At 32.3% G+C, this 62,983-nt stretch overlaps 1 protein-coding gene and 1 pseudogene across 1 annotated transcript; both read left to right on the top strand.

Moving 5' to 3' along the window:
• Nucleotides 1-2,407: 2,407 nt before the first annotated feature.
• On the top strand, nt 2,408-11,289 carry LOC139483572 (uncharacterized). The gene is made up of 7 exons (XM_071267581.1): nt 2,408-2,937; nt 5,081-5,273; nt 5,766-5,984; nt 6,480-6,607; nt 7,106-7,390; nt 8,969-9,028; nt 10,577-11,289. The coding sequence occupies exons 1-7, from the start codon at nt 2,874-2,876 to the stop codon at nt 11,206-11,208; spliced, it is 1,581 nt and encodes a 526-aa protein (XP_071123682.1). The 5' UTR covers nt 2,408-2,873; the 3' UTR covers nt 11,209-11,289.
• An 8,177-nt stretch (nt 11,290-19,466) lies between these two features.
• Nucleotides 19,467-21,041, top strand: LOC139483323 (uncharacterized; annotated as a pseudogene).
• Nucleotides 21,042-62,983: the final 41,942 nt, after the last annotated feature.

Genomic DNA, 62,983 nt, shown 5'->3' with positions numbered 1-62,983 from the left:
TGACCGTTATGGAATAACCGTTTCACAAATGATATCGGATATGTTCCTTACGTAGTAACTACAATCCCCTTCCCTTTCATGAATGTGACCAACCGAATTAGACTATTTTACCGGATTTGTAATCACATAAGCAACACGACGGTTGCCACATGTGGAGCAGAATCTGCTCACCCTTCCGGAGCACCTGAGATCACCCCTTGTTTTTGGTGGGGTTCGTGTTGTTTATTCATTAGTTTTCTATGTTGTGTCATATGTACTATTGTTTTTCTGTTTGTCTTTTTCATTTTTAGCCATGGCGTTGTCAGTTTGTTTTAGATTTATGAGTTGGACTGTCCCTTTGGTATCTTTCGTCCCTCTTCTTTTACAATGGGAAAGACTAATTTTGTAAGGTCACTCGAAAGTGTGAATATGTTCTAAATTGGTCAGACAATACTTCGCCTTTGACTTAAATCTTCATAAATCATGACCAAGTATTGTCTAACCTATAAATGTGTGTCAGATATATGAACCAAGGGTTTAAACATGAAGTGAATAAGAATCGTTTAAGATTAAAAAATCACCGAATCTTCTATTTTCAACTTATATGTCATATTGGATGTTTTTCAATTATAGTATATGTTACCAATAATGGTAAATGTAATCAGTGCTTTTGTATAACGATTCTGTTTCTTGTAAAATAAAAGTATATAACAATATTATCTTTATTTGATGAAGATAAGCAATCATTAATTTATTGGTCGTGATATATTTTCTTATACAACAACATGAACAACACCACAATACACATATTTTTTTTAAATAGATATGGGAAGATTTATGAATACCAATGAGACAACTCTCCATCCAAGTCACAATTATAAAAGTAAACCATTATAGATCAAGGTACGGTTTTCGCCACGGAGCCTAGGCTCACACAGAACAGCAAGCTAGACAGGGCCCCAACAATTACAAGTGTGAAACCATTCAAACGGTAAACCTACGATCTAATCTATATAAAAAAATCCAGAAAGTTGTCCTGATTTTCCAACGAGCGTATCATTTTTCACATGTGTAAATCAAAACACTTATATCTACAGTATGTTATTAATGTCGTGATTTAGGACATGTGAAAATCAGTATCAAATATCTACGATTATTACAAAAAAGAATAATGCGAAGATATATTACCGGCATATTGCAAGAGTGATCTGTGTTATTAAAAGAAGATGTTGAATGCATTGTTCTCAAGAAATATAGATAACATCTGACGATAACCCTGTTTATAATTTACCAAAAGATAATGGGGGAAAGGGGGAAAGAAAATGATCGGGAGGAGCAAGATTTATAATTTACTGACACGCTTAAGACTAGGCCTGGAATGTTTTTATCCCTCCCATTAGGGGTGTTTGGTAAGCTTTTTAAATAGTTCGTTATTTAATTAGATACCCTATTTATTTTAAGTTGTCCACATTTTTATTATCCTTATGAATTTTACTTATATGCACACGTATACCAGTAAAGATAACTGTCATTAAAGTTGTCATTATAGAGTAAATCGTACTGTCACTGAAATGAAAGAAAAGAAAAAGAAAAGGATAAAAGTGCAAATCAACAAACGAATTTTACTTTCATTAAGAATGATTATTGTTTAATTGACACTCCGCCAACCCTTTTTTTCATTTTAGCTATGGTGTTGTCAGTTTATTTTCGATTTATGAGTTTGACTGTCCCTCTGGTGTCTTTCGTCCCTCTTTTATTGATTTACAATTCAGATCATCGTAACTTTTGGTAAAATATGACTTCTTGCTTAAATTGCTAGTGAATTCAGCATATGTTATAAAAAAATGCAGCCTTGAGTCTCACATTCCGAAATGCTACAGTGTTGTTGTGAGTCGTCAAAATCAAAAATGTCTTGAAGGAAAACTGAACATGGCTGTATATGTGAAATATTGCTATTGTCATTAGTATGATGATCTGAATGAACTATGTTTGAGATATTAGTCATGTCTGGTGATGAGGGGTCAGCTGTAGTATCAGACGACACCCTGTTCATGGTGACGTCTGTTTCGGACCTTTTTATACTGGGCGACGTACGTGCCAGTATCCTGTTGATCTTCGTAATTTCATGCTATTGAAATTTTGCTACTGGACGGAGGATGTGCTCGGGGACAAAATGTATAGCTTCAATTTCTGTCGTAAATGATTTGTGAACTGCTATTTGTCTTTGCATCGTTTTAATTTATGGCTGTACTGTTTTAGTTGTTTTCAATTTAATATTCATGATATATGACAGTCGCATACATTTCAATTATATTGACTACGATGTGTAAAAATGCAAAAACAGACATAATATGCAAACATGTCAACAGTAAGGATGCAGCAGTAAACATTTTGTTATAAACTTCATCACTATATAAACAATTCATACATTTCAACAAAGAAAAAATAATAGCATAAACAAAAGACAAGAATACAAAAATTCACCATAGAATAATAAAGCAATGACAGATCTATATCACAACTCTAACAAAGTAGAGCAAGATACGAAAATAATTTTTAAAAGTACCATTGAGTAAATATAGATTTCCAAGTGGTTTGTACGACTACAAACGATTGTTATAGTGAGATAATAAAATGTTTATGTTCACATCATCTTATGACTTGAAAAATAGTTTTAAACAAAATGTGTCTCACAATGATCGTCACGTGTGATATTTTGTCAGATAATTATATTTATTTATTTTTTGTTTCCCTGTTTACAGGAAAACTGTAATCCAATGTATAGTTAATAATCAACTTTTAAATCTTTTAATAACTGTTTCTGAACTAGGGATGTTCAGATTTTAAGATTATCACGAGTGTGGTTTCTTTATTGAGAGATATTTTTGTATGACATGGCATCGTTAACAGCATTCCTGCCGTATGTTTATCTTAACATTCAATTACAATTACAAGCAGGTCAGTGATATTCATAATACTAAAATTTAATGTAAAATATATGATTTTCATATGTGTAATATAATTGCAACTTACAAGAGGAATTTATCAACTGATATTTTGAAAAAGTAAACGTGCAATTAAATAATAAACTGTTTATTTATTATTTGGAAAAGGTAGCTTAGATAAATACCTTGCATACGGAATAGCTTTCTTCTTTCAGTGTGATTTAAAATTGTATGTTTTTGTTTGTGTTTTTGTTTTGTTAGTTTTTCTTGTTCCCTATACTTTAGTGTTGCCTAGTTATTGTTTGGGTTGTTTTTTTTTTTTTTGTCTTTTTTTTTTTATTTATGCGTGTTTCTTAATAGGAATAATCCGTTTGAATTATCTACCTTTGATAATATCAATTTAATTAAAATCCCTGTAGTTTTTTATGAATATTTAAAATCTTGCATTTTGAAAACATCGAAAAACACAAAGAACATGTAGAATGTTCTCAAAACGGACGCTGTATATATTATTTTAGATAATAAGATTATAAACACGTGTTATACATTGAACGTCTGAATTCCGTTACAAAAAAGCACATAAATTCATAAACTCTATATGTGTTCTTCATCATTTTCCTTTAAGAATAATGTTTTTGTTATTATCTACATGTATCTGATATCCTGAATATGTTATACAAATGATGTTGAGAACAGACTTTGATAATGTATACATTAATGTCAACCGGGTGCTAGTTTCTTTTATTTAAAATAAAGGTTGATTAGGTGAGACAGCAATTTGTATTGTTTACTGATAACAAAGACAAATACTAAGTATCTTGACAACGTCGCTCCTCCTTCTAGTATGTGTACAATTTATAATTTATATCTAGCAGGATTTCCGTTATATGAAATTATATTTCAAAAGGCGGAAATTTGATTTCGAAATTGATAACAAAGTATAATCAAAACAATTTGATCAACTTATCACGACAAAGGCTTTTCATTAACGCCGTTTGTCTTCTTGACATAAATAAGAAAACACTTCTGAAACTTTGTGTTTAGTTTCTCATTATGTTTTTCAAGAATAATGAAAATAAACAAACTTTACTAGGAAACAAGCCCTCAAACTTCAGATCACATTAATAATTGGTCTTAAAAAGATACAGTTATCTTCATATTGAATAGGTGAAGGAAGTGTCAGATAAGTGTAAACATACAATACCTAGCCTGACTTAGAACATATACTCATCTAAGACCAAACATCTATCACAACACGAGACACACAGACGGACACAATGACCAGAAAATAATGTCACGAGGTGCACATTGGAAGCGTAAATCAAAAAGTAGGTACATAGGAACTAGATGGAATCATACAAAACTACTTAAAAATATTTGTCAGGTATACGGATATATCCAGCAGGTTGATTTTTGAAGGCAAACTCGTATTTGAGTTGAATCAGAAAAAAGTCTAAAACACTCATGCTCTGTTGGACTTGATGACTCATTAAAGTTATGTTATATCTTTAGAACACTGTTCCCAATTGTTCAACGAGTTTAATCTGTACAAACACCACAATTCCAATAATAAAAAGAAAAATATAGAAACAAATAAATAGAAACATGAGAAAAAAAAATACGAGCAATTTATTGTATTGATAAATGAAGACAGAAGTGTTTTTTTTTTGTAAGTATCTGTTAATTATAAGTGCACAAAGGGTATATCTTAGTCTATTGTTTAGTTTTCTAACTGTGAAATAATGCGATAATTTTGACATGACTTTTCTTTTAATATATAAATATAAATAGTATACATTTAGCATCGTTAACCAGTAACACAACCTACACAATAAGATAGGAAACATAATTGCTGGGGATTTCATATATTTTTTTTTTATTATTTCGTTTAAAAAAAAGAGATATTATAAAAAAGAAGATGTGGTATAATTTCCAATGTGACAACAGTCAACAATAGACCAAAATGACACAGACATTAACAACTATAGGTCACCGTACGGCGCCTTCAACAATGAGCACACCCCATACCGCATAGTCAGCTATAAAAGGCCCCGATATGACAATGTAAAACAAGTCAAACGAGAAAACACTATAATCGTCTATCTATGTTAAAAATTCACGATAAATATTCGTTTGATAATATTTTATATTAATAGTATGGGGACAACACTTATTAGTTGCATATGGCAATGATTTATTGGGCAAAAGCAGAGGAATATTACTGCTAGATGTTAGCAATCGCAATTCAGTCCCTATTTCAAGGAATATTGAAAGAGCGTGGTTTATGGCATATCACCACAACACTAGTTATATGTACTGGACAGAAATAGGCAACAATAGCATATATAGGTAATTATGAAGACATTTATTAGTTCATGAATGTATCGAGTGGTACTAGAACTCAATCAACAACAATAACAATAACTGACAAACAAGTCCAATCTTAATCAGTACGTATTTACTTCAAGCAACACGACTGTCGGTCGTCTTTGTCGATATTTATAATTGTCTAGATTTTTTTAAGTCTGTTAATCTTAACATTTTTTATTCTTTCCATGATAATTTCTGCCTATTCTTCAGTAAACATCCTAAAGTAGGATTGACCGATTTCTCTACTACCGTTAGTTTTCTTTTGGTACTCATGCTTCCTCTTCATGGTCAATAATACTGAGGTGGATGTTTAGCACTACAGGTTTATATAAAATGTTTGTTTTGATCTAACACAATGTTTTTTTTTGTTTTTTTTTTCAAATTGAAAATACCTGAACCTTTTGAGAATATAACAACCATTCAAGAATACGATGAATATTTTAATCAACACGCATCCATTATTTTTTTTAGAATCCGTTATCCAAATAATGAAAGCAATCTTGTTGAAACAGTGGTCAGATCAGCAAATCCAACAGGAATTGCAGTAGATCAAACAGCAAATCACCTATATTGGACAGAATCATTAGCAAATAGTATATTCAGATGTAATTTAGACGGATCAGAGGTCACCGTTGCTATAAATAGTAGTCTCGAATACCCGCATGCTATTGCTATACACTCTAGAACAAGGTATTTTTAACCTGTATGTTTTGTTATGAATAACGTGTTTTTTTTTCTTTTATAGAACAACTTGCACGTTATAAATCTGACACATCTTAAAGAAAGCAGGATACATGTGTACATGTCCCGTGATATACGACATGCCACTGTAGCTAAATAACGAATGAACCTTCTTCCGTAAATTTTGGTTTTCGGTTTTTGAGTCATGTGCTTTCGGTCACATGGTTTCCCGCTTGCATCTTAATAAATTTTAGAAAATTTGACAAATTTATTGAAATTTTAAATACTTTTGCAAAATGTCATTGTAGAACAGTTCCAATTTCATTTATTCCTCACAGATGCAATGCAATGGTATCCCGGAATTGATTTTGCGATTGAGCATTGAGGACATTTTTTTCTCAGCAGACACAAGTCTTTTACATCCTACAAACTAGTGTTATCGTATTGTGTCTCTGGACACTTTATATGGTACTAAGGATGAGCACATATTTTTTTGTATTTTAGAATGATGTATTTCAGTTATACTGAAAACAATCAGAACGCTATTGGAAGATGTAGGTTAGATAGAAGCGCAAGACAAACGTTGATTACTGAAAGTATGGGCATAGGCAAAGTGTATGATATTGCAATAGGTATGTATGCTCCGTGTTGAAGGTCGTACTTTTACCTATACTGGTTTACTTTGACAAAATGTAACTATGATGGAGAGTTGTCTCAATGGCACTTATACTCCCATTTAAGTCAAATGACAGTAATACTGGACTTCAAAGAAAATTTCAAGTAGAAAGTTTCATCACAAATAGTACAATCAAATGCTGAAAAATATCAAACAAATGGAAAATAACTGTCATATTCCTGACTTGGCACATGTATTTCCCTACGTGTAAAAATTATGGATTAAACCTGTTTTCATAGCTAGCTAAAACCTTCCGCCTGTACGACAGCCGCTAAAACATCCATATAATTGCGATAAAAATTGTATTTACTCTGCGTAAACATATTATTCTTGGCGTCTAAATTGAAACTTTTAATAAGCATGCACATTCCTATTGTTATTTGTTTCGTTGCATAAAAATTATATAGATTCAAAACTGTATCTTGAACTCTACTTACATTTTATGCTGTTTTAGATGATGCTCCAAAATGTACACTTTACTGGACAGACAGTCACCTCGGGTCAATTAAGAGTTCCAGCTGTAATGGGAGCAATATAAGCCTTATTTTCAGTAACAATCCGTCTTTCCCTTATCCATCCCGTGCCCCATACAGCTTAAACGTAGATAACAACTGTATTTACTTTACTGACCGAGGTAGTTGGTACGTATTCAAAGTCAGCAAAAAACCACAATCTCAACCTGTAACGCTGTATTCAGATGAAAATCAAAAGTACGGTTTGATTGTGTTTCACAAAAAAGGTAACAATTTATTAGTATCTCGAAATAAATAAAACTATACTTAAAGATGTACTTAGTTGATCTAAGGTTAATTCAATTAAATAAATCAAGGATTCAAAATTGAAATTTGATACTTTTAGCTAGAAGAGCAATAGAATATGGCGGGAAAAGGCTGACTCGGACTTTTACCTTATATTTGCATTGGTATTATTTCGGTCTTAAATCAAAAGAACGAAAATCAAAAATCTGCTTAAATTTTGACAAATTACCTTTTATGACCTGTTAAGTCTTCTGTTAAAAGATAAATAGGTGTTATGGGGCAAAATATTTTACCTTCTTTTTTATGGAAAACACTGAGGAGTACGAACATTTGACCCTTATTCCAAAACCTCACCTAAGTACATCCTTAAATATATGTTTAGTCCTTGAATAAATTATGAAGTTAACTCTGTGTCATCTAAAAGGTAAAATGACCAAACTCGCAGGAAAATCCAAATAAGAAAGCCCCTAATCAAATAACAAAACCAAAAGCTCAAACGCATAAAACGAATATCATACACATGACGTGGTACAGACATTATCTAGAAAATGGCGGATTAAACCAGGTGCTATAGCTAGCGGAACATGCTAAACATGGCAAGATAATTTTTAGCTTGAATATATCCACAAAAAATAAGTAAAATCACAGAAATACTGAACTCACAGTAAAATCTAATCGGAAAGTCCATAATCACATAGCAAAATCAAATGACAAAACACATCAAAACCGAATGGACAAGAGCAGTCATATTCCTGACTTGGTACAGGCATTTTTAAATGTAGAAAATGGTGGATTAAACTTGGTTGTATAGCGGTAAACCTCAATATTTTCTTCTTTAAACATAATGTGTATGTTCATGAACTAGTTCACGCAACTACTATTATTTTTTCCCTGAAAATAATTTTAACAATGAGTGTAGTTTTCAGATTTTCAAGGATATTTCTTTTTAAATAATTAATTTCATATTTTTATAAATTTGCTTACGCACCTGTATGAACTCTATTATTTTTCCTTAAAATTGTAAATAATAGGTGTAACTTGAAGATATTCAATGCATGTTTCCTTATAATTACTTGATTTTTTATTTTCATTAATATATTCACGCACTTACTTGAAATGTATTATTTTGTCTTCATTCAAGTGTTGAGCATAAGTGTACTCTTGTAGTAAACAGTACACAATTGTTGAAAAAAAGTTATGACTCAAATAATATAATGAGAACATCTTGATTTCAATCAAGAATACATAGATACCCAAAATGGTACATAGTAAGACAATATCAATCAAAACCAAGGAGTAAACAAAGACTAATAAACCAAAAGACATTCACATCAACAGTTACAAATAATAAATAAGAAACAACACGAACTCCACTAAAAACCGGAAGTGAAATCAGGTGCTCCGGAAGGGTAAGCATCTTTTGCACCGTATACGGCACCCGTCGTGTTATTTCTTTGATAACACACACACATTCACAATTGAAGTTCCTTTCCTTTTCATTGGTATGTATTGATCGTCCACACCGAGTATGTTAATAGATGTATTATGTACAACTTCAGTTCCTAGAATTACACAGAATATACACGCTCTACCAACAATGGTTGAAGATGAAGACGCAAGTAAGAATTTATTGTCACCAAATAATTCAGTATAGAATAATATTTACAACATAAACTATTATATCGTGGTCACCAGTGTGATCAATACGGAATTAAAAACAATAAATAAGATACTGGTTATATAATACATTTGTATTTCTTTATATTATAATGATGTCTTAAGGCAATTTTTAAATAAACTAACTCAGGTTTTCTCATTCAGGACTTTAGGCAACAAACTTACAAAAACAACGACCATAAAGTACTTACATTTGCAAGTTGATCCTTTATATTTCCATCTGAGAAAATATCGTCTCCTTACTTAAAATAATGTAATTTTTATAATGTTCGACATCTTCATAACTAGTATTAATTATAATAAAAATAATAATGATTATAATCAAAATAATAAAATAAAAGTAATAATAATATAAATAAAAATAATAGTAAAATAATCGAAATAATAATATTAATAATAATAACACTAATGACAATATATATAATTAAATAAACATTTTCAAAACTTTTAAGAATAATAAAGAATAATAATATTAACAATATTTAATAATAATAATAATAATAAAAATAATAATAATAATTATGAAAATGATAATAAAAAAAAATAATATAGGGTTATTGCATGAATATTGTGGAATATTGTTCCGAGAAGAAATTTATATTGCACGAGTTTGCGAGGGACAATATTCCCCAATATTGATGCAATAGCCCTTTTATTGTATAGCAATATGATATTTGAAAGTAAAAATTGGTTTAAACTAAGACTTTAACATGAATTTTGAAGATTTATTGCACTAGTACAATATTGGAATTTATTGCACGCCAACTTTTGGTTACTTTCTGTGGAAAATATGATATGATAATAATAATAATAATAATAATTAAAAAATTACAGTAGTAATTATTATAGTTTTGATAATAAAGCAGCTCATTAATATTATTTAATTATGAAAAAATAATAATAATAATCATGATAATCTGATAATAAGGATAATAATAATAATAATAATGATAATTATAATAATAATAAAAATAATAATATTAATAATTATAATGATAAAAATGATAATTGTAATAATAATACTTTTTATAATATTACTACTAATAATAATAATAATATTAATAATAATAATAATAATTTCAAATTTATGTGATACATTGAACATAAACTATGCTAAAAATATGTATTTTTTGTCAATTATCTGCATACTTTAACGTTTTACTGAAAGACCAAATGCGTGGACAGTATGAAGTGTTCTTATCTTTATTTTTCATCTACCGATCCCACACTTAATCAGAATATCACAATGAGGAATAAATCAATCTGCAAAATAGTATGATGGACTTGTCTTATATCTAATGTTCTTATACCATGAAAACATGTTATTTTTCGGTTAAAACATACATGTACACACAATGACAATAAGGCCACCCAATATCTACGCTACATGATTGATTTTCATTGGGTTATGTTAATTATAGTTTTCATAATCTGTTTTAAAACGAATAACTACAAGATTGCAGTAGTCATTTAACATTTTTTATTTGTAGGTTTGTCAGGGGGAGGAATTATCTTGGCATATGGTCTTGGATCAGTAATTTTCTTTACTGTAACACTTGGGCCAAGTTTGGTGATGCTTAGCTTATGCACTGGAAACAGGTTATACCGAAGATTAAGGAAAAATCGTCTGAACCAAAATCCTCAACACAACAATACAAGAATGAGCTGCATTGAGGCTGATTATGATACAATTGCCGATGACAAATGCAGTGTAATAAAAGTATCGTTTGTCGATGATGAGTGCAAAATGACAAACAAATCTGTAGGAGAGAAAAGGGACAGCAACCATGTCCCGGCACAAGTAACATTTGTAAATTCAATTAAGTATGAGAACACAGTCAACTCAAATCCATATATATCAATGACAACAAGTTCTACTGCGCCTAAATACGATAATACTCCAACCAAGAACACGTACATGCCAATGATTTCCCGTGCTGACACACACAAGTACGATACAGTAACTGATGCGATAGTACATAGTTCACAATTAAAACGTCCATTTCCAGAAAAAACCACAAACACGCTGAATGCAGTCACTGATATAACTGGTCGTTGTGCAGAGGCAGAACGTTCGTGTACAGAAAAACGTACCGATAACCAGAACTATTATAACTGTTGACATGAATAATCTCGAATGATACTGATTTTTCTGTTTTAGAATTATACTGTGATTTTTAATAATATGCTGTTGTTCAAAATTTATTATTGTTGTTAATATCTGTACCAAGTCAGGAGTATGACACTTGTTTTCCATTAGATTAGTTGGTTGCTCAAGGTCAACGGTTGATTTTGTCATTTTGATGAACCTCCGCCTTCTTTCTAATTTACCTTGCAGTTCATCATTTTTGCTATATATTGGGAAAATGATAAAGTCATAAATACCCATTTGCCAACTCTTGGTATCTTTTTTTATCTAAAAAATCATTGTTGAGGTACATAAGGTACATAACAGTTATAAGACGTGTCTAAAACCATATGAAATTATGCCTGACTCATGTTTGACCGATTGCTTCCCGGTACCGCTCCATCTTTTCAGAATGAACTTAATACAGAACTTGAAATGAGGACGATCGTTTGAAAATTGCATTTGTTTTGCACTTGCTTTTGTGAATGATAGTGATATGTTTTTATTTGTAATGGACTTCCCGTTTGTAGTGCAGATTTTCTTTCTCCGTTTTAATTTTATATTTGTTCTTTTGATTAAATATATAAAATAAAAGTAATGAAAGATCGATACATGACATTTTCTCACCTCCTTTTCATTTCAAGGATTATGATAGGTTAAAACAAGCGAGTGGAAACGGTTTGTATTCCATATTTGGGACATTTTTTTCACTTTTCGGTTAGTAGTTGTGTTACGTCCCTTTATGAAAACAACGCGATGCTGAAGAAAAATCGTAAAAGATTAAACAAACGAAAAATTGATGATGTACGATTAAATAAATTTATAAAACACATAAAGCTAACACATTGCCGCTGTTGGCATTGTTCTTGTATAGACCAATGGAAGGAGGTTATAAAATGTTAACGGTAATGGAGACTTTATCACTTTGATAGGCAACAAGACTTAACACCATATGACAAGACAAATTCGCTCTCACCCAATATGGAATTTACACAAACAGCGTTTTAGGTAACTGACAGACTATGTAACATGTAACTAATAATATTGAGAGACGGAGTCATGTTACAACTGGAATAGTCTTGACTAGATACAATTATTCACATTAAGTTTAGTTTGAACATATTGTATTGTTCAAAATGACAAGTGGATTAGACACAAGTTTTACAACTTATTAACGTCTTCTCCTGTCAGACTAGAGATATAAACTCGATAAATAAGATGTGGTATAATTGTCAATGAGACAGTCTTCCTCTTAAGTCTTGTGAAATCGAAGCGCACGGCTGACGTAAATACAAAATTTAATCCTGGTATCTATGATGGGTCGATGCCAATGCTGATTGAGTATTTATTCCCCGAGGATATCACCAGACCAGTAGTCAGCACTTCTGTTTATTATTTATCATTGATATGGTCGTATCTATAAATAAACTGTTTACAAAACTTTTGAATTTTTTGAAATACTAAGGATTTTCTATCCCAGGAATAGATTACCTCAGCTGTATTTGGCAAAACTTTTAGGAATTTTCATCCTCAATGCTCTTCAACTTCGTACTTTATTTGGCCTTTTATTTTTTTTTGGATTCCAGTGTCACTGGTGAGTCTTTTGTAGACGAAAAGCGCGTTTGGCATTAATACAAAATGTAATCCTGGTATCTATGATGAGTTAATTTGTTAAGAGAATGACAAGATCATAGGACATTGAAATGTTGAACAATGCAGAAAACAGACCAAAGAGGAATAAATAAATACAACAAAACAAACAAAAAAATCTAAGACATATGATTTTCTTTTCTTACAGATCTGTACTTTGTATTTTTTTGGTTTTTGTAAACATGTTCTTAAGTAGTCTGCTGGTAAAAACTCGGACAAATTGTTTTAATATTTATAGAAAATATTCAATAAAACTGAAATATCAACCAGAGGTTCCAGTGCACAATTTGATTTCAGATGTTTTGATTAGACCTATAACTAAGAAATAAAAAAACTAACAAAACTACCCATAATTCTTCTTAAATGCTAAACAAATAGTTATATATAGAAACATGATTTAAGTAACTATCTTAAAATTCTTTTGCACGATTTTAAAGAAGAAACTCTTGTAAGTCTGCAAGTTCCATTGAAATTTAATGAGACGCATAATTAGAATACATACAGTTTTTTTTACAGCTCAATCTTCATTCCAAAAAAGTGCGATACGAAAAGCCAAAACATATGCCTACCATAAATCTAAAACACCATGGCCAAAAACGAAGACGAAGAAATGACAAACAATTATAAAAGAATAATGCACTTTAAACAATGCATTGAGACCAGAACTTCCGACACAGATAAATGTGCTTCATACTTAGACCTTTTTTCTCGAAATAAATATTGACGGTAGGTTGAATACCAAAATTTATGACAAACGCGATGATTTGAATTTTCCTTTAAGTCAACTTTCCATTTCTGTGTAACAACAACCCAGCGGCACCAGCATATGAAGTATATGTGTCTCAATTGATACGTTACTTTAGAACTAGCTCAAAGTATGTTAATTTTGTTGAACGAGGAATACTGCTTTCTCAAAAGTTGCTAAGACAGGGCTATGAATCAATCAAATAAAGGTCATCACTCAAGAAATTTTATGGTCGCCATCATGAGATGATTTGCCATTATGACAAAAGTGTGTCAGAAATCATATCTGATATTCTTCCTTAGTCATCAGAATCTTTCATCAATACCGAACTGAACAAAGAAATAACACGACGGGTTCCTTTTGCGGTGCAGAAAATAGTCTACCCTTCCGGAGCACCTGATTTCACTCCATGTTTTAAGTGTTGTTTCTTAATTATTATTTATAACTATTGATGTAAATGTCCTTTGGTTTTGTGAGTCTTTATTAACTTCGTGGTTTTGATTATTATTGTATTATAAAAGAATAATGCACTTTTAACAATACATTGAGACCAGAACTTTGTTATTTTTCTAAACCATTGCTCCAGGTACAACCTCATGACCTATCCCGCATCATACGTTATGTTCGAAACATGGCATTGTTGTCAATGGGTTGTCGGTGTTTGCCGTCTGCTTAAACATTGTTTTCATATTACCGTATATAGTGTTCAAAGAGGGACGAAAGATACCAAAGGGACAGTAAACTCATCAATCTAAAACAAACTGACAACGCCATGGCTAAAAATAAAAAAAGACAAACAGACAAACAATAGTACACGTGACACAACATAGAAAACTAAAGAATAAGCAACACGAACCCGACCAAAAACTGTAAGCTCTGTCCTACTTCTTCGTCGAACGTGCTACACCTTTGAAACTTGGCCATTCTTCTAAACATGAACATTGTACCTTGATCTTTAACCCTGAATAATAGCTTGTTTTAATGGTAATAACAATTCTGCAAAGAGGTTAAATTTTAATGTATATGTTCGCCCCCTTCATAAAATTATTTGTTTTTTGACACTCTTTTGACACTCGTGTGGTTCTGTATTTGTCAATAAAAATTGCAAATGTTTATCACGCATATGTTTATAACTTATTAACTTGATTGTTTATAAAACGTCTTTATTATAACCGCCCCATTGTTAATCTAGTTTTGAAACAGATTGTATATTTTTAAGGACTTTGTTTGACCATTTGTTCAACGCAATTGGTTTTTTTTTTCTAATAATAATGATATATATGTGCTTTTTAAGATTTATTTGTGTTATACTATAGTAATTCTATCTTATTGTTGTATTTAATTTAATGATATGTCTTTTTTGTAATCATATGTAAAACTAGATGTTCACGTGTAGTACGTAAAATCCCTTGCCAGCTATAATTTTCAAGGTAATACTCCTCAAAATGAAGTCCCGATCTAAACATGAATACCCAGAAAGTAAAACACATATACCTAACAGTTTTATAATGACACCTAATGTCAAAACGTATTCGATTGTATGTTAAGGTACATGTAGTTTCTATGGAGTTTTTTTTCTTCTTTTCTTCTGAAAACGGAAACTTGCAGTTGCAGTACACATATAAAAACATACAGAAATTGACGAAAAATGGATATCAGACGGCATCAATACTACGTTTCTGTAATATATTTGATAAGGATTGCTTGGTTTTTTATTCTTTTTTGTTCAACAGTTCAATTCTTATCGAAAATGTATCAAATTAATTCTTGCTATGTTGAAGTGGCGGGATAAACTTAAGACATTCACTCAAGTCGCCTACATACCTAAAATGCCTGTGTACCTATTATGGGTCTATGTAATTCAAATTTGGTTGACTGATTTTTGGTTGCTTTGCAACTTTATATTTTTATATAATATTGGCCATTTCATTAGTTAAGTGTTTTATTACATAATTGTTAAATATTCAAGAGTTATTATTTATACTTGTGTACGCCATTATTCTCTTAGACTAGTCTTTTATTGTTTGACTATTAGTATGTTTTCTCTTTATCATAATTTACAATATTTAGGTATTGTTCTTTATTCTGCATGCCCCATCCATAACCTCATATATTGTAAAACTATTCTTCGACTAGCATCTTCATCTAAATTGTAAGACAGATTTTTTTCATAATATCACGCCTTGTAGTTTACAGCGACAATTCATGAAGGATTCTATCCTACCTGTAAAGGAAAACGATGTAATTCCTTAATTTTTCCTCATTTGTAATTTTGAATATATCTAAACTGGCAAGTGGAATACACTTACTTCAATTTCCTCTATTTGAAGATTTTTGTCTACGGTTTCCGTCTATCATTCTTTATTTTGTTTGCTGGAGGAATGAATTCGCACCCACTAAACTCTTTCAAGGTGTTTGTACTCTACAATTTGTTACCCTAACCGGTGTTTCCTTACTGATTGACATTTGGGCTTTAGCATTAGCAATTATCATCCACATGCTGTTATAACGATGATTCATAACCAGATTCAAGCTGGCGAACAATAAGCTATCGAGCAATAAGATGCATCAGGCTAGCGAACAATAAGCCAGCGAACAATAAGAAAAACGCGCTAAACTGAGCATACCTAAAAACCGAAGACTTGCAATAACACAACACGTACTTATAATTCTGATGTCAAATAATCTGCAGTAGAAAGATGGATGCATTTCCATTTTGTCACAGACAAAGTTAATTATTTATTACTGTATTTAATACAACTTTATAAAAAAATGTGTATCTAAAATTCTTTTTAGCTAACCCTTTCTATTTTCTCTCTGATTAGATATTTGTTTATTGTCTTTATAATAATGATAACAATTGATAACAACAGGTCCAACTAAACTAGTGTAGCGATACAATTAGATCTTCAAGCTTATATATACGATTGGAAAGAAATGAATAAAAGCTGATAACCATTATATGTACTTTTTGTCAAAAAGTAGCTAGGTCATCCAATTATTCTAAAGTAAAAAGTCACTCTTGTAATTTATTTATTACGTTTCGATATAAAGAGTGATTAGTATAAGAGTAAAACACATATAGAATAGTAAAACAATTTGACAAGCCTATGTAAAATAACTAACCATAATCCGTAAAAACTTTTTTTTGAGGTCCAAAGTTGGAGTCGGGTATCACCTCCCTACTTTAATTCATAGCAAAGTCTCTACGGCAAAGTGTTTGTCCACACTAGGTACATTCAATAGGCAATTGCCTACGGTTGCCCGGACCCAAAGACATAGGTGGGTAAAATTACAGAACTTTTTTTTTAGGTCCAAAGATGGGATCGGGTAACCCTACCAACTCCCTACTTTAATTCGTAGCAAAGTCCCTACGGCAAAACTTGTGTCCACACTAGGTACTCTCGATAGGCAATTGACTAAGGTTGCCTGGACCCAAAAACCAAGGTGGGTAGAGTTACGGAACTTTTTTTAGGTCCAAAGTTTGGGTCGGGTGACCCTACCACCTTCCTACTTTAAATTCATAGCAAAGTCCCTACGGCAAAGCTTTTGTCCACACTAGGTACACTCGATATGAAATTGCTTAAGGTTGCCTGGACCAAAAGATCCAGGTGGGTAAAGTTACGGAATTTTTTTTAGGTCCAAAGTTGGGGTCGGGGTATTTGTGTGTCACTCTTACATTCATCACTCTTCCTATCAAAATACAGTTTACTAAATAAATTACCAGAATGACGACCTACATTTAAATAATAAGAAAAATGAACTAGTTCTTTGACAAAGAAAACTGCGTAAAATTAATGTTGTTATCAGCTTTTTTTTCTACTGTAAAAATAACGAAAACATGCTTGTCGTTACAAAGTCAGCTGGTTTTTTTTTTTTTTTTAAATGCATATATAAACAAAAAGATTTAATTGTATCATTATACTAGTTTAGTGTGAACGGTTGTTATTAATGGTTTCATTACTTGACAATCCCAACTCTAAATAAACAGGGAACACTAAAAAGAGAAAGGCTTAGCTAATAGGAATTTTAGAAGCCCGGCTTCATTTTATTTATATTAAACACACGAATGACAAATAAACATTGTCTGTGTTACAATGGAGTTGCATATCGTCTTCCTATCGGAAATTATTGTCATCAGATTTAAAAGGACGTTTCGGGTTATTGCAAGTCTTCGCTTTTCAGGCATGATCATATTGGTGCGTTTTTTTTATTGTTCGCTAGCTCGATCCATCTTATTGTTCGCTTGCTTATTGTTGACTAGCTTGAGTCTGGTTGATTCACCAGCCTGCATTTTTGGCACTCTATATTTAGTTTAAATGTTTAATGTTATATTTGTAATTCTCATCGGATTTTGTCAAATGTGTTGACGTCTTTTCTATTATATTTATGTGTTATGGAAACAAAAATTAATCACCGCCGTCATTTATTAGATTTAATTTTGGTCAACATATAATCTACGATAATTTACGTTTGAAGTTGGATTCATAACAAACTGCACATATATATATTATAGTTAATTGTTATTAATAAGTATTGCAATATGCATTGTGTTTAAATGCAATATCAGTATTTAGTTCTATTTTAATCTTTAATCAATCCTAATTCTATCTTACTTTTGAGATATAGTTTTTCATATGTGACGTAATTTTTCTGCTGTTTCAGAAATTTCATATATTCAAATGTGACGTAATTTTTAATGCCTTTTCACCATCGTATGTGACGAAATTTTAAAGCCTTTTCACCATCGTATGTGACGTCATTTTCATAATTTACTGCGTTAGGCCTGGACTGAGTCAGGTGTGTCTATTCTGTGTTGGTCATTCATTATGTATTCGTGTTTGTTTTATGTAATGAGTTAATAGTTCAGTTTCATTATGTATATCTGTTATATTCATTTGATAAAATTTACTGTTTGCAATAGCATTAATTGTTCTAAATAATAAGGATGTTCTTATCCCAAGCATAAAAACTTAGCCGTATTTGACACAACCTTTTTCAACTTTTGATCTTCAGTGCTGTACAACTCTGTACTTTTTTTCGCTTTGGATCTTTTATATCTGGGCGTCACTGGTGAGTCTTGTGTGGACGAGGTGCGTTTTTGGCGTATTAAATTTTAAACCTGATGCTTTTTGTTATTCATTAATCATGTGTTTCTTTGTCTAATACGTTTTCCTATTTATTTGTATTGTAGTTCTGTATTATTATGTTGTCATTTCTATGTTATATTTACCATTGCCATTAAAGTGCGAGGTTTGGCATGCCACAAAACCACCATTTTTTCCTTTAAAAATGTCCTGTACCAAGTCAGGAATATGGCCATTGTTATATTATAGTTCGTATCTGTGTGTGTTACAACGTTGCGTCGTTTGTTTTCTCTTATTTTTTTAGTGTAAATTGACATTGCGATAAGACGTGTCACGGTACTTGTCTATCCCAAATTCATGTATTTGGTTTTGATGTTATATTTCTTATTCTCGTGGGATTTTGTCTGATGCTTGGTCCGTTTCTGTGTGTGTTAGTTACATTGTAGTGTTGTGTCGTTGTTCTCCTCTAATATTTATGCGTTTCCCTCATTTTTAGTTTGTTACCCCGATTTTGTTTTTTTTTTGTCCATGGATTTATGAGTTTGAACAGCGGTATACTACTGTTGCCTTTATATATATCATTAATTGATGTTTCAAATCCAGTGAAAAGAATTACAGGAATTTTCAGGCTATTTTTAATGAAATAATACATTTCACAGCTTGAAATTGACTAAACCGATTTTTGTTTTCTCTGTATCAAATTGCCTAGCATCAACCCGCAAAACACACAATATTATTCATATAAACAAAGTCATAAAACAGGCTGTCCCATGACTGTGGTCCTTTATATGGTAACCTATGCAGACGCAATGAGTTCTTGTCGATCAACAGACGATAAGTAACTACATTTAGCTATAGTCTAATAGAACTGGCAAATTGAGTGCTATTGTTATCCAGCCATCCTGCTTGTCAAATTAATTACGATCTAATCAAAATATTTGGCAGTTTGGCATTTGAATTGTAGCATGTAAGGGGTGATTTTAGCTAAAAAAAAAACTAGCTATTTAATTATTTATTAGTTGTAATTGGCTTAAGCTTGAAACTGACTTTCAGTAGCTTTCACCAGCTTTCAGTTGCTGCCAGACAGTTTGATGCTTTGTTTCTATTGATATTATATTACTAGTAATTGTTTTTTATCCTTCGTACCGATCTTTTGAGTGCATCTTATGTTGTGCTGTTATATCACTACGGTACAACCTTTCCTACAAACAAATGTACCCATATGTGTCATTTTATAGCGTATCCAACTGCAATAGTTATATTACGCGAGTACAACGACAGATCCGAATGAAAATACAAAAAAAAAAGTTTAAGCGTCATAAAGCTTTATATTATTTGTGGGCTAGCTAAAGCCCGCTTCCTAGGCGGGTTTTCCTGCTGTGTTGAAGACAAATTGGTAGTCTTTGTTACTTCTTTTATATCTTAAGTCGGGTTGTTATCTCTTTGACACTTTCTCCGTTTCCATTCTCAATTTTTCTATAGATATTTGATTATTTTTACATGGAAGTCGTAAGTGACGAAACCGATGCACTCATAGAACCAGAAAAAAACATTATTTTCTAAATTCATCTGTATTGTTTCAGTGCATCAAACTAAGACAATTTCAGGGACTGAATTTTCGTCTCCCCCTTGACACCATTGGCGAATATGGTCTTCAGGAAACTATGATAGTCCAACGGAATGGGACGATAAATGGCTGAACCGTGTTAAGAGAGAGTCATATAGCATGCACGTAAAAGACACCCTTGTACATTTCGAAAATAAGCAGGCTAATGCCGCTACAAGGCAGCATTCGCACCCGCAAGGTGGAAAGGGATTAATATAAGTTGCTAAACTTGTTTCCCAATACACTATAAATAAATATGTTTTAACTAAGAAAATTTTGAAACAATTTCAGGTCAGTATGATGTAACTGTAAATTACCTTGGTAAAAACAGTAAAAAAAAAATAAACTCCCGAATCGACAGTAATTGCATTTTACGCCTTCATATCAAAAATATTAAGGAACACGAAAGTTGGTCGTCGACTGGTATTTGATGTAGCAAAAACAACATAGGAAGTGGATATACATGTAGCAGTCATACAGGCGTGTTTACCTGTCCAAAAACTGGGATTTACGTTTTTGTGTGATTCGTTAGATTGTATTCTGCAAGACATTCAACTGAGTTAATGATTAATAATTCCGTGTATGGATCCTTTTACCTTTGCAACATAAATACCGATGGTACAGTTAGCGTTACCGTTGTTGCACTTGCGTTCGTATACACTCTTCCCACGAGGGGTCGGGTTATATGGACAGTAATTCAAACGGTTAAACAACATTTTCTGGATGGTTACTGAACTAAGCAAAATGGTACTAATAACTGAAATGTTTCAAATGTTGTATATATGTTTATTACAAAGCATTCTTCATAAAATATATATTTTATTACCGTCAGTTTTCTCGTGTGAATTGTTTTACATTTGCGAAATCTGGGTCTTTTATAGCTGACTATGCTGTATGGGCTTTTCGCATTGTTGAAGGCCGTACGGTGTTCTATAGCTGCTAATTTCTGTTTTATATGGTCTATTTTGTAGAATTGTCTCATTAGTAATCATACCACATCCTCTTTTTTTTTATAGTAACGGGTTGATTTATTTACAAAATATAGAACGAATAACAAATATAATATGCATCCACAATTATAAAAGGCCTCGATATGACAATGTAAAACAATTCAAACGAAAAAACTAACGGCCTTATTTATATAAAAAAAAATGAATAGATTAGGATAGTCCTAACTTTAAGATATATTTAGGATACTTATTTCATCAACAAATATGGCCTGTATTGGTTCCATTTCATTTGTATGACGCGGGGGAGGGGGGATTCTAGGATGAAAAATAATGCCATGCTTTTTTTTTTTTGGTTGTATTCACTGTCCTTTCTTTTTATTTTATTGTCCCTATTCGGTCCTGCCTTTTTTTTTTTTTTTTTATCCTGACTTTATTTTACATAAATTGTCATCCACCCTTTTTTTTTTGGCAAAGTTGCTCATCAAGTTTTTTTTTTATTCCAAACTCCTGTCGTGGCTTTTTTAAATTTCATCTCGCCCCATAAAAAGTCAAATGGTAGCTCCCTTACATGCTGCATATTAGATCCCAATCCCTCTTTGCTGAACTCTATTGGTTACAACATTTGACAATTAACCCAAAAAAAAGTTTCATGTCGCCCAAGAGAGTCTGTACATTGGAAAATTTCGAAATTCGTCTCTTGCTCATATACACACGTAATAAAATAGTTGAAGTACTCAATATTTATACATGAAAGATGCACGAAATTTGCTTTTGGACTTTTAAGTATGAAACCGTGACACTTAGAATTCATCTCACTCAATGCATATTGTGATTTCACCGATTACATATTTAATTTTAACTATTTACAATAAGTTCAATTCTGAAATAAAAATATGCTGTCTTATGATTTGTTTCATAGAGAGTTTTTATTTATTACCTTTAATTTTAAAGTAATAATGATTTTTACAATTATTGATCTTTTTCTATAATAATTGGTTAAATTTGATACAATATTTATTTTTTTTCATTTTTCATTTGCTATTTTGTTTTACGCCATACTTAGGACAGCGGTTAGGACATCATAGCTAAGATAATCCTAAGACAGCTTCGATGTGCATGCTGAGACGTGTCGTAAGTCGGTCTTATCTTTATTCTAACTCCTGTCCCAGGAAATTTTTAGGACCGATCTTAAGACAGTTTCGATAAACAGGCCCAGGCTCTTTATCTTTGGACTGGCATTTACGATAGTGGCAACGGCAAACATGTTACTGTGCGTGTTCGTGATTTTTGCTCATTATTTTACGTGAAGATGACCACGAAATGAAACGCACCATCGGTATATAAAGAAACTGTGCATGATTTTAAACTTTGAACTTCGTGTTTCACGATACGATGGCATTTGAATTAACATTTGAAATCATGCATTTAATTAAATACATCATTATAACTTTCCGAAACAATTTCATTTATTGGTTTCGTCTTAATAAATGTTTTAAAAAAATTACTATATATATACTATTTAAAATTTCGCACTTAGGATATGTTCAGGACGTCCTTCCATAAGATGCGTCTGCAACAACTTCGAGATACAACTTAAGAGTGTCCTAAGATAATCCTTAGTCCATCCTAAACTTGGTCTTACATGTATATATGACTTAGGACGAATCTACGGATACTTTCGCGAACACAAACCCTGAATAATTAGCATAAAAGATTAAAAAAAACAACAACAAACAAGGACTATAAATGAGTTGGAAATAGTGACTAATTCGATCATCATAATTATGAACAAATACAACTAACAAAAAAGACAAAATACAAAAAACTGATCTGTAAGAAAATGGATAGTATCTTCAAGCTTGTTAATTGACAACAATAACAACAATAATAACAATAGACTTTATTTGGATACATATCTACATGTGCAACAAGAGGCAAAATACATAGTCATTATTATGGTTACTACAAAACAATGTTCACATATAATCGTATCAGTTACAATATTTTAACTAATTTCTTAATAAACAATGATAAATTTTTAAGAACTTAAGATATTGGAAAATGAAAGCAGTCCCTTCATTTTCTCAACACATGGATAAATGACAACTATTGACATGTAATTGTACATAAATCTGGGGCCTGGTTTTCGAAAGTATCATAAGATATGTCATAAGATATATCTTAGGACATAGTTTATGATCATCTTATGACTATCATATGATATGTCATAGGATGTAAATCAAAACTGTCTTATGAGAGTCATTGCTATGATGCTCTTATGACTGTCATAAGTAACATTATTTCAAATAATTATTAAAAAGTGATAAATATAAAAATGAAAATGAAAAGTATGAACATATTAATCATAATCATACTTAATATTTACGAATATTTTATATTTTTCATTATAATGAACATGAAATTTTTTACAAAAAGGAATTGAAATATGAGTTAATAATTTGTTTAAATTTAGTATGTAATATATAATAAATCTTGAACTTCGCTTTCGTGTATTATCATACATGCATTGTTATTTAACTGTGAATACTTTTTAGATTTGGTGCATCGAGTACCCGCTTAACGAAATGCCCGTGCACATACGTTAATGTAGTACTATTAAATATACTAGGAACAAAATAATATGTATATTTCTTATACAAAACCATGAGTTAGAAAAGAATTCCAAATCGTATGAATTTTAATTCACGTAGTTGAGAAAAATAAAATCTTTACTATCTAGCCAACTGAGAAACACTACAAATATTTTTATTGCAATAAACATGAAATAATACATGAAAAGTAATTAAACTTTTAGTTCACAATCATAATACCATCATAAGTCATGTCGCGAGGGGTCTTAAGTTTACGACAAAAGTTATGACAAATCGTAGCTTGGGACACTTTCGAAAACATATCTTACGACTATGACATGTCCTAAGACCATCATAAGACATCTCTTAGTCATAAGATACTTTCGAAAACCAGGCCCCAGGCTGTTAGTTTTCTCGTTTGAATTGTTTTACATTTCAGACCTTTTATAGCCGACTATGCGGTATGGGATTTGCCAATTGTTGAAGGCCGTATTGTGACCTATTGTTGTTTATTTCTGTGTCATTTGGGCTCTTGTGGAGAGTTGTCTCATTGGCAATTATAACACATCTTCTTTTTTATAATTAAGCAAGGTTTTAGTACTTAGTCCTTTCTCTTATGCTCTCGATTAGTAATTGACAAAATTGTCAGTTTAATGTCAATCACTTTTAACATCTTTTCTTTAATTGGAATATATTAATTAAATAGTCAATGTCATGCATGTTTTTTTCGATTTATCTTATGTAACTTTTTATTCTTTATTTTAATATACCATCAATAACATTCTCTTAAATTACAGTATTAAGAGAGCCGTGGTGTGTAATGGTTAGCTAATCGGACTACTAACACAAATATTCCTGGTGCAGTACTCGTTCCGGTGAGAACATTTCAGGGATGAATTTTCGGCTCTCCCTTTGCTCCATTTACGAGTATGGTCTCGAAATACGATGATAGTCCTTCGCTAGGGGGCGATATAAATGGCTGACCCGTGTTAAGAATGAGCCATATATCTTGCACTTAAAATACATCCTTGTAGATTTTCGAAAAAGAGCACTCAAGTGCCGCTACAAGGCAGCACTTGCACCCACAAAGTGGAAGGGATTAATTAAAGTTGCAAAAACTTGTTTCCCAATCCACTAAAAATAAATATGTGTAAGGTAAAGTATTTCAATGAAGTTAAGTCAAAATATGAATTAGACAAATACATGTACATTCCTAAAAAATATTTTGAAAACTAAAATTGTATGTAAAATTAGTGTAAGTGACAATTGCTGTGAAAAAAAGGGGTAGCTATAAAAGAATTCAAAAATGAAATATGATTAGTGAAAATTGTCATATTAATGAGGTTGAAGATGAAACACACTTTTTCTAATATGTACAATTAATAAATCTGTGCGAAAACAGATAGAGAATGATAATTTTATTTTCTTTGTCCAGGATTTTTAAAATTATCTGAAAAAAAGAAATTACATTTAGTTCTTTATAATATTAGTCATTCGATGTTTACTGTTCTGTTGATTAAAAAGTCATATGCGCTGAGGAGAGTAGACACAATACCTGTATTTTTGAATTATGGTAATAGTTCACAATGTCACTTTTCTTCCGGTCATATAAATATCTATTTTTTTTATTATGTTGTTTTCAATTCCGATATACATTTGTTTGTTAAATATATTTTGTTATTTTTGAATTGTGTATATGTTCCGGACCATACGAGTATTTGTACCATACGCGTATGGTCATGACCATATGGTTATAAACTCATATGGTCCGACCGTACGCGTATGGTCGGGGTAATCAACACGTATACTTTAAATACTTTTAAACTTTTCATCAGGTATGACCCTTCTAGTTGTTACGTCATTATAAATGTCATTCTATTACATTTCAATAATAAGAAAGATTAACTAAATAAAAATAAGCAGTTTCACACATTTAGTGTTACCTACTATTTGAAGTACAATAAGATGTCAAAAACATAATATGCAAATATTATAAAAGGAAGTTTTGTTACTTTACGTATACCGGGTCTAGTGATTTACCACGTTCATTGTGTAAAGAAGATGACATTACCGACAAGGACCATAATTCATTTATTTTGATCTGTAAATATAGTGTACTACAGTCATATTTCGATAGTGGCGATTTAGAGCTTCTTAAAAACACCGTAGACTCATCGGAATGGCACGAGACCACTGAAAAGGTTCGTGCACAATCAAAACGTGCAAATGCAGAAAAGCTTCGGTATCTTGTGGAAGTAAATGTCATTCTTACCTTACATGCAAGAATACAATTAGCGATGAAATCTAAGATCAACTGTGACATTTATAGTTAATGTTTATGTAGCCTTTGCATTGTGAAAGCAATACATTTTATGTTTTCATCATTTCTTTTTAAGTAAAAGATTATTGTCTTATTGAAACGTTTCTATTGCATTTTGGAAAAAAATACCTATATGGTTCAAATAATCATATGATCCGACCCGTTAATAACCAAACGAGTATAATACTCATATGGTCCGACCATACGCGTATGCTCCAAATACTCATATGGTTCAGAACATATATATATTATATATTTTGGTTGAATATTATATAATTACAAATATGTGATTAAATGTTATATAGGGAACGCACTATATGTGAAACAACGCCGTTGAAAGGTGAACATAGTATATTATCGTTGTTTTTTATGAGAACATATAGCATAGTCAAGTGTGTGAAGGTTAAATATCAGAACGTCCGATGTAAATACCAGGTATGATACCCGAATCATACCACTGACATTACTACACATGTGAGATAGCACTGTAACATATGAAAACGAGGGTTGTAAGTTTACGACACGTAGTATAACCACTGACGTCTACTTCACTTGGATTAGCTACAAATATACTGACTTCAAATCATCTTAAAAAAATAAATACAAGGTAAGTCTTAAAATATTGCTTTACACAATATATGTAATGTCAAGGAAATAACGCAAACCATCAAGTTATCATAAAAAGCATTGATTATTTTTTTTCAAAATATAAGACTGTCATTAAATTAATGTCTCGACCAAGATGTTATAATGCCGAACATATCAAAAATGCTTTAGATCTAATTTATAGATATATTTATACAGTAAAATTATCAACAAATATTTTTATTTTACAAAGAAATCTTACTAATAAAAAAAAATCATGAATTATTTATTAAATTTCATATAATGAAAAAATTGACACTGTTAATAATTATTACTTTTACTAGGTTTTAAAATTTTAACAAACTTAATTTTGATCATGTAGTTAACAAACTTCTTTTACAAAACGGACAATGTTCAAACTGTGACCAAATAGTGGTGGCGAGAAATCGATAAAATGCATGGGATAAAATGATAATATATAACACGTATATCCTTGCATCCCTGTTGTTGGACCAATGACCTATGCATTTACTAGGACATATTTTAGGTACAATAGATTGACCTTACATAACCTACCGTTTTATAACGTGACTTGTGTTAGCGATAATAGAACATACTAAAATATGTTAATATTTAGAACGTTATACTTCATAACAACCCCTTTATTTGTTTATAAATAAGTTTAAAGTTGCTTTTTATTGTGACATTATTGGCTGAGTCTGGATACGAGTTGAGGTTTGTGTAATAACAGTTTCTTTTTTTTTCATTATCCTGTACATGTATTCTTCAATCTTACGGAAGCCATCACGAGCTGATTTACCATTATGACATATTAGTTTTGGATGATATCAGATACCTTCCTTGTCGTACTTTCAATCCTGTTCCTTTTTTCGTGACCTACCGAATTAGACTATTTCAAACGACGGGTGACATATATGTGGAGCAGGATCTGCTTACACTTCCGAAGAATTTGAAAATATTTTCATTTTTGAAGGGGTTTGTGTTGCTTAGGCTTTAATGTTCTATGTTGTGTCGTGTGAACTATTATATGTATGTTTGTATTTTTTTAGGACATGGCGTTGTCAGTCTATTTTTGATCTATGTATTTTAATTAACCTCAGGTATCTTTTAGGTACTTATCGAAATGGCATTGTAGCGCTTTTTTTGTATATGAGTTTGTGTTGTTAACACCATGTACAATGACGTCACATGGCAAGCCCTTTTCATATTTTTCAATTTCTAGATACATGTAGCTAATCAATTTTATAAAATATCGGATTGATTAAGTTGTGTACGCTATTTTGTATATTTTATGAGATATTGTATTCAAATTGAAGTTAATAAGATACCGTATTAAAGCGGCCTTCAACACGAAGCATGGGCTAATAATGAAGTAAACATATACATGTTTAAGTATTAATTTCGCCTCTGCAAATATTTTGATGACATATCTCTTTAATGTTATTGTTTTGAGGAAACAGTAGACCAATTACATAATGTACAACAGTTGTGGCTGTCACGATATAATCAAGACCTCAAACTATGACCTTAAATGTTGATAATATCAATCTATCAAATACAGCAATATGTGTAAAAGTTATCTTATTGATAACATTGTAAATACTTGTGTACCATAGTTTGTTTGATTTTCCATTGCAAAAGTGTGAGGGTATCTACACATATTGCTGTATTTGATAAATTGATATTATCAACATTTAAGTTCATGTTTATGTTTACTTCATTATTAGCCCATGCCTATGATTTTTTTCGCCTGTCCAAAGTCAGGGTCTTCTGGCCTTTATTAGTCTTGTATGTTTGTTTTTATAATTCTAGTTCATTGATATGTTTTAGGTAAAGTTTCCCGTCCATTTTCACTACACTAGTAGATAATTTAATTTTGAAAAAACTGAAGACCAATCCATGAGCGGAATTTTCTCGCTGCGTTGATCGGCGGCGGCGTTAGTTCACTTCTTTAAAGCTTTATACATTAGAAGGTGGTAGACCTGGATGTTTCATACTTTGTATATGGATCCCTCATGTTACGAAGTTTCCGTCAGTCACGTGGCCAGTGTCCTTGACCTCATTTTCATGTTTCAGAGACTACTTGAAAAAAGTTAGAGTTTTTTTGTAATGTTCAATTCTCTCTTACTATCACTAATAGGATTACTACATTTGGTATGTGCGTACATTGCAAGGTCCTCATGGCCGTTAGACAGTATTTTTACTTGAACTCGACCACATTTAATGGATGAGTGAACAAGGTTAAGTTTTGGTGGTCAAGTCCATATCTCAGATACTATAAGCAATATGTCTTGTATATTCGGTATATGGAAGGACTGTAAGGTGTACATGTCCAACTGGCAGTTGTAATCCGACCTTGACCTCATTTTAATGTTTAAACGGTTATAGTTAAGTTTTTGTGTTTTTCTTATATTGTATGCAATAGATCTACTATTTTTGGTGTATGGAATGTTTGAAAGGTGTATATGTCTAGCTGGTAGATGTCATCTGACCTTGACCTCATTTTCATGGTTCAGTGGTCAAAGTTAAGTTTTTGAGTTTTGATATTTTTTTCTGATACTTTATGCAATAGGTCAACTTTATTTGGTGTATGGAAATATTTTATGATCTATGTCAATCGCGCAGGTTTTATTTGACCTTGACCTCTTGTTCACGGTTCATTGCTCAGTGTTAAGTTTTTGTTAGCTTTAAAACCAGGCTAATCCCAGCATTATTTTTAAAATGTATGTACCAAGTCCGGAATATAGCAGTTGTTATTAATAGTTCATTTCTATGTATGACCGCAGTTCAGTGCTTCTATTTTTCTGTTGTGTTGCTCTAATGGTTGATGTGTTTTTCTCGGTTTCTATTTAAACCAGGAATTGTTTTCGTTTAATCGAGGAGCGACTATTAAACAGCGGTATACTAGTGTTGCCTTTATGTCAATCAAAGTTGGTATAGTAAGACCCCCTTCGCCAAAATGTTCACAGCAATGACGTACATGTTTGTTTTATTAAAAAAAATATGAAATATATGTATATAACTGCATTGAATGTGCAAAATTTAAATACTCGCCATAGAAAACATTTGTATAGTTTGTTCATTAAAACTCGAATCAATCCAGTTAGAATCTATTCAGAATATGTAAAGGTTCGCGTACGAGTTTAAAAAGGTTCTGCCAATTTTGCCATAGGCCTCTATGCTTACTATTGAATAATCTTAGTGTGGGAGTGATTTTAACTTCCTATCAATATTTTATTACACTTAACAAAAGACCACAGCATTCATATTAAAAAAATACATATTAAAAATAAGTAAAAGCATTTGTGTTTCGGTAAGGGGTCTCCAATTGGTTATACGCCTTCTTCTATGTAGCTTAAAGTATGCTCTTGGTTCGCTAATCTTAATACTATAACAGTTTTCTTATGATATAACAGTAATTAATTACGTGAGTCTTTGTATGATGTGTCTGTAGCATTTTCAAGCTTTCTGAAGTAGGGCAGGACATCATCATATCCCCATCCGAATGCTACTTCTTGTTACCATTTATCATAGTTGCTACGAATGCCTCTGAGTATGTTTATCGTATTTATTGACGATGATCCTCCAAGCACTTTGCCTTGTGCTATGTAACCTCTCTATATTAATAGAAAAGAAATGAGGCTGTGTTAACGTTTCGTATTTCTGTTTGTATGCAAAAAAAAAACAAACAGTAGTGGGTACAATATATTGCAAACAAACTTAACGTTTGGGTAGCACAGAACACATTGAAACCCGAGAAGTGCTTCAAACACTAATTTTGTCCGTCTAGTTGTTTATTAGCATTGCAATAACAAAACATCCATATTAATGCACTTATGTAATAATGTAATTTTTTCGTTGAATAATCCAGAGTTCTCTAAATATTCTTTCGAAATTTACCCCAAAAGAACTTATTTTAACTAAATATAACATAAACAGCAGCAGTTGTCCTTTTCTTTATTTAGACATTTCAATTTCAAACGGGAAACTTCATACTAAAATTTACGACAAAAGAGACGATTTTTCATTTCCTATTGATAATTTTCCTTTTTTAGACGGTGATGTGCCTTTGGCTCCATCATACGGTGTTTATATATCCCAACTCGTTCGGTTTGCCCGTGTGTGTTCTGATGTCATATATTTTAACGAACGTAATCAATGCATCACTGTGAAATTGTTGTGTCAGGGATTTCGATACCATAAATTACTTAAAACTTTTACTAAATTCTTTCATAGAAACAAAGATTTGATTAGTAAATTTGTAGAAAACTTATTAAAAAATGGTATTTCACATCCTAAATTTGATGGTAACATTGTACTCAAAGCAAGGAAATCATTATGTGATCCGTGTAAACTTATCGAACCTTTAAACACACTTATCAGTAAGGGTTATCGTACCAATATTGTAATTAGATCTCTGAATATAATTTACATTGGCACTAATATCGATTTTGTCATTAGCAAATTAAAACATAACTAAATTGTATCTTCTTTTGAGGCGGGATGTATAGAGACACATACACGTTAATTTGCATCTCTATAGAAGTCGCTTCTAACTATCCTACTACCTGTCGATACATTTATTTTTGGCATTGCATAAGTCATGTCTTCTTTGACTGTTCATGACGTTAAAATACTAAATCCCTGTGATGTGTTTTAGTTGATTTTAGTCTCTGATGCATGATTTTTTATTATTGATTGTTTTTGGCTTTTAACTGGCTGTCAGTAACTGCGAGTATTCTCAAATCGTATTTTCTTGTTAATTCGGCCTGTTGAAACTGTGTATAATGCTTTTTTTGTTATTTTATATTAATATGGATCTTGTCTATATACCAGCTTTGATTATTTGGAATATCTTATTACTTTTACCTACTACATTTGTATAAACTTCAAGATTTAACCTGTATTATTAAAACCTTTTTTTCGAAAGTGATAATTTTTGAAGGGTTAAATATTTCGCAGTGGTGTCTTGCCATGGCTTTGTTTGGACTTGTTTGTTTGCTTTTTGGCCTTCAATGTTTGTCCCTAATATTTTATTAACTGTGCACTTCCATTCAGATATCGCAGATCAAATTTATTCGTTCATACTGTATTAATTTACTTTTTTGATGGAGTTAAGCCTGCCAATTGTACTTTAAGTTTCGATGGAGTTGTGCTCCAACAGCTTATTTATGCATACATTCCAAACTGTTTCCTTTATTCGTATTCATTCCTATTCTCACTCCTATTCTCATTTCTCCACAATCTGTCATTTAACTCACTTGCTCATTTGCTTTCTTACTGGTTCATTCACACTCACTTTCCATAATAAATTGCTCACTCGTATTTACTCTTTCATTCACTAACTTTCATACACCAATTCTCTCTCATATACCCATTTGTTTCTCTAACTCGTTCTCGTTCACCCTGCTTCTCTCATGCATCCACACTCTCTCATTCATCCATTCTCTCTCATTCATCCACTCTTTCTCGTTCGCCCTATTTCTCTCATTTATCCAATTTCTGTCATTCATTCAGTCCCCCTCATTCACCCTGTTAATTTCGTTCATCCAATCTCTCTCATTTATCCACACCCACAGTCATTCACCACTACCCATTCACCTACACCCTCACCTATTCACCTACACTCTCACACCCTCCAATCCATTCACCCAACCACACACACACGTTCACTCGTTTACCCTGCAAGTCATTCACCAAACCACACACACGTTCACTCGTTCACCCTACCACAACTTCAACCACTATCACTCCTTCACTAACTCTCTCACTTACCACGCTCTCTCTCGTTTACTTACACTGTCTCTGGTTCACACACGCTGTCATCCACACTCTGTCGTTCACCCATGCACTCTCTCACGTTCACTTCACCCATGCTCTCTCGTTCACACATGGTCTGTCTCTCATTCACCCATGCACTCTCTCGTTCACTTCACCCATGCTCTATCGTTCACCCATGGTCTCTCTCTCATTCACCCATGCACTCTCTCTCGTGCACCCATGCTCTCTCTCACACTCTCGTTCACCCACGCTGGCTCTCGTTCGCCCACGGTCGGTCGCTCTCGTTCGCTCTCGTTCACACACATTCGCTCTCGTTCACACACGCTAGCTCTCGTTCACGCTAGCTGTCGATCACCCACGCTAACTCTCGTTCACCCACGTTGACTCTCGTTCACCCACGTTGGCTCTCGTTCACCCACATTGGCTCTCGTTCACCCACATTGGCTCTCGTTCACCCACTCAATCTTTTTATCACATAGACCAGAATGTCACCTTTCCTTTGACATCCTCCTGGGCATTTTAACAACCCAATTGGTATACTCCTATAGTTGCAGTGTCTTGCTGAGGCAATGCTTATGTTCTACTCCGCTGTGAGTTAACACAGTATATCCAGGAGAACACCACTGTCTACCAGTTTCTGGGAAAGGTCGGGACCCTCACCTTCAGTTATACTTCATTAGGGGAGGAGCAAAATCAATTATAGAACGTGAAACATTTTATTTCAAATAATATTTTGTATGCTTCGGTGTTTTTACAATTGATTTCTTGCAGTTTAATTTTCCTGAAGAAACTTCGTGTCATGTGGCTATCATCTGCATGATGATTTTTTAGCGTCTGTTTACTTTTATAACTTGATTTACTAAACATATTTTAAATAATGTTTATTTGAAAAAAATTAAAGGGAAGTAAGTACATTGTTTTTAATCTAAATTGGTATATACCAGTCAACAAAAGAAACGATACGCGAGTTTGAACTCCAATTAATCATGAAATATATTAAATATGAAAAACTGATACATTATCCAATGAAAAATATTCATTTACAAATCAAATGCATATGATTAACAGAATCGGAGCAAATTGGAAAATTAGAAAATACTGAGTTACATGTATTGAACACAGGGGGCAAATTTATTCAGCGGGAAAAGATGACAATTTCAAAAACGAGTATTCAGTTTTCAAATATTTCCAAATGCATTTAAAATTTGAGGTTCATTTATCGATTTTTATTTGTTTTTTGGTAAAAATTACGATTTTTAAAATTACAAAAATTAAAATAAAAAATGTTCGCGGTTTGCTTCAAATCAATGGGTTGGTTTTTTTTGCAGTTATTTACCTTAGTTCATTGTGTACTATGTTTCAAGTTTCATTATATACAAATGTCGGGGGGAAAGTCCATATTTCATTCTTTAAACTCCTTAAATTTTCAACCATGATCATAAATTGGCACTTCAGCGAAAACAAGCATACATATGCAATTTGTGAACTGTTTGATTTATTTGATTTTTTTTTCCTTACCAGCAAAAACTTTTCAAACCTCAAAACATTTAGAGGCAAATTTTCCTTACTAGATTATTTTTCGCATTGTCTTTGTTTACATTAAAGATATGCTTCAGATTAACATGTATATCATAAAAACATAAATAGATGTTTATGACACTCGTAAAAGAGTTATGAGAGACATCATTCTATAAAAAGGTAACAGGTCAAAACGAAAGAGAATTTCATTTAAAACAGCCCATATTTGATGTGTGTGAAGTTAGCAGCCGGTTCGTTATTCGATATTCGATACTCAATATCCAACCGGCTGCTAGCAGTCGGTTGGATATTCAAAATTTTGTTGAAAATCATAAAAAAATATAACAATACTTATTACCATTAAAAGCATGATTTTCATAGTTAAGAGGACTCTGATCAGATATGTAGGAAAACGTTTCGTGACCTCTACAAGCAAGCCTATCGTAAATTCACGTTGTGAATATAAACCCTTTTCTAACTTGCATATATTGTCTTTATGTAATATAGATGTGTGTCAATAAAAACACTAAAGATGTAACTTTATATACGATGTTTCTTAAAACAAAAAGAAAAACCGATAACTCTAGAGACATTTAGGAATATAAAGAAAAATATTTATGGAGCGCCCAAAAAAGAAATATATAATGAAAACCTACATGAGACCCCTTGAATGAGGATGAGAGCTCCTGAACTTTCAATGTGCTTAAAATTGAATTAAATTATAGACTCTGCATATATAAAGGTTGTATGAGAAGGATTTCCAAGAATAATGTCGTCTTCGATATCTATGGAGGGCTAAGTTGTCACTTTTCAGCTACATATTGTCAAAATTTAAGGACAACGGGCACAGGGCAATGATAAGAGCCCCTCATTTAAGCGGTCTCAGGTAGGTTTTCACTATATATTTTGAATATCCAACTGGCACTTTGGGCGCTCCGTAAACACGAAAGACAGGAAGTGTACCCAAATATCTTTTAGTCACGTTTGTATCTACCTATTGACTAAATGTCTATTTAATATTAGGCAGATTGTGAGATCAGGGGGCTATCACCATTGCCTTGGTGCCCTTTGTCCTAAAATTTTGATAATTTATACCTGAAAAGTAACAATATAAGCCCTCCATAGATAACGAATATGACATTATTCTGGGAAATCCTTCTAATACAACCTTTATATATACAGAGTCCATGACTTACTTAAATTGTATGGACATTGAAAGACCGGGGGGGGGGGGGTCTCACCCTCATTTAAGCGGTCTGAGGTAGGTTTTCACGATGTATATATATATATCTTTTTGGGGCTTTCCATAAATATTTCTATTTATGTTCCTAAATGCTTTCTAGAGTTAGCGGTTTTTCTTTTTGTTTTAAGAAATATCATGTATAAAAGTACAACTTTGAAGTTTTTTTATTGACAACAATCTATATTCCATAAAGACAAATATGCAAGTTAGAAAAGGGTTTATATTCGAGAACAATGGGAATTTACGACAGTTGGAAGAGGTCATGAAACAGTGTTCTACGGATCTTATCAGATCTTCATGAAAATCATGCTTTTAATGTTATTAAGTCATGTAGGTATTATTTTTTTTTTTATTTTCAACTTAATTTTGAATATCCAACCGACTGCTAGCAGCCGGTTGGATATTGAATATCGAATAACGAATAATGAAGCGGCTGCTAACTTCACATACATCCATATTTGAAGTACATTATGCAAGTACAAAGGTATGTGTATTCAGTTATCAAATTTCATTACAACAATGTACATGATGTATTTACATGATGTATTTATCATGTTAAACATTTTGTTAACAAGACAAACCAAAACAGAAATGTACTCATCTACATGATCTATATATGAAATTATGATAGGTAGAAGCGATATGGTGAAATTTGTAAAATATGTTGTATGCAATATGTTTTATTTTCTATTTTTATTATATTTCTTAACCTACCAAATGAAAATGCATATGTATACTGTTCATCCTTTACACACAGACCAAATTATAACTTATACCATAATTATGAACATAAAGACAAGATGTCTTCTAGTCTAAAATCGGTCCATGACGTTTCTTTACGAGAGTTGCGAATTCACCCGAGTATATAATTTGTATAATCAGTATGCACTTTTATAATATGAGGAAGGCGCTACCTTAAATGCAAGCTTTATACTAAGACAAATTGTCCTATATATATAAATATGTTCAGAAAGAACGATCACTGAACTTGAAAAGGCAGGAGGGTTTATGGTATTTTCTCGAAAAAAATATTCTTTTCCAAATTGATGAATAAAAAATCTGATCAAGCACAGGACAAATAAAAAATTTTGAATCCAGATCTTCACCAAAAATGATTTTATCTTTCAGATATGCAAAATAAATTTAACTTCTATATATTATCTAAAAACATTTAAAACTTCCCAAACCGCACAGGTAAGTCTGTACACAGTAGTTTTTTAGGTGGCAATGGCCGTATTTGCCAATTTGTTATGATAAACCTTAATACTAGCAAGGATTTGTATAGTAAGTATTTGTCTTACTATACAAATCCTTGATACTAGTGTTAAATTTTGACTAAATAATTTTAATTTTTAGCGCTGAAGGGCTTCGGTTAAAAAAATCATGACTCGAATAAAAAAAAACATTTGTATTCCTGATCATCTTCAGTTTGTGATTTCTACATCAATTTCATGTACTAATTCAGAGTCAGTTTAATGTCATCTCTTGCATATATATTTTTTTGTTACATGTACATGATGTAGCTTACTTTTAAAGTTTTTATATGACAACAGAATAAATTGAGAATGGAAAGGGGAAATACAAGCATGTCAAAATTTTGCTTTCGAGTAATGCTTAATCATGTCATAGTTGCTTTCAAGAAGACACATTTGGTTTCCAGACAATAACTTGAGTATAAGTTAATCGATCTCTATGAAATTTTACTAGAAGGATCAATACACAAAAGGAAGATTAAGAATTGGTTTTGGGGTTATGGTACAACATTTTGGGGTTGTTTTTTTTTCAATTTTTTTGTTTTTTCTTCCAAAATTTACCATAATTACATTGATTAAACTGGTCTAGCATATCAAGATGCAACAAATACTGATTTGGCAGGAGATGCACAAAAAATAGGGTGTTTTAAATATTTTATCTGTAATTTGTGCATTTTTCCCTATGATGTGTACTTCTTGATAATGTCGACGTGAGTAACATGATAAAGAAAATATATTTGGTAAGTATATATAATTTTTTAACTTCTAGGAAGTCGGCTAGCTTCCTAATCTCTGTTTTTTGGGTCATTTATTATCCATTAAAAAAAATAGATAACCATTAAAGTGAGAAACACAATCCGTGTCAAGGTCACATGCACATATATTTTTAAGTGTACTTCAAAATGACTGCATGTATGTATATGGAATTGGATATATATCATTGTGCGCAATTACTTAGCCAGATATCAATTGATGCATAAAAAATAAAACATGACGAACAGCATGTTATCAATTTTTTTAGAATTCATATCCAGCTCAAAGAGTTCTAAATACATAACAATATATAATAAAAAGAGCCGTCTTATTACGCGTACCTCATTTTGTAAATCAATGAATTATAATAATGAAACACAAAGTTAAAATTTTATCAGAGCGAGAGATAATGTATAAGAATATATTGTTCTACTACTGTCATCTGAAATAATGAACAGCAAACAATTGTGTTTAAAGTTTCATAAAAAAGACAATTTGAACTGAATGAAGATACATAATCATTTGCCGACGTCTTGTGTGTGATTAAGCATATTAAACCAAGAATACAAATTAAGTTTATATTTGGTTGGAGATTACTTTATGTTTATATTGATTAGAAAATATACAATCACAAACCTTTTTCATTTCCTCATAAGAGCAAGTGAATATAATTGAGCAATGAACTATGCAAATGAGGTCAAGGCCAAATGAACCATGCCAGGCATACATGTACATCTAATAATTCTTCCATACAACAAATATAATTGACCTATTGCTTATATTTTAAGAAAAAAAGGACCTAAACACAAAAACTTAACACTGACCGATGAACTGTAAAAACTAGGTCAAGGTCAAGTAAAACCTTTGCAACTGACATATAAATCATAACATATTTCCATACACCAAATAAAGTTGACCTATTGCATATAGTATTAGAAAAAAGACTAGAACTCCCAAACTTAACTTAACCACTGAACCATGAAATTCAGGTCAAGGTCAGATGACACCGAACAGCTAGACATGTACACCTTACAATCATTATATACACTAAATGTAGTACATCCATCGCATACAGTATAATGAAAATAGACCAAAACACAAAAACTTAATTATAACCCCTGAACCATTAAAATGAGGTCAAGGTCAGATGACACCTGCCAGCTAGCTATACCTTACAACCATTCCATACACCAAATATAGTAGACCTATTTCATATAGTATTAGAGAAAAAGATCAAACCAAAAAAAAAAAACATACTTATAACCACTGAACCATGAAAATGAGGCAAAGTTCAGATGACACCCGTCATTTGGACATGTTCACCTTACAATCCTTTTATACACCGAATATACATGTACTACTTGTATTGCTTATAGTATCTGAGATATAGACTTGACCACCAAAACTTAACCTTGTTCACTGATCCATGAAATAAGGTCAAGCTCAAGTGAAAACTGTATGACGATCGAGTATGAGGACCTAGCTTGTAAGGTACGCACAGACCAAATATCCTAGTTATCCTATTACTTATAATAAGAGAGAATTAAAAGTAATCACTGAACCATGTAAATCAGGTCAAGGACATTGGACATGTGACTGAGGGAAACTTCGTAAAATGAGGCGTCAATATATAAAGTATGAATCATCCAGGTCTACAACTTTCCAAAATATAAAGCTTTTAAGAACTAAGCTAACGCCGCCTCCACCGGGTCACTATTCGTATGTCGAGCTTTCTGCGACAAAAATCGCAGGCTCGACAAAAAATACGTTATTAACATATAAAAACATGAAATATCCAGGGGGTCTCACCCTCATTTAAGCGGTCTCAGGTAGGTTTTCACTATATATTTTGAATATCCAATTGGCACTTTGGGCGCTCCGTACACATAGAAGACAGGAAGTGTACCCAATTTCCTTTTAGTCATGTTTGTATCTACCTATTACCTAAATGTCTGCATAATATTAGAAAGATTGAGATATCAGGGGGCTCTTATCATTGCCCTGTGCCCTTTGTCCTAACATTTTGACAATATGTAGCTGAAAAGTGACATAGATATCGAAGACGACATTATTCTTAAAAATCCTTCTAATACAACCTTTATATATGCAGAGTCTATAATTTAATTCATTTTTAAGCACATTGAAAGTTCAGGGGGCTTTCATCCTTATTCAAGCGGTGTCAGGTAGGTTTTCGTTATATATTTCTTTTTTGGGCGCTCCAAATATTTTTCTTTATATTCCTAAATACCGCTTTTTGTTTTTGTTTTAAGAAACATCGTATATAAAGTTACATCTTTAATAAAAAAAAAACAATTATTGACACACATCTATATTACATAAAGACAAAGATATGCAAGTTAGAACAGGGTTTATATTCGAGAACAACGAGAATTTACGATAGGCTTGCTTGTAGAGGTCATGAAACGTTTTCCTACGTATCTAATCAGTTCTCTTAACTATGAAAATCATGCTTTTAATGTTATTAAGTATTATTATACTTTTTTTAAGATTTTCAACAAAATTTTGAATATCCAACCGACTCAACCGACTGCTAGCAGCCGTTTGGATATTGAATATCGAATATCGAATAACGAACCGGCTGCTAATTTCACACATCAAGTATGGGCTGTTTTAAATGAAATTCTCTTTCGTTTTGACCTGTTACCTATTTATAGAATGATGTCTCTCATAACTCTTTTACGAGTGACATAAACATCTATTTATGTTTTTATGATATACATGTTAATCTGAAGCATCATTAATGTAAACAAAGACAATGCGAAATATAATCTAGTAAGGAAAATCTGCCTCTAAATGTTTTGAGGTTTGAAACGTTTTTGCTGGTAAGTAAAAAAAATCAAATAAATCAAGCAATTCACAAATTGCATACATGTATGCTTGCTTTCGCTGAAGTGCCAATTTATGATCATGGTTGAAAATTTAAGGAGTTTAAAGAATGAAATATGTACTTTCCCCCCGACATTTGTTTATTATGAAACTTGAAACGTAGTACACAATAGGTAAATAACTGCCAAATTGGCCTTTTTTTAACAGAGTGTTATTTTTCTTATCAAAACCATTGATTTGAAGCAAACCGCGAACATTTTTTATTTTAATTTTTGTAATTTTAAAAATCGTAATTTTTACCAAAAACAAACAAAAATCGATAAATGAACCTCAAATTTTAAATGCATTTGGAAATATTTGAAAACTGAATACTCGTTTTTGAAATCTTTTCATCTTTTCCCGCTGAATAAATTTGCCCCCATGTGTTCAACTGTGTAACTCAGTATTTTCTAATTTTCCAATTTGCTCCGATTCTGTTAATCATATGTATTTGATTTGTAAATGAATGTTTTTCATTGGATAATGTATCAGTTTTTCATATTTAATATATTTCATGATTAATTGGAGTTCAAACTCGCGTATCGTTTGTTTTGTTGACTGGTATATACTAATTTACATTAAAAACAATGTACTCACTTCCCTTTAATATGGCTATTTGTATTTTTTTTTAAATAAACATAAACTAAAATATGTTCAGTAAATCAAGTTACAAAAGTAAACAGACGCTAAAAAAATCATCATGCAGATAATAGCAACATGATAGGAAGTTTCTTCGGGAAAATTAAACTGCAAGAAATCAATTGTAAAAATACCGAAGCATACAAAATATTGTTTGAAATCAAATATTTCACGTTCTATCACTGATTTTGCTCCTCCCCTAATGAAGTGTAACTGAAGGTGAGGGTGCCGACCTTTCCCAGAAACTGGTAGACAATGGTGTCCTCCTGGATATACTGTGTTAACTCACAGCGGAGTAGAACATAATTATTGCCTCAGCCAGACACTGCAACTATAGGAGTAGATAGGCGAGTGTAATATTTGAAAAAGACGTCTAGTTAAGGACTTTAATGCACCCACCTAACACACAGCTATTTTTTTTTTTAAATGAAAGAATAATGATTTAACTTTGATTTTTGCCCGGTCGTCACAAAATCGTACGGTGCAGTTTTTGTAAAATTGACGTTTATTTCAGAAATTAGTTGAAAATTATAAAATTACGACATTTTTTCAGGCAAAGGAAATTAGTCGTATCTCTTCTTTTAGACAGAATAATTAAGTGAATTAGATTCTTAAAATAATGAAAAACAATATTTACAACTGTAAGTCCGCATGCTTTTGCATTCCTTCTAAATATTTGACATTTTGTACGACAATTTTCATAATCCTGACCTTTTCGGATCTACAATTTAATTTTTATTAAATGCTTTTGCACTCTTTTCGTTTTAGAACACACCAAATTACTCATCAGTTATCGTTTTTTTCATTCAAGATCAAGACTTTACCTCAACATTTCATAAAATCACGAATTTCTGCAATTTTATGATGTTGGGTAAAATTACTATAGTTTCCGGAATCCCTTATTTCGTTATCGTTTTTTTACTGAATATATGAGCGATTTTCGTGTACTAATAGTGCTATTGGAGTACGATAAATCATATTTAAACGGTTTAACTTCTATCTTTAACTTCAGTGTAGCTTAAATAGATATAAAATCGTCCGAAATTAAGATCAAATCAAAGTAAAACATGGTTTTTGAGTTCTGTAGAATTCACCCCTTTCTAAATAAGAAATCGTATCGGAAAATTGTAGAACATTTTCCGAGTCGTGTCAAATTTTCACAGTCAAGTTCACAATGAAACCCTTCCTATGCTAAACAGCAAAAACTATCCATGGATTGACACAGATGCATAGTCTGTCATGTATTTACTACATAGAAACTATGTAGTTAAACACTTAAATGAAGATACAGTTGTATCCACTGCAGCAGTGGGAAAACGAAAAGATAAAGTTTACAGAAGACTGGTCGATGAATATGAAAATAATGAAATCATCCCATTTGAAAATACAAAATATCATAAGAGTTTCTATAAATATTTCAAAAATAAGCACAACTTATCATCTTCTATTTTGTCTGTACAAAGACTTTGTACTACATGTACCAATTCTACCGACCAGTCTCTACTCATATATCAACGAGTGCAGTAGATCTACAACTCATTCAGATTTGTCTGTTTGTATATTTTGCAAATGTATAAAGCCTATAAGCAAGTCACACAAATTCATAAGGTATCCTCTGAGGAGCAAACTCAAGGTGTATTGAGTGTTACTACATATATCTCTTACAATGATCTGATTTACAAAATAACTCATGATAATTGTACTATTAAATCTTTATACCATCGAGTTTGTATCGCGAAATATTTGCTACAAAATTTGAAATCAGAAAGTAAAGAGCTAATTAGTTCTGAACATAAAACAGCTTTTACTAAAATTTCGACGATTAAAGATGACGTGCCTGTACATAAGGAAGTATTCTGGTTAACAGCTTTATTTACTTGATCAGTTAACCGGGCTTAATTTCTGCTCGGGGATCGCAGCCGAGAAAACTACAAAACATATTATCAGCTTCAGCAAAAACTAAAAATATATGGTCAATTCATAGTTGCATGTATATATACAGCCTCAACAAGGCCAAGATACATCCAATATTATATACAGTAGCTCTATAATTTTGTTTTATGTCGTAATGACGGAAAATTACCCGTTTAAAATGATTGTTATATACAGTCTGTCAAATTTAAAGATCTGAGCAGTGACTGCGAAACTGGTTGCAAGTACTTTATGCAGCTACTAGTACTTTATGGAAGCAGATATACATGTAGGGTAAAGTTGTTATCCAATCAGAGGATTATTCAATTGAAATTATGCCACCTGCTTTAAAAACCTTTCTATATGGTTTTTTTTTATGATTGCGCATCTGCGGCAGTTTATAAAGCGTACGATATTCCTTTTGACAAAGTTCTTAGATGTATGGTTTTAGTAGAATGTATATTATCTATAATTATTTTTTTTTACTCTTTTTCATTTAGGTTTATCATTACAAATGCACCGTATTTATGGACACACCTTTGATAACTATTAACAAGTTTGACTGATCAAGAGATTAGAACAAATGAAACTGGGGCATACATTCTACATGGCATTATTTTTCTATTGGGGGTCAGAATTTTATCCAAGACAATGTCGAACTAACTACAGAAACAATAAAAGTTCTCCGTATGACTTTGGTTGGCTAAAAGGCAACATCGGTCCGGTATGATGTCATCCAACTTTCTACAAGATTTGATCTGTTCGCGCATTAGGTATAGGGGAGGGTTGAGATTATCAAAAACATGTTTAACCCCGCCGCAATTTTGCGCCTGTCCCAAGTCAGAGTCCTCTGGCCTTTCTTAGGTTTGTATGCTTTTTATTTGAATTTCTTGAGTATATTTCGAAGCTTAGTATGACGTCCATTATCATTTCAAACTAGTACATTTTTGTTTAGGGGCCAGCTGAAGAACGACTCCGGGTTTGGGAGTTTCTTGCTGCATTGATGACCCATTTGTGGTCTTCGGCCGTTGCCTGCTTTTTGAACGGGTTGGTGTCTCTTTGACAAATCCCTCATGTCCATTTCCACTTTTTAATTCAATCTGTATATAGTAGATCTTGTGTTCGTTTTGAGCAAAACCTCTGATGTTCTGATATATGCCCATGCCAAGGAAGTTGTCTTTGTATGGATATGTTGACCGATAAGATTGATGAGATTACAAGTTAAAATGAAGCTATGATATTCCGACACCTAAATGGTCCAACATCCTATTGGTCCGACGTTTCGATCATTTAGGTTATACGCTAACGGGATTTTAACATAAAAAAGCCAAATAAAAGATTCAATATAAGATATAAGCACAAGCTTGTCCTCCGTTTGAAGCGGTGAAACAAGATATAAAGAAGTAAATTAATTAAATACTTAGTGTCAAAGTAGCCGAACGTTATCACTAGCGTAATTTAAAAAAAGTACAAACTATTTTGTCAAGTGTTGTTTGACTAATTAGATATCTCATGAAACACGGCGGCCGACTAAAGTAAAACCAAACACAATTTGACGTATAATGAGTGATAATTTTTTCCTTGTGATGTTTTATATTGGAATTGTCAATTTGTTGATATAAGTATACTAGTAGCACTTTACTCATTTTAGTAATGTTAGTTAGTACTCTTATCATATCTGATTTAGTAATGTAAATGAAATTGCGGTATGATCCAGACTCCACATATTGCACTACAATAATAAAAATAAATCTGCCCTATGGTTGTCTGATCTTGAAGCGGTTGCCAGGCTTTCAAACTAACAGGGAACCGTACGCTTTCTCAATCTTAATGTACAGCTCATCATGGGACTTTTCTAAACAATTAAAAATACGTCATATGTTATGTTTTCCCCTTGCTTCAAATATTTTTTTTTGGATTATTTATATCAAATTTGCAGATATCTGTTTGTAAATACGTGCATTCAAATGATATGGAGGTATTATAAGATTAAGATAATGCAAGGGCGACTACAGATACATTTGTGTGACTTAATGGTTGATTTTCAAAGACTCCGAGAGAAAACGTTACGTAACATGCGTTACCGTTAAAATCAACCAAAATCAATTAATACTATGAAAGAAATATATTTTCCCAACAGTAAGACAGCATTCCCATAAAATTGTTTCGTTTTTGCATTTATTTTGACTCGATTTTTCTACTGGAAGTATCCGTGAATTGAAATTGCACCTATGACCTTTGACCTCGATTTAAAAAAAAATGCACCATAATTTCCTTTGACGACCGGGATATTTAGAAAGTACACATTCTTAGCTTTCCAGTGATATATAATTTAGCCGTGTGTTAGGTAGGTGCATTAAAAATGTAAATTTGGCTCTCATATCACTCGCCTAAGACCTATTGGGTTGTTAAAATGCCCAGGAGGATGTCAAAAGAAAGGTGACATTCTGGTCTATATAAGAAAAAATATTTAGTGGGTGAACGAGAGCCAGCGTGGGTGAACGAGATCCAGCGTGGGTGAACGAGAGCCAGCGTGGGGAAACGAGAGCTAGCGTGGGTGATCGACAGCTAGCGTGAACGAGAGCTAGCGTGGGTGATCGACAGCTAGCGAGGGTGATAGTGGTTGAAATTGTTGAAGGGGGAACGAGTGAACGTGTGTGTGGTTGGGTGAATGAATTGCAGGGTGAACGAATGAACGTGTGTGTTGTTGGGTGAATGAATTGCAGGGTGAACGTGTGTGTGGTTGTGTGAATGAATTGCAGGGTGAACGTGTGTGTGGTTGGGTGAATGAATTGGAGGGTGTGAGAGTGTAGGTGAATAGATGAGAGTGTAGGTGAATGGGTAGGGGTGAATGAGTGTGGGTGTGGGTGTGGATAAATAAGAGAAAGGATGAATGAGAGAGATTGGAAGAACGAAATTAACAGGTTGAATGAGAGGGACTGGATGAATGACAGAAATTGGATGAATGAGAGAAATAGGGCGAACGAGAAAGAGTGGATGAATGAGAGAGAGAATGGATGAATGAGAGAGTGTGGATGAATGAGAGAAACAGGGTGAACGAAAACGAGTTAGAGAAACAAATGGGTATATGAAACGTGGGTGAACGAGAGCTAGCGTGGGTGATCGACAGCTAGCTTGGGTGATCGACAGCTAGCGTGAACGAGAGCGACAGCTAGCGTGAACGAGAGCTAGCTTGGGTGATCGGCAGCTAGCGAGGGTGATCGACAGCTAGCGTGGGTGATCAGCGTGGATGAACGAGAGCTAGCGTGGATGAATGAGAGCTAGCGTGTGTGAACGAGGGCGACCGTGGGCGAACGATAGCCATCGTGGGTAAACGAGAGTCCGAGAGAAAGCGTGGGTGAACGAGAGGGAGAGGGAGAGTATGGGTGAATGAGAGAGAGACCATGGGTGAATGAGAGAGAGACCATGGGTGAACGAGAGAGCATGGGTGAAGTGAACGAGAGAGAGTGCATGGGTGAAATGAACAAGAGAGAGAGTGCATGGGTAAACGACAGAGTGTGGGTGAACCACATACAGTGTAGGTAAACGAGAGAATGAGAGAGAGAGTTAGTGAAGGAGTAATAGTGGTTGAAATTGTGGAAGGGGGAACGAGTGAATGTGTGTGTGGTTGGGTGAATGAATTGCAGGGTGAACGAGTGAACGTGTGTGTGGTTGGGTGAACGAATGAAAGTGTGTGTGGTTGGGTGAATGAATTGCAGGGTGAACGTGTGTGTGGTTGGATGAATGAATTGGAGGGTGTGAGAGTGTAGTTGAATAGATGAGAGTGTAGGTGAATAGGTATACGTAGTGGTGAATGAGTGTGGGTGTGGGTGTGGATAAATGAGAGAAAGGAATGAGAGAGATTGGAAGAACGAAATTAACAGGTTGAATGAGAGGGACTGGATGAATGACAGAAATTGGATGAATGAGAGAAATAGGGCGAACGAGAAAGAGTGGATGAATGAGAGAGAATGGATGACTGGGAAAGTGTGGATGACTGAGAGAAACTTTCAAATAATAAATTGCTCACTCATATTTACTCTTTCATTCACTAACTTTCATATACCAATTCTCTCTCATATACCCATTTGTTTCTTTAACTCGTTCTCGTTCACCCTGTTTCTCTCAGTCATCCAACGAGAACGAGTTAGAGAAACAAATGGGTATATGAGAGAGAATTGGTATATGAAAGTTAGTGAATGAAAGAGTAAATATGAGTGAGCAATTTATTATTTGAAAGTGAGTGTGAATGAACCAGTAAGAAAGCAAATGAGCAAGTGAGTTAAATGACAGATTGTGGAGAAATGAGAATAGGAGTGAGAATAGGAATGAATACGAATAAAGGAAACAGTTTGGAATGTATGCATAAATAAGCTGTTGGAGCACAACTCCATCGAAACTTAAAGTACAAACAAACCTGCTTGAAAGACTACTTGTATTATGCAACAACAGGTGTTCAAAGACCATTAATTTTAGATCCCCCTATAGTAAATATGACATTGATTGTATAAAAGACCACCTATCTTTAGAATTAACACTTTTTTCTCTACTTTAAGTGGACTCTTAAAAGAAGTTTCACTGTATTCTTAAAACTAACTCAAATACAATCCATATATATTAATTGTTTCTGATCAAGCTATTGTAATGAAATCAATAATAAGTGTGAAGATTTAAAACGAAATATATTCGGCTTACTAATTAAACTTTTTTGTTTTAATGTCCAAATAAGCACTAGTAATAGTTCCAATGTCATTCTACCTAAACTGTAATACACACACAATAAGTTGGTGTGTATTCACACATTCAACAGTACCTCTTCACCGCATTGGGGTCATTTCATAAATTTCATATACATCAACAGTTACTGTAAGGTACATGTACAATATTTTAAAAATCTTACCAATGTGGACACAGATCAGTGTGGATAGTATGTTGGATTGTTTGACAGTGTTTTCTGAAAAGAAAATAATCTCTGGTTTTCCCTCAAAGTGATCTATATTGTGCACAGTGCCTGCCAACCTGTACCCAACACCAAAATAGCACTACTTGAAATCAGTGCCGTTCGTTCATAGATTTATTTAGCATACAAATTCATCATACTGCGTCGCCATGTCTTTTAAATGAATTCTATAATTTGTATTTTACTTCACAAATTTGAAAATGTCTGAGGATTTTTACGATACTTTATTTACTTTTTACCCTTCTGATGTTTTTTTTACTATTGATAGTAGCTTTATTTGATAGGTAAGAGTTGTTTTACACTAGTCATTTATTGGGTCCATTATTTTGCTTGTTGTTTGATGTGAACAAAGTCTCCGTATTGCAGGCCGTTCTCTGCCTACAGTTTTTAACGTTTAATACACATTGTGACATGGATGGAGAGTTATATATAATGTCTCATTGGCACTCATGTCACGTCTCCTTATTTGTATAGATAATTATGCATACGAAATAAGTAATCTATGATAGCATATATCTACCCCTTCTTGTTAATTGAGTCTACTTGTCGTCACTTAGTTAAGTATATTTGTCAGATAATTAAATTAGACTGTTTTGTAGAAATTAAAAACGTCTTTTTTATGACAGGTGAAAGCAGACTTATATATCTGACTACTGCACTTAACTAAGTGACAGGTAAACTTTATTAAGTGTTCAAGTAAACTTAATTAAGTGACAAACAGACTTAATTAAATGAAAAGTCGACTTATTTGGCTAATCAAGACGACTTTACTAAGTGACAAGTAGGGGAAGATATATGCCACCATAGAAATCATATATTTTGATTATTATAATTTCTAGTCGGAGCCGGTTCGGCTGGTAGTATTTTAGCTACCTGATTATTGGCGGATTATGAAAATTCAGTTCTTTTGTTGGAAACTGGAAAATTGGATTTGGAACCTGGTGACGTTACTCAAATACCATCGTTGTGGTATTCCCTTATAGGTTCTGAGAAAGATTGGGGATATCAATCAGTATCACAAAAATATTCACATTTTGCTTACCAAAATGAGGTAACAATAATTTGTTTATCAATAAGTTTTACTTTATTTTGGCATTGTGTTGTACATTATATACAAATGATTAAAATTTAAACAAAATAGTGCCCCGGACTACATTTATAGTCAATATATAAAATACAATTTTACTCGTGTTTAAAGGATGGGAAAGTAAATGGGCACGAGTACACATGACCAATACCAACCATTCAAACATCTCTGGTAAGTCAAGCATATGAGCGATAGTCGTTTCTATGTACTTGCAACGCTTTGCAAATAAAAGAAGGACGAAAGATACCAAAGGGACAGTCAAACTCATAAATCTAAATCAAACTGACAACGCCATGACTTAAAATGAATATATCCATTAAGTTTGTACAGACGACCTCATCAGAGACCATTTAGAACTTATTTCGTTTCGCGCGTGATTTCATAATTCATAGCGACTGAACCTTGTAAATATTTTTGTAGACTATTGATTTCATTTGTGCATGATTTGTATCTATACTTGTGTTTTTAATTATTACGAAGGACCAAAAATGGAGATTGAATGGAAAAGGCACACTGTTCATTGTATCTAGTTTACACAAATCTCATACCGTATTTCATGCATTCAAAATTTATGACGACACACTCGACCTCGGATGAGTCGAACCTCGGATAAGTCGAATACTTTGGTCCGGTCACTTAGACTACGACACAACGAGGTTCGGCTGTATTTGAATCAACTGATTAATTATTGTATTCAGAGAAATGCCGGAATTTAGGAATATAAGAGAAAATGAGACACAAAATAGAGTCGAAAACACAAAATGAAAATAAACTGACCTGGCATTGGCAAAGAAAAACCACAAAACAAACAACATATAAATATTAATATTGAGTAACACAAAACCACTAGAAAAAAATCCGGATGTTACGGATAAGTATGCAGATCCTACTCCATATATTGTATCCGTGTTTTTCCCCCTAAAATTACATACCATGTAATAAGTCTTATGCAGTAGGTCACATTCGTTGAAATTAGTATGGGGTTGTAGTTACTTTAATTGAAACATGCCCTTTGTCAATATTCCATAACGGTAACAAAATAAACGACTCTTACAACCGGTAATTTTAATCAGGTAAATGAAAACCACGTACACTCGACCAACATAAAATTTCATCGACTGTCGCATTAAATGCATACATACAGGAATACTAAACTATAATACAGCCTTATTATTTTCTATTTATATAGAGAGATTACATAGCGCAAGGCAAAGTGTGTTGGTGATCATCATCAATAAATTCATTGAACATACTATTAAAGAGGCAGTCGTAACAATTATGATCAATGGAAACAAGAAGGAGCAATCGGATTGGGATATAATGATTTGCTACCCTATTTCAGAAAGCTTGAAAATGCTACAGAGACATCATACAAAGACTCATATAATCAATGCATATCGTTTTATAAGAATATGTTAAAGTGTGGGTTCTCATATTTTTGTAGGTATAAATTTTCGTGGTTTGAGGAAAACTTGCATATTCGTGGATACTTAATTTTGTGGTTTTGACAAAGTCTGCATACATTCCTTGATAACAACTGTTATATTCCGGAATCGGTACAGGGCATTTAAAAAACAATGGTGGTTTGAACCTGGTTTTATAGCTAGCATATATGTGGTAGCTTATTGATTAATCGGAATCTAATATGTGAAAATTTTGCATATTATGATTGTTTAATAAAACATTGCTGTAAAGGTGGTGTAAATCGTTTATCTAATTGTAAGTTTATATATTTCATAGCTTTACGAAGACGTCACGGACCAATAGTTATAAAAGAATATACTGGAAGTATATTACGTTCATTTCACAATACAGCGGCAACGGAAATAAGTTTTCCTACAGTTGATTGTAATAGCGATTATCCGATAGGTAGGTTAAACACTTTTATCAAGAAACAATTACATATTTACAATAGCATATCACTCGTTTCTATTGTTTTTATAAACAAACAATCTGTTCTGGGTAAATACAAAAAATCCCAATCTGTACATATATAATAAAAATGCCCAATCAGTTTATCTCTGTTAACTGAGTATTACTAGAACATCATTGATATATTGTGTTTAGCCTCATATCAAATAATTTAGGTTTCTGCAAAAGTCAGACCAATATTAAAAAGATGTAACTTACAAGTCAGTTTGCGTTCTCTTGTCACTAAGTTAGGTATTTTTTATCATGTTTTAATTTAAAACAATACTGACCATGTTAAGTTCCAAACTGCCAAACATTATTTAATAGAAATTTAGAGGTGGTGAGTTATATCATCATTTGCAATATTTCGTCTAGTAGAGGTGTACAGGACTGCATTAGGGATAGTGTACTAGAAGGCATAGATGATTGATGACTGCTTACTATGCTGCTTGAAAAATATGCATATTTTGGACGAAAGAGCACAATTTATATCTAGATTATAACTAAGATCGACTCTCAGGATTTTTACGTGCAAGGTCTCAAGGTTGTAGCCCACAGGAAGACATATCATCATACCCGGACACATCATTCATACTCCGTCCCTTAATCCTGCGTGCTTAGTGGAGAAGATGCAAATACCAATTTTAAGGCATTTGCTCTGACCCAGCGCCCTTCAGGCGATCTCGCAACCTTGAGACCTTCGAAGCAATTTAGTGAACTGAAATAGAACGTTTCGATTTGGTGTATACAAGATGAATACTTTTACATTGTAATTTTACTTTGAATATTACCCTTTTTACTTTTAAAAGTTATATAAAAGTAAGGATATCGGGCAATATTACTAATGAGATAATTATCAACCAAAATGTAAATGAAGCTGATGTATAGACTTGAATTTGAAAATATAGAACAAACTCATATTACTTTTTATAGCAGACGGTTTTCTCACAACCATAACTGTACAAAATCAGACAATACACCACAAAAATGGGAACACATTCTACAGAGTTCTCACAGCATGAACAACAAACCTTATAACCAATTTGAAATAAAAAAAAAAAAACACAAACACACAGACACATTCTACAGCACCAAACAGCACGAGCAACATTACCGTTTTTCCGACGTAGTCGGTATAGTTTCGGTTTGTGCCCTTTGAACTTAAGGACGCTTAAATATGGCAACAGAATACGCATGCTCGAAAATCCTTTCTGTGATTGGACAAAATGCTGTCATGGTGGGTGATTTGGTTGTGTTTGAAAAAACGTCTCGTTAATTATATCGTGATGGAAAGCAAGTGAAAAACTATAAATATTTGACTAGATCTTACAAAGATTTGTATTTTTATTAAAATAATTGTTCCACAATAGCTCTTTGCATCCGTGACAGCTGTTTATTCGGGACAATTATATAATTTTTAATGTAAACTTTGTTGAACGAACGTACTTGACTTTTAGAACGCACCTACGCATGTGAGATTTCCGCGGGGTTTTGGTGAATGTGAACAGAAAGATACGAGGACCGAGAATACTGAACACAAACAGAGAAAACGTTATTTAAATGGTATCTTTATGCTTCTGAAGGTTATCGAAATTATAGTTTTAAACATATACTCAAATTTAAATACGTCGGATATCTTTTTTAAAGATAGTTCTTGTTAAACATAATGATAAGCTGTCAATTGAACACTTATATTAAATAAAATTAACTATGATTTGCATAATACTTGTAATACAAGTATATATACGTGGTCAAAACAGGTGATTAAATAACTGAAGGTCTAAGCATCCGTAAACGTATGGATGTACATTCATATTCATTCATCTCACTGCTTTCATTAGAAATAAAAGTTCAAATAGTATTTAAAAACCCATCGTGTAACTTTTCTTGTTACAGTGTAACCAGTGTTATCCGTCACACTGCGGGACCAGAAAAAATGTCAGATTAAGCAGGGTGTCGGAATATTCGGAATTTTATATATATCATGAAAATGTGTCGGTTAAAGAAGGATGTTGAAATACTCAGTTGTCGGATTGGACACGTTACACTGTAAAAATAAATGCATATTTCTGAACATATCTATAATCTATAATATGCAGGTTTTAATAAGAAATAAAAAAGCTGTTGGTTTGGAATTTGTAAAAGATGGCAAGAAAAGACGTGTATTTGCAAAACATGAAGTTATTCTTTCAGCTGGATTCATTTTTTCTGCTCAGATTTTAATGCTCTCAGAAGTCGGAACTCGAAGACATCTTCAACAAATGAAGGTAACATTATTTATTATTTTCACTTTTTATATTCAAGAAGCCGTATCAATATTACCATTTTGCAAGTTTCTTAAACAAGATAATATTTCATAATGATTTTACAATTTTCAAAACCAAGTAACAATTTTTGGTTTGAAAATTATTAATTGAAAACGACTAACTGAAGTGAATATATTTGCTTCTTTATGTAACATTTTTAAGTAGACTGATTGCGTCCAAAGAAAGGAAGAAGTGTGTATCCTACGGTTTTTTTCTTGTTCACCAGTTTCATTTTACACTTAACACGTTTGATTATATTCGCTGTTCCTAAACTCTAAAAATGGCCAACAGTAAAATTGAGAATGAAAATGGGGAATGTGTCAAAGAGACAACAAGCTGACCATAGAGCAGTCAACAGCCGAAGGCAACTAATGGATCTTCAATGCAGGGAGAAACTCCCGCACCTGAAGGAGTCCTTTAGCTAGCCCCTAAACAAATATGTTACTGGTTCAGTGTTAATGGACGTCATACTAAACTCCTAATTATACACAAGAAACTAAAAATCATACAAGACTAACAAAGGCCAGAGGCTCCCGACTTCGGACAGGCGCAAAATTGCGACGGGGATAGAGATGTTATTGAGATCTTAACCCTCCCCCTATACCTCTAGCCAATGTAGAAAAAACAAACGAACAACAATACGCATAGAAAAATTCAGTTAAAGAGAAGTTTGAGTCCAATGTCAGAACAGGTAACAAAAGAAACCAAAGTGTTGATTAACTCCGAGACCCGCTGGTATTCAAAGAAAAGTGAAAATAATTAGAATGATGCATTAATCTAACCTTCTCATGAAAACGTTGATCCATCAAGTTTTAAAACGTTCTACTAGTAAATATACGCATATTAACAATAGAATAAATCGATGAAACTGCAAACAATGTAACAAGCAAAACTGATGGCATAAACATCCAAAAGGAGAAAGTATCAAGCGTCGATATGGGAGTGTCTCCTGCTATAAATCAGGGTTCGGAATACTATAAGCAAAGATTATGCCAGTTATAGTATGCTAGGAGTATTTCTCAGAATAAATCTAACATTTGCTATACCATCTTTTATAGATACCGTTTAAAGTTGAATTGCCAGTTGGACAGAATTTGTATGATCACTTAAACTTCATTGTTCAATATAATATTACTGCACCTAAACATCAACAATAAAACATGGCTGAACCAGAAACATATTTGGATTATATTTTCAACAGAGAAGGCAAGAAGTGCACGTAAACATTCAATGTATCATTTGCTTTATATATGTTTTATAATTATGTTAAGTCTTATTGTTTTAGAATCCACACAAAAGATACTCTACGAATATCTTGATTTTATAATTCATGTAATTTCTTTTTATTCCAAGTATTCGTAAAAGTAAAAGGAAAGTTACACAATACTCAAGACGATACTTGGAATGCTTAATTCGTTTACAGAAGACTCATTGACTTTGCTCAATCAAGAAAAGTTTCAAATGGCTCAATTTCAAAATAAAATAATGACTTGATTTGTTTTTGGTCATTCGCCTTACCATTATGACACAAAAGGCGCTAAGTAAAAATTGTAAACACAAGCTCAAATGTTTGACTAAACATGCTTAATGAGGAATATCATTAAATCCCAAACTTTGCTGATTACATGACAATAGTTAGCAAACAAAAAAATGACAAAATCAGCGAAATATTATCTCGTTAATATAAGTAATTTAAATTTGTACTTGCAGGAATTTATTCAAGGAACGGTGCCTGAAGTATCAATTCTACAAAATGTTAACCCACTGTATGCAAGATGTCCCCACATTGAACTTCAGTTGTCTAACATTGCTTATGAAGAGGGTTTAGTGTTAGACCCAAATCTTGCATTTAAAAATGAGGTACATGTCAAACGCATCATTTTCAATTTAAAAATAAGATGACATTAAAACACTCTAAAGACACAAAAAAAAAAACATTCTTGTGTATAATATGTATAAGTCGAACGTAAATACACTACATTTGTAGTTGATGACTGGATCTGTTTAAATTTGATTCTTCTTAACTTCAATTCATCAAACATATTTTATTACGTTTAAAAAGATTTTGAATATGCTCATCTAGTTAATAACACGTATGACAAAGGTTTCCTTTCAAACACATGCTGTATATATATATATATCTGTTACCGATATCATATTTCAGATTGTAAAAGAACATTTAAAACGTGTTGATCCAAACAGTTTTGTAGTGGTTATGTTCGTATTACAACCAAGAAGTAAAGGTTATCTGACGCTAGCGAGTAAATCACCTTTAAATTTTCCTGTAATAGATCCACGATATCTTTCTCAAACAGAGGTCATAGAGGACTTTACTAAAGCTACTAGTTATGATATAATATTAATGCTCGAGTCCAAGTAGCTTTCCTAATTAAATTTAAAACCAGGTTAAATCCACCATTTTCACATTTGAAAATGCATGTGCCAAGTCAGTCTTGTCCATTCGTTTTTGATGTGTTTTGTCATTTGATATTGCCATGTGATTATGGACTTTCCGATTAGATTTTCCTCTGAGTTCAGTATTTTTGTGATTTTACTTTTTATTTTCGAAACTCACTTATCATGTATAATTTATATGTACCTGTATACTTATGAAATAACTACAAATACTATTGTATGAATAAGTCAAAGACGTTTTCTTTGTAATGCATATATCCATTTCAATCATTTTTTTCAGAAGAAAATGAGATATAGGATGGACCTGGGTTTTATTCGAAATTCTAATATGACGTGTATTGGAACCTATTTGCAAACCCTTTGCCGATTTTATTGCTTTAAAAATTGCAATTAAAAAAAGAAAAATAACGTGTATTCCTATTCGGATGCATGATAAAAAGAAGTAAAGCACAAAAGCTCGAGGAAATCAACAAATTAAACATGTTAAAAATAAATTAAAATTCCGCGAAAGTCTATTACTGATTATGGCGCATTTAAGTCATTTCAAAACATGACGTCATACAAATGAAAACGCTAGAGTTGAAAGTTTTCTGTTACGTGAGCCATCCAAATTTGTATAGTATTGTAATTAAATTGATTTTTGAGGTAGGTTCTGTTTAGTTTCCTATTGTATTGCGACTCCTTAGTTAGGAAGACAATAACAATCAAACCCAAGGAGTAAACAAAGACTCACAAAACCAAAGGACATTTACATCAACAGTTATAAATAATAATAAGAAACAACACTAAAAACCTGGAGTGAAATCAGGTGCTCCGGGGAGGTAAGCATTTCCTGCACCGTATACGGCACCCGTCGTGATATTTCTTTGTTCAGTTCGGTAATGATGGAAGGTAATTATGACTGAAGAAGAATATCAGATACGATTTCTGACACACTTTTGTCATAATGGCCAATCAGCTCATGATTGCGACAGTAAAATTTCTGGAGTGATGACCTTAATTTGATTGATTCATATCCCGGTCTTAACAATTTTTGAGAAAGTGGTATTCCTGGTTCAACAAAATCAACGTACTTTGAGCTAGCTTTAGAGTAACATATCAAGTGAGACACATATGAACTTTGGATTTGACGGTAGCTTAAGAGAAAAACATGTAAATTAAATATGGCAAATGTTGGGTTGGAGAATTAATTTTTTTCTAGTGACTGTCTGTTGAATATTGATAATAAAACTGTGTTGTACTTAAACATGTTTAAAAAAAAACAACAAAAACAACAAAACAATAATTCATGTTGAGATAGTGTCGTGTAGATATATAAAAAAGCTAATGCAAAGAACATTTTGTTATAAGAAGTTTCCATCTTTTTGTTTAATGCATGTGATCATCAAAAATTGAAAAAAATTAACTATGAATAAAATTTTAAGTCATATGACAATACTACCTCCTTCTACAAATTATTTGTGTTTTATGAATTTATATTTTTAAAGCTATGTAAATATTATGTATATAAAGGATTCGATGAATACAATAATCGCGTATTTCACAGCTTAGTTCATTCATAATTGTACAATTTATCTTTATAAGGTTATTGGTATTGATAAACAAGAGTGGCCGATGCATTCGTTCCATCCGGTCATACAAACGCATCAACCATGATGATTGGAGAGAAAGCTGCATACATGATCAAACATGATAAAACCCTTAGATATAGCATCTAAACCTGTGATGTATCAATGATTTATTGTCATTGATTGTTTCATGGCAAATGTTTAATGACTTTATAAAAAAAGCTGTTAATAAATGAAATAGAATTTTAAGGGGTACCCAACACTTTGACTAAAATAAATTTGGCTCGTTTGATTCCCTTAAAGTTTGGACAAAATATTAACTGTGACCTGCTGACAGATATATAAATAATTAAAGAAATTTTTACCACACAATGTCCTGGAAATTTTCATTGGATTATAGCTATTTGACAAATGTTTAACAAACGCCAGTTTTATTATTGAGAAGCTTGATGTCTCTTTACTACACAGTCAATTTTGCATAGGTACTATTTTTGTACTTAAAATCTGTAGTACTGAAAATTTACTTTTGATATTAAGTACTATTTCTTTAATTTAAAATTATTGTACTATCAATGTACCTGTATTTTACAGTACTTGATTTGTACTTAAAATTTTGGTACAGAAATAATACCAAAAGCGATCACAATATTCCATGTTTGAAAATCATAGTTTTAAGAGATTTGATATAGACATACTACACAGCTACTTTTGCATAGGTACTATTTCTGTACTAAAAAATCTGTAGTACTGGAAATTTACTTTTAATATTCAGTACTATTTTGTTACTTTAAAATTATTGTAATATAATTAGGTACCTGTATTTTACAGTACTTTATTTGTATTTGAAATTTAGGTACTACAGATTTTTGGTTACTACCGTTACATTTTCAGCATTTTGAAAGTTTTTCTATTTCAAATCTCTTAAAAGTATGATTTTCAAACATGGAATATTGTATTATTTCTGTACCAAAATATTTAGTACAAATCAAGTACCTTAAAATACAAGTACCTAAATATTACAATAATTTTATAGTAAAGAAATAGTACTAACTATTTAAAGTGGATTTCCAGTACTATTTATTTTTAGTACAGAAATAGTACCTATGCAAAAGTAGCTGTGTATCAAAATGATGAAAATGTAACGTTGTAACCAAACATATGTAGTACTTAAATTTTCAAGAACAAATCAAGTACTGTTAAATACAGGTACCTAAATATTACAATAATTTTAGAGTAACACAATAGTACTGAATATTAGAAGTAGATTTCCAGTACTACAGATTTTTTATTCAGACATAGTACCTATGCAAAAGTAGCTGTGTAGTTTTAGATAAAAAATTCAGCTGATTTTTTTAAGAGTCATCTTCCTTATGTATTCACCCCCTTAAGCAATGGTACTTGCATGTGTTTTTTGTTAGCATATAAAATGTTGGCAGTTGGGTTTAGTATAAACTTATAAAAGCATATGTCTCCTCTTGATAACTGACTGAAATCGTATCTTTTGTATCACAAGTATACATATTACTTTAAAATTATAACACCAGAGTTTTCGATATCAAAAACTAATTAAAACATTTACTAACTGTTATCATCGGTACAAGGACACAATTAGTAAATATAAAACCACATGCAGACATCTTATACGTACAGGAATGGGAAGAATGGAAATGGCGAATATACCAAAGAAAAAAAAAAAACGACCAAAGAGCATATACCAGCGTAAGGCCACCGATCGGTCTTCAACGCAGCGAGAAAATCCCACAGCCGGAGCTGGGCCTCAGCTAGTCAGCTAGATAAAAATGTGTACTAGTTTAGTGAATATGTACGTCATACTAAACTCCCGAGTAGATATTAATCACTCGTTCCTAATAACAAAAAAAAAAAGAAAAAAACAATAAGTACAAAACAAAGAGTATGTGCAGTAACTGTCAGCTATATTTAGTTGTTCAAAGCCAATAACAACTGATAAAAAATCATGTTTCTTAGACAAACTATCAATCAGAACACATTCAACATCCTATTTAGTTAAAGACGTCATTAACACAACTTTGTGTAATGAAATAGTGTTTTTTTTTTTATTTGTTTTACTTTAAAATTCCATTAAACCAGAAAACGAACGAAAAACTATCCTATAAAGTTGAAATTTATGTATGATTTCAAATGTTTGGCTTTGAGCGTTCCTGATGAAGGTAAATCCAGAAAAGCGCTTCGGAAGCAATAAATTATTAAACGTGTTGTTTTATATTTTTATATATTATAACAATGATAAAATAATAATTTTATGCTGCATATACAAAAATTGGACTGAAGGCGAAATGCTATTGTTGTAATCCTTTGTACAAGGGAATATTCCGTTTTGATAATTTAAGATCATTAAAAATAACCTTTGACACAGAAAATTAAATAGAGTCGTTAGGTTACTCGTATCATATAGGCTAATATAATAAACACCTACACCATTGTACGACCTTGCGTTTGACTACGTATTTTAAACTACATGTATCAAATAATTGAAATTGAAACGTAAGAAAAAAAGACACAAAAGAGGGTAAACAATGTACTTATCTATTTCAATTTTTATCGCATTAGACAAAACTCCAACAAAGGGGAAACATTGTCATTAGAGGGCAATAACTCCAATTTAAGTCGTAGAGTGATTTTTTCTTCTTCGATATGATGTTAATTGTAGATCATTTCAGCTTATTAAGGTTGCTGTCTATATGTTATAATTTTTGACATAAAAGGCAAATACAAATACTGTATAAAAACAGTTATCAATACCTTTGATAAGAAGTCGACTGACAATTTTGAACGATGTTTGACTAATTTATAGAACTCATTTTGCTGGTCAACTTTGCAATTTTTAGTTTCTCTCTATCTTTTATAGTTTTAAAGATAAAAAATATTTTTTAATTTAAAATAAATTGGGAATAATTCCTATATAAAAAGGCAATAATTCCTATATAAAAAGACGTCTGACAGTTTGACAGGTATGGACAATTGTTAAAACTCAACAGTTTTACTTTAGTAAGATTTTTCTCTGCTTATAAGTGTTTTTAAAATAAAAGACGAAAATTTTATTCTACCACTATAAAACATTTTTTGCATGATGGCCAATTTGGTAGGCAGGCAAGGAAATCGGACGCATTTTCAAAAAAATGGATAACCAAATAATTATAAGACTTAGTTTGGTTTAATTAAAATCAGTAGATTCTGAGGAGAATTGTTTTATTATTGCCAATAAACGACGACGGATGATGAGAAAGCTCACTTTGTCCTATAGGCCAGGTGAGCTAAAAAGATATGTAAATAAAGGCAACAGTAGTAAACCGCTGTTCAAAACTCGTAAATCTATGGACAAAAAACAAAATTGGGGTAACAAACTAAAACTGAGGGAAACGCATTAAATATAAGAGGAGAACAACGACACAACATTAAAATGTAACATACACAGAAACAAACTAAGCATTAGACAAAATCCGATGAGAATAACAAATATAACATCAAAACCAAATACAAAATAAAATACATGAATTTGGGATAGAAAAGTACCGTGACACGTCTTATAGTAATGTGAATTCACACTCAAATATAAGAGAAAACAAACGACACAACGGAAACACAACGTTAAAATGTTACACACACAGAAACGACCTATAATATAACAATGGCCATATTTCTGACTTGATACAGGACATTTTTAAAGATAAAAATGGTGGGTTGAACCCGGTTTTGTGCCATGCCAAACCTCGCACTTTAATGGCAATGTTAAATATAACATTGAAATGACAACATAATATTACAGGACTACAATACGAATAAACAGGAGAACGTATTAGACAAAGAAACTCATGATTAATAGATAACAAAAGGCATCAGTTTTAAAATTCAATACGCCAAAAACGCGCCTCGTCCACACAAGACTCACCAGAGACGCCCAGATATAACAGATCGAAAGTGAAAAAAGTACAAAGTTGTACAGCACTGAAGATCAACAGTTGAAAAAAGGTTGTGTCAAATACGGCTATGTTATTATGCTTGGGATAAGAACATCCTTATTATTTAGAACAATTTATGCTATGCAAATAGTAAATTTTATCAAATGAATATAAAAGATATACATAAGGAAACTGAATTATTAACTTATTACAGAAAACAAAAACCGGAATACATAATGCAAAGACCAACACAGAAAAATAGACACACCCGACATAGTCCAGGCCTCAACTCAAAAAATCATAAAAATGACGTCACATACGAATGGTAAAATGGCACAAAAATTACGTCACATGGATTTCTGAAACTTCACAATAATGACGTCACATTTGAAAAACTATATCTCAAAAGTGAGATAGAATTAGGATTGATTTAAGATTATAATAGAACTAAATACTGATTTTACATTTAAACACAATGCACATTGCAATAAAAATAAAATTGAGAATGGAAATGGGAAATGTGTCAAAGAGACAACAACCCGACCAAATAAAAAACAACAGCAGAGGGTCACCAACAGGTCTTCAATGTAGCGAGAAATTCCCGCACCCGGAGGCGTCCTTCAGCTGGCCCCTAAACAAATATATACTAGTCCAGTGATAATGAACGCCATACTAATTTCCAAAATGTACACAAGAAACTAAAATTAAAATAATACATGACTAACAAAGGCCAGAGGCTCCTGACTTGGGACAGGCGCAAAAATGCGGCGGGGTTAAACATGTTTGTGAGATCTCAACCCTCCCCCTATACCTCTAACAAATGTAGTAAAGTAAACGCATAACAATACGCACAATAAAATTCAGTTCAAGAGAAATCCGAGTCTGATGTCAGAAGATGTAACCAAAGAAAATAAACAAAATGACAATAATACAAAAATAACAACAGACTACTAGCAGTTAACTGACATGCCAGCTCCAGACTTCAATTAAACTGACTGAAAGATTATGATTTCATCATATGAACATCAGGCACAATCCTTCCCGTTAGGGGTTTAGTATCATACCATCATAAAATATATGAGAAGAACATAACCCGTGTCATGCCAACAACTGTTTTTAGAATAAATGTGTTTAGTTCCGATGCAAAGACCTTATCAGTGACTCAATATTAACGCCAAAATATGCAATCTTTAATGACTTGACAACAGTATCGTAATTATATCCCTTCTTAATAAGTCTATTCAAAGGTTTTGTAAGTTTCTGAGGTGAATACTGACACCTTTGTGCTTTATAAAGAGTATTACCATAAAAATTTGATGTGAAATACCTGAACGTATTAGAAGTCTGCATGTTGAGCTATATTTAGGAATGATGTCTTTATACCGATGATAAAATTTAGTAAATGTTTTGACTAGTTTGTGATATCGAAAACCCTAGTGTAATAATTTTTCAGTAATACATAAATGTCTCTCGTTAAAATCGAAAACATTGTTACATACACGAGCGAACCGTACAAGTTGAGATATATAAACACCGTAAGATGGTGACAAGGGAACGTCACCATCTAAAAACGGATAATTAACGATAGGAAATGAAAAATCATCCCTTTTATCATAAATTTTAGTATTCAGCTTTCCTTTAGTGATATATATATTAAGATCGAGAAAAGGGCAGTGGTCATTGTTAGTATTAGCTTTATTTAAAGTAAGTTCAACAGGATAAATTTCATTAATATACATACTGAAGTCGTCATTATTGAGAGCCAAAATATCATCCAAATATCTAAAAGTATTATTAAATTTGTTTATCAGATGTTGTTTCGATGGGTCTTTGCTTATTTTTGTCATAAATTGTAACTCATAACAATACAAAAACAGGTCCGCAATAAGTGGAGCACAGTTATTCCCCATTGGAATTCCGATAATTTGACGATATACGGAATCTCCAAAGCGAACAAAAATGTTATCTAGTAAAAATTCAAGGGCATATATAGTATCAAAGCATGTCCAATTAACATAGTTTTTTTGTTTATTGCTACTAAAAAA

Source organism: Mytilus edulis, chromosome 7 (genome assembly GCF_963676685.1).
Source record: "Mytilus edulis chromosome 7, xbMytEdul2.2, whole genome shotgun sequence".
Taxonomy (NCBI): Eukaryota; Metazoa; Mollusca; class Bivalvia; order Mytilida; family Mytilidae; genus Mytilus; species Mytilus edulis.
The sequence above is the reverse complement of the archived record's forward strand: the minus strand, read 5'-3'. Positions and strand labels throughout refer to the sequence as shown.

Bases quoted from the DNA above. Each gene is read 5' to 3' on its own strand.
- LOC139483572 (XM_071267581.1), top strand. From the start codon at position 2,874: ATGGCATCGTTAACAGCATTCCTGCCGTATGTTTATCTTAACATTCAA. The intron at 5,274-5,765 runs GTAATTATGAAG...TATTTTTTTTAG, and splicing joins GGCAACAATAGCATATATAG to AATCCGTTATCCAAATAATG. The intron at 5,985-6,479 runs GTATTTTTAACC...TTTGTATTTTAG, and splicing joins GCTATACACTCTAGAACAAG to AATGATGTATTTCAGTTATA.